This window comes from Mucor mucedo (genome assembly GCF_025094135.1).
Source record: "Mucor mucedo strain NRRL 3635 chromosome Unknown EV154scaffold_95, whole genome shotgun sequence".
Taxonomy (NCBI): Eukaryota; Fungi; Mucoromycota; class Mucoromycetes; order Mucorales; family Mucoraceae; genus Mucor; species Mucor mucedo.
Window position 1 is genome coordinate 47,101 of NW_026252379.1, and position 72,089 is coordinate 119,189.

The 72,089-nt window shown below is 38.2% G+C and overlaps 7 protein-coding genes and 1 non-coding gene across 8 annotated transcripts; 2 read left to right on the forward strand and 6 right to left on the reverse strand.

The window, feature by feature from the left end:
• Positions 1 to 2,690: 2,690 nt before the first annotated feature.
• Positions 2,691 to 4,621, reverse strand: EV154DRAFT_566921 (uncharacterized protein; the record flags this gene model as incomplete). The annotated part of the gene is made up of 3 exons (XM_051605984.1): positions 2,691 to 2,930; positions 3,059 to 4,474; positions 4,541 to 4,621. 3 exons carry the CDS (start codon positions 4,619 to 4,621, stop codon positions 2,691 to 2,693), a joined length of 1,737 nt encoding a protein of 578 aa, XP_051454353.1.
• Positions 4,622 to 6,714: 2,093 nt separating this feature from the next.
• Positions 6,715 to 7,326, reverse strand: EV154DRAFT_388682 (uncharacterized protein; the record flags this gene model as incomplete). The annotated part of the gene is made up of 1 exon (XM_051595079.1): positions 6,715 to 7,326. A coding segment is annotated over one exon (612 nt), but the record flags the coding sequence as incomplete, so codon positions are not given.
• A 2,881-nt stretch (positions 7,327 to 10,207) lies between these two features.
• On the forward strand, positions 10,208 to 11,997 carry EV154DRAFT_554237 (uncharacterized protein; the record flags this gene model as incomplete). Its single annotated transcript, XM_051605174.1, has 2 exons — positions 10,208 to 11,624; positions 11,843 to 11,997. Exons 1-2 carry the CDS (start codon positions 10,469 to 10,471, stop codon positions 11,995 to 11,997), a joined length of 1,311 nt encoding a protein of 436 aa, XP_051454355.1. The 5' UTR covers positions 10,208 to 10,468.
• A 12,325-nt stretch (positions 11,998 to 24,322) lies between these two features.
• Positions 24,323 to 24,395, reverse strand: EV154DRAFT_t97. Its single transcript has one exon. It is a non-coding gene; the product is annotated as a tRNA-Phe (tRNA).
• Positions 24,396 to 40,881: 16,486 nt separating this feature from the next.
• On the reverse strand, positions 40,882 to 42,114 carry EV154DRAFT_566937 (uncharacterized protein; the record flags this gene model as incomplete). Its single annotated transcript, XM_051605985.1, has 4 exons — positions 40,882 to 41,249; positions 41,345 to 41,453; positions 41,515 to 41,733; positions 42,037 to 42,114. The coding sequence occupies 4 exons, from the start codon at positions 42,112 to 42,114 to the stop codon at positions 40,882 to 40,884; spliced, it is 774 nt and encodes a 257-aa protein (XP_051454356.1).
• A 3,258-nt stretch (positions 42,115 to 45,372) lies between these two features.
• EV154DRAFT_484586 (uncharacterized protein) lies at positions 45,373 to 45,681 on the reverse strand (the record flags this gene model as incomplete). Its single annotated transcript, XM_051598667.1, has 1 exon — positions 45,373 to 45,681. One exon carries the CDS (start codon positions 45,679 to 45,681, stop codon positions 45,373 to 45,375), a length of 309 nt encoding a protein of 102 aa, XP_051454357.1.
• Positions 45,682 to 65,219: 19,538 nt separating this feature from the next.
• EV154DRAFT_566952 (uncharacterized protein) lies at positions 65,220 to 65,744 on the reverse strand (the record flags this gene model as incomplete). Its single annotated transcript, XM_051605986.1, has 1 exon — positions 65,220 to 65,744. One exon carries the CDS (start codon positions 65,742 to 65,744, stop codon positions 65,220 to 65,222), a length of 525 nt encoding a protein of 174 aa, XP_051454358.1.
• A 4,082-nt stretch (positions 65,745 to 69,826) lies between these two features.
• Positions 69,827 to 70,225, forward strand: EV154DRAFT_484589 (uncharacterized protein; the record flags this gene model as incomplete). Its single annotated transcript, XM_051598668.1, has 1 exon — positions 69,827 to 70,225. One exon carries the CDS (start codon positions 69,827 to 69,829, stop codon positions 70,223 to 70,225), a length of 399 nt encoding a protein of 132 aa, XP_051454359.1.
• Positions 70,226 to 72,089: the final 1,864 nt, after the last annotated feature.

The window sequence follows — 72,089 nt, forward strand, 5'->3', positions numbered from 1 at the left end:
CAATATTTTATTGTATTTTTGTGTAGGGTTTTTATATGAATTGAATATTATACTATATTAGTTTCTACAGTAATGCCGTCGCTAAGTTATACTAATTTAGCGTTGGCTTCTTTGATCTGTCTAATTTAGTATGTGTTAAGTTATAACACCGATTAGTCAAGTGATGACATCTAGGCTCACGACATCCGGGGGGTTAAGAGAGAAGCAATGAAATTGTCTTCTTGAATATACTTCTTCATCCTACTGGAATGCATCTTGTACCAAGTCTTGTTGTTTTCCAAATCCAGCACGTCGAATCGGTCAGCGGATAAAATCTTGACGATCTTGAAAGGACCTCGAAATGAACGAACCAGTTTAGCAGACCTTTTACCAGCAGCGCTAGATTGCACCGGAAAATTAATGAGTACCAAACTCCCAAGAGTGAGACCCGGTTCTTGTGAATGCTCATTGAAGCTTGTCGCGTTCTTGGCCTGTGTTGCGTTGTTTTCCAGTTGCACCAGAGCTAGTGCACGATCAAGGAACTGTATTACTTGTTGTTGGTATTCTTGAGCTGGAATAGACTTGACCCCAAAATCCGGCGAAGCTAAAGTTCGAGATTCACGACCATGTACCAGAGACAATGGTGAGAATTTAGTAGAGTCATGAATGCTTGAATTGTAGGCTAATTGAAACTCGTTTAAGTGTTCATCCCAAGTGGTTTGTTGGTAATCCAGGTCCATGAAGGATACGATCAAGTTTCTGAGAGTGGCCATAAACCTTTCGACGAGACCATTGGACTGAGGATGGTATGCTGGGGCAAATTTCTGTTGAACTCATAGATGTAAACATAGCGATTTCAGCAGAGTACCGGCGTATGGTTGTCCGTTATCACTGAGCAATTGACGGAAAATTCCATGTTCAGAAATGACCTTACTTAAACATTTGACTACTTGCTTATCGGTATTCTCAGGCACCGCCGTGATGATAACATACCTTGAAAACATGCACTGAATCACGATAATGTATTTATTACCCATCTTGGATACGGGAAGAGGACCAAAAGAGTCAATCGCGATTGTGTCAAAGGGGGGTAAAGATGAACTTGAGTGTACAAGACTTGTAGAACCCAGTGTTGTGTGCGACCGTTTGACTTTCTGACAGACTTGACATGTATTTACCTTATCCTTAACCCATTGTTTTTGATCTGGAAAATAGTATAGTCGATTGAATCGTTGTAGAGTTCGACCAACACCGAGATGACCAGTTGTAGGATTTGCATGTAACAATTCGAACGTTTCCAACCATAATTCTTGCGGAAGTACGGGCCGGGAAGAAAAGAAGAGGACACCGGACTCGATCTAGTAATGGGCTGGAAGTGGATCTTGGGCTTGAATCTCTTGACAGAAAGCATCATTGAGTTGTGCGTTGATGAAATCGTTAGACGACAGGTTGCATAAAATTTTGTGGGAACCATTTGGAGTAGCCACAGGGTAAGGACTAAGGGCATCGGGACCATCAATTTTTGTACCAGGACGATAGACAATTTTGAAGTCATGTTGTTGTAAACTGAGAGCCCAGCCTCCTAAACGACCACGAAGATCTGTATTTTTGTTCAGAAGAGTCTGGAATGCTTGATGATCTGTGATGACTGTAAATTTGGTAGCCGTTAGATAATGAGCAAACTTTTTTATTGCCCAAACAATAGCAAGAGCTTCAACTTCCGAAACACCGTAATTCTTCTCAACCGGAGACAAAGAACGAGAAGCAAAAGAAACTGCATAGGCCCTGTTGTTGCGAGGATCACGTTGACATAAAATGACACCAATCCCAGCGGTACAAGAACCGTCGTTATGAAGTTCGAAAGGGACAGAGAAGTCCGGAAAGCGTAATACGGGAGCAGAGATAAGCTTATGTTTTAGAACGTCGTATGCTCGTTGGTGTTCAGGTAACCATTCCCAAGGAGTATCTTTCTTGAGTAATTGGTTCAGAGGGGCAGAAAGGACAGAAAATTGACCAATGAAGCTTCGATAGTACCCAGCTAGTCCGAGGAAGGAGCGAAAGATTTCGATATTGGAAGGTGTGGAAAAATCAGCAACAGCTCGAATTTTCTCAGGGTCGGTATGGAGTCCGTCAGGTGAAATTACATAGCCGAGAAAAGAGATTCTATTGTTGGCGAATTTGCATATCTTGAGATTGATAGATAGACGAGCCTCGCTAAGACGATCTAAAACCGAACGAAGGTCTTTGGTATGCTGATCGAAGTCGGGTGAGAAAACAACGATATCGTCCAAGTAGACCAAACAATGTTGCCATTTGAGACCGGCGAGAACAGAATCCATGAGGCGTTGCATGGTAGCAGGTGCGTTACATAGTCCAAATGGCATTCGAACAAATTCATAGAGACCGTTGCGCCAAATGAAAGCCGATTTGGGGATACTTTCCTTTTCTAAGTCGATCTGCCAGTAGCTAGATGTTAGATCTAATGTTGAAAATATTTTTGCATTACCCAAGCTGTGAAAGGTATCATCTATACGTGGCAATAGATATACATCACGAGTATTAACACTGTTAATTCGTCTATAATCGACGCAGAATCTAGGTGACCCGTCCTGTTTTGTTAGGAGGACAACACCAGATGCCCAAGGTGAATTTCCTTCGCGGATGGTTGCTTGTTCGAGCATTTCTTCCAGTAGGCCATTGATAGTATTGTTCTAAGCGCCAGAGACACGGTGCGGAGGTTGAGATAAAAGTCGTTGATCTCCAGTATCGATATGATGTTGCACCGAGGGAGTGACCGTAGATGCTTTCGACGCAAACCAATCTGAATATTCACGCAGAACCTTCTTCAAAGTATCAGCCTTGTTTCCAGTGAGACTGTCGCCAAGGGAAGATGCGAAATCGAGACTAGGGCCTGGTGAACGACTCGAAGTTTGAGTTTTGAAGACTGGATACTAGAGATAATAGAAGGATAAGGTAAAATATTATATAGTTTTGGGGACGAAGGTAAATACTCATAAGAAGCGATATGCTGACCTTTATTAATTAAAATATTTGAAGTATCTAGATTAGCAATTTTTACCGTAGCAACACCTTTGTCATTAAATTGGACCACACCAGCAGCAACAGACAAGAGTTTTTCCATGGCGACGTTTTGTGGTGTAGATACAAATGCCAGCTTGTTCGGAGGTCCTTGAATATCCACATACGCATGATGGAAACCAGGAAGGTCCAGTGAGGTAGTCATGGAACAAACCGAGGCAACAGCAGGCTGTTTACGTTGTTGAGCCTTGATTCCCTTCCGAAGGCGTACTTCGTTAGTACGAGCATCAATGATCGCCTTTAAAGATCGTAAGACAGGATAACAGATGATAAATTCATGGGAAAGTTCTTTAGCAACGTGACAGTCGAGGATGACTGGAAGTTCGCGAAGTAAAGCCGAGACCTTGTTCATTCCTAAAAACGTGTGTACTTGATTACCGGCAGTGATAAAATACATACGATGTTTAGCGTCTGGGACCAAGTTCAGCTGTTTAGCAAGAGATTCACGCATGACAGTAACAGAAGCTCCTGTGTCGATCAGGCCAAGAGCTGCATAACCTTTGAAGTGAACACGGATCTTTGGTGTAGAAGTTGCATCTGTAGGTACTGAGATACCATGTACTACGGGGTGAATAGAATAGTCATCCACAGGTGTAGAGATCGCATGAATACTCTGGGGGCTTGAAGCAATTGGGTCATGTTCAATGGGAATAACTGCATATTGGCTGTTACTAGGTGAAATGGAAGCCACATATTGGACAGTGGTAGGAGCAGGAGCCGAGGGTTTGTACTTTACCTTGTCAACAGCATGAACACGATCGGTTTTCTTTGGACACTTCTTGGTGAGATGGCCTTCGGTACCGCAGATACCAAAGATAGGTTTACCAGAAGCAGCCCAACGACGCATGGAATCTTCCTTACGTTTTTCCTGGGGACCGGAGCAACGATGGTTGTTGTTCTTTTGGATAGCATCAACTTCCATTGGCGATGGGCCATAGAATGTAGGGACATGAGGTTGAGGAGTGAGAAAATGATCATTACCCAACGAGAGAATAGATTCATGAATCGCAGCGGCATCAGCAACAGTCTTCCAAGTATCGGCGGGATCAACGATCCCAAGCAATGCAGTATCAAGTTCTGGTCGTAGGTTGTTGAAGCAGATGTTGCGCAGAACATCGGCAGCAAGAGTATGTTCTTCAGGAAAATCAGAGACGATTGTCTCGAAGTTCATTCGATTCTCGGCTACTCGACGAAGACCTTGTTTGAGAGATTCCAAGCGTTGACGACAAAGAGATTTTTGTACGAAAGGGTCAATACCGTAAACACTCTCGAGTTTAGCCTTGACATTCAGAGGGTCAGAGAAATCAGCAACGCGTGCCAACCAGTCAGTAGCCTCCTGGGGCAAATATTTGAACATTTGCATGTTTCGAGCCGTGGCGTTAGACATCACAAGAGACTTAGCTTAAAGATGAAATTCTTTGATCAATTTCGATATGTCTTGGCCGGGTTGGAAAGGAGTCACAAGTGTTGTGTTATTAGCGCGTCGTTCAGCCAACATAGACGCAAAGGAGTTAACCTCTTCGGGGTAATTAGATTCGGGCATTGATAGCGAGAGTACGAGGTAAGTATAGAGCAGATAGATAGATATAGATATGTAGGCGCAGGAAAGAAGTAGCTACTCCACCATAAAATAAGAGGGAAGTCGGTCGTTAAAGTGATACCAGATGATTGGTTGATAGTTTATAGAGATACGAATTTGTAGTTAAATTCCTTCGTAGCTAAACTTATTAACGAGACTTTTGATGAAAATAAAGATAATGTTTTATTGTATTTTTGTGTAGGGTTTTTATATGAATTGAATATTATACTATATTAGTTTCTAACTAATGTCAACGCTAAGTTATACCAATTTAGCGTTGGCTTCTTTGATCTGTCTAATTTAGTATGTGTTAAGCTATAACACCGATTAGCCAAGTGATGACATCTAGTCTCACAACACATTTTTATGACGTAAACTAAAGCAAAATAAACAAAAAAAAAATTGCAGAGACAATCCTAGAACCCGTGACAATCGTCCGTTCCTGAATTTTTGGCTGGGAAAAAAATTACGCGATGTTTATTTTTAATGTTTCCGACCCCCTAATGATGTGGCACAACAGCAAATTAAAAGAAAACCGGGCAGGCCAAGAAAACAAAGCGAATGTTCCCAATTATCAGCTTCTGCAAAAACTTTAAATGACGTAAAAAGAGAAAAGGGAGACCACCTAAAAAGAGTAGGGATGTTGAGCAGCCAGAAAAGCAACCAAGAATAAAGCGCTTTAACAACAATTTAAATATGACTATATTTATTAAATGAAATGTCTGATATTCACATATACCTTTTTTTTTTGTATTAACTGTACGTTTATTAAATATATAAAGAAATTATAAAATTAGCCCGAAGGCGTCACTAAACTATCACTACGAACTAAAGGGGATTGCGTTTCTTTAGTATCAGCAATACGTATTGAGTGATCTTGTTGAAACATGTTAAGAGCAGCTTGTCACTTCCACAGATCACCATCAATCACACATCGCCAGTGGTTGTTTCCAAATTGTACCTTGTTCAGAGCCAAGAATAACAAGTATATTCGACGATAGAGGCTTTTGGTTTTGACCGCAGAGATATACAAAGCCGGACCAAATATCAAACTCAGTTTGGAATGTGTCACCAATGTTAGGAAGAGGGATCGCGTTACACCAGTACTGCCACTTATCGAAACAGCCTACCACAAAATGGAGCAAGTCTTCGGAAGAAGAGACTAATCAAATAGGGCAGCTGGCACACGGATACTTAGTACGAGAACACAGGTGTAGTTTAGCCCTATATGCTATACAATCTTGAAGTAGCCGCCACCATGGAGTGAAGGCCTTACTCGTCATATCCAAGGACCAAAAGAGCCGCCATAAGGAAGGCCGAAGTAAGAACCGGGTTGGAACCACCTGAGGGTTTTTTTTTGTATGTAACAGTGAGTTTATTTAACAAGATAGATATACTGTAGAAGTAAAAAAGGGAAAGCTAAACTATTTCGGTTTAGCAACCTTTGTCTTCGCAAACATATTGTGACCCTTAAGAGCAGGTTGCATCTGCACAAGTAACTTAGGAGCAGGACCTTTGGAGGTTTGCTTGATAGTCTTCTGTTTACCCAAAATGGAACGCTTTTGTCCTAGCATTTTTCTTCCACCATCAACCATTTAACCAGCCAAATGGGATGTCTGAACTGTCACGGGTAATGTACCCTCGTCTTCTTCAATTTCCATGCACACCGTTTCTACAATTGTCGCGTACTTAGACGTTGAAGAACCACTTTCAGCAGTCTTCGAAGGCTGGTACGCATCTGACAGGTCTGTATCAGAATCGGAGATAGCCTGTTCAACAATCGTAGGCAGCTCGATATTAGATTCCTCCTTAGGAGTATTGACTTGCACTGGCTGAAACGTTTTCTTTTTACAAAACTTCGCCGTATGACCATAACCTTGACAAGCGAAGCACTTGGTTTTGGCCAATTCGGGACATTTGGAGCGCACGTAACCGGCGTGGTGACACCAATGACAAACGATAGGGGCACCTTTGAAGGATGCCGAAGCAAAACAATCCCATTCGAACAAATATGAATTATTCGACAGCGGCTCATTGGCAAACTCTGCACTATCATCATCAGAATAACCGGTAGTCGTATCGAGTATCAGTGATAATTCGCCTTCGAAATATCCACCACAAGTGTACTCCTTGACTTGCAAGACTTCTCCGTAAACAAGAAGAGACCTCATTAACTTTTCAAGAAAATCCTCCTTATCAGGAATATATAAAAGTGATATCTTAACGTGGGCAAGCTTCTTCAATTCGCTATCATTTGAATGAGTTCCTTTGATAACGGTGTTCTTGATTGTAACACCAGTAAAAATTGCCTTATCAAAACTTGAGTCATCAACAAATTTGGCTTCAAACAAATGATCACCATCTAAGCTCGAACCATAATTACTGATTGGGCGGAAACCATGGACAGGACCACATTGCGTTTCAATAAGCTTATATGCTTCGGTACGATGTTGGATTAACGAAGCAGGAATGGAGAAAAGAGCGGAGTCAGGTGTCAAGGCCTGTTTCACTATTTCGGTAGCCTTCTGCATTCTGATGAGGCCTTCAAGGTCTTCACTTTGGTAGATGACCTTACTTTGTAACTTGAATTGAGAGTCCACATTTTTAGGGACAGATAAAGGACGAACAACTTTCTTGGAATTACCACGGGACACGATTGTTGCGCAGGAATTCTGAAGATTTTCTGCCATTGTTTAATAATCCAGAAAGAAAATTAAAATTGGAGATTGAGAATTGAGAATGTTGAAATCTTTGCCGGATTGGTTAAATGTCGCGATAAACGCTGAGATCTAAGAGATGGAGGGGAGCGTAATAAATAAAAAAGATAGAACCGATAGAGAGGAATCGAATGCAAGAACAATTTTTGATGGATGTATCGAATTCACCGAGATATCGTTGAAACAGGAGTATGGATGGAATTTTTTTTTTTTGTATGAACTGTAAGTTTATTAAATTATGTACAAATTATAAATTGGCCCGAAGGCGTGACTAAACTAATCTTTGGAACTGTTGACTTTGCCAAGGTCGAAGCAATAAGAACAGAAAGATCTTGTTGGAACATGTTAAAAGCCGCATGAGAGCTCCATAGGCCATCTTCCATAACACACTGCCAATGGTATTTCCAAAGTGTACTAAAAGCTGAGCCTAATAGAACCAGAATATCAGGCTTTAGACGTTTGGATGTAATAGAACAAAGAGAGACTTTTTTTTTTTGTATTAACTGTAAGTTTATTAGATACATAAAGAGATTATAAAATTAGCCTAAAGGCGTCACTAGACTATCACTACGAACTAAAGGGGATTGAGTTTCTAAAGTATCAGCAATACGTACTGAGTGATCTTGTTGAAACATGTTAAGAGCAGCCTGTGAGTTCCACAGATCACCATCGATTACACAGCGCCAATGGTATTTCCAAAGTGTTGCTAATCCAGAGCCAAGAATAACAAGCATATCAGACGATAGAGGCTTTTGGTTTTGACCGCAGAGAGATACAAAGCCGGACCAAATATCAAATTCAGTCTCGAAAGTGTCACCAATGTTAAGAAGAGAGATTACGTTACACCAGTATTGCCACTTATCGAAACATCCTACCACAAAATGGAACAGGTCTTCGGAAGAAGAGACTAAACATATAGGGCAGCTGGCACACGGATACCTAGAAGGAGACCACCAGTGTAGTTTAGCCCTGTAACCTATACAATCTTGAAGTAGCCGCCACCACGGAGTGAAAGCCTTACTCGTCATATCCAAAGACCAAAAGAGCCGCCATAAGGAAAGCCGAAGTAAGAACCGGGTGGGAACCACCTGAGGTATGACGGCGCGAATCTCAAACCTCGCACGATCTGGATCCCAATACCAGCGAAAATCACCTGGACGTATACCAGAAACAGTAACCATGTTACCACGGCCTTGGGGGATAGTCCAATGATAAAGCGCTGGCAGCCATGCTGGGAGCAGAACATCGCGGTTTGATTGATTATGCAAAGCTGTTGGAAGAAAACCAGTTGCAGCAAACCAGCCATCGGATGGATACAAAGCTCGTCGAACCTCTTTCACCTTGCTAGCATTGACGACTCGTGTATTTTGCAAGTTATCGGTAGACTGATTCCAAGAAAAGATATCGGAGACCAAATACCGAAGGGGCACAGAAGAAGGCACCAGTGTCGGAGACCAAGTATTAACTGCATCGCCAACAGTTACAACACATTGCAGAGGCAGATCTAGAAACCATCGAGCAGACCATGTGTTGGACAAGGACAGTGGGGGAAGCTTCTGTAGAATTTTGCCGAGTTGAGCCAGAGGGACTATCCGTTTCAGTGAATTTTGAAATTTAGTCGGATATAAGAACCAGGGTAAAATTGAGGCGTGACCGGTATATAACTGGATACCACGAACCAACCAAGGAGAAACAAAATCAGTTGCCTTCGGGCCGGAGATCAACCGTTGAATGTAGATGTGTTGCAAAGCTAGCTGTTGCAGATGCACATCAACCAAGCTAACACCACCGAATTTTCGCGGGACATACATAGTAGACATCGAGGGCCGGGGCCAAAAAGGAAGTAAATATCCACGAACCAGAGCTTGGACAGAATCGAGCCACTTAGTTGGTACAGACACCACACGCAAAATGTGCCAGAGCCGACTTAAAAGCAGAGAATTGGCAACAAGACCTGATCCACGCAGAGAAAGATTGCGCTGACGTAAGATATTCGAGTGTCGCAGTATTTTAAGCCGAACTTCATCCAGAAACGCATCGAGCTGTGTTGAGGTATGGTATAGAGGGTAACCAAGATATCGCACCGCACCAACAGAACTAGAATCATGCCATTCGAGACCTTCAGATTGAGCAATGTCGACCCATTCAGCATGACCAACACCGGAGAGAGACACCAACACCGTTTTACTAAGATTTACTTTGGCATTAGAAGCTAGACCGTAGCAATCCAATAAAGATTTCAAGATCGGCCATTCACCTGGACCAGTTAAAAACACCTCCAAGTCATCAGCATAACTTAGTAATTTGACAGGACGAGGAGGGTTCACTACCGACTGACTGATAAAATCGCGATTGGATGAGCTAAGTTAAGCTTAAACTCTCTTCCGGTAATATTATTGACTAAAAAGCCCATTACTACAAGCGCACCACCGAAAATTTTAATTGGCTATACCGGGATATGTGCATTACAAACAACATGTACTATAATTGTAACAAAAACGTAATTATTTAATTATAAGAATTAGAATAATTGGATATTTTGATTTGAATTACTTTAAATTGTAACAAATATTATTATAAATAAAACGTTCGGGTTTTTAAATGCCTTAAATTCCGAATCTCCGCCATTGTTGAGTAATTATACGGAAATCGTTTTTTTTCCGGGCCGGGGTTTTTTTTTTTTTTTTTTTTTTTCGCTGTAAAATATTTTCCGGGACACCGTTTTTTTCTTACGGACAACGTGTTTTTAAGGATACCGTTTTTTGAGGAGACGGACATCGTCTATTTATGAGTAAAGAGATAAATAATATATTGAAGCCACAAAGGGGCTTTCTTTCGCTTAAAGAATTTTTAAAAAGGTATTTGCATCCAAATCTTTATCACATCCATCCGTCATCAAAAATCGTTCAATCCGTTCAAATTTTTGTTCTATTCGACGCGTCTCAATCAGCTCTATCTTTTTCAATTACTACGCTTTCACCAATCTCTTCGATCTCGCCTTCAATTTCGACATTTAAGACATTTGTGAAAACATTCTCTCGTATTTGCACATTTAAAATCGACATTCTTAATTTTTCCTCTGGATCATTTAACAATGTCAACTCAAGATCATGTTTCCTGGTCAACTGTGGCTTCTCGCGGTGCCTCTAAGAAGGTCCTGCGTCCACTCCCTGTCTCTGCCGAGACTGATTCTCAATTCAAGTTGAAAAGTAACACCCTTTTCCATCATCCTGAACTTGATTACCAAATTATGGTACGCCAAGCTGCTTCTATTGTCAAGCAAGCACTGACGCCTGGTTCTGTTTTGTTTTCGTTCCCCGCTTCACTTTTTAAGCATCGGACAGAAGCTTATGAACTCATTGAAGATCATTGTGGTGCTGTCCAGGGATTTCGTCCTATTAGCAATTATGGTACTCGCTCTGCTGGTGAATTCATGGTTGAAGTTAAGTTTGTAATGCCAACAAGCACTACAAAGGCAATCACTCACGGTGTTAGTTACAAGAATTTGTTGTTTAAAGGCTCTCCTTCTGTTCCTAGAGGCAACAATACACTTGTGCATGTCAAGATGACTCTTTTGCGAATTCCGGACAAGGATACGTTTCTGGCGGATCTCAAAAGATCTCTGCGTTATTACGGTGAAGTGTACCAGGTGAACGAGTACACTTGCGGTGGGTACTTTGAAGGTGAGCTGTCGGTTATCCTTGATATCTCGGCTGGCTATATTGATGCTTCTGGTGATAAGGTCAAGAATGAGCCACTTACAAATAATTTGTACTTGGAGGAATGGGACTGTTTTGCTTCGGCAACATTTAAAGGTGCACCCACGGTTTGTCACTGGTGTCGTTTGGCTGGTCACGCACGGTCCAAATGCCCGGATTTGGCTAAAACCAAATGTTTCTCATGTCATGGTAGTGGACATACCGCCAAGTTTTGTAAGAAGAAAAATCTTGGTGTTACAGAACTGCCTGTTATGGATGAGATCTCAACTGATCTTCCCTCCCCCACCGTTGAGAGCCCCCATGCTCAAGTCCTGTCTGACTCGGACACAGATATTTCGGACGTGTCTACGTCCCCCAAGTTTGAACCAAGTGGCTCTGCAGCTTCTAAGTTTGCAACCACTGTTGCGAGTGTATCCATGGAGGTTGACAATCACGTGAATACTACCACTCCTGCTTCTTCGACGGCTGGTCCGATGGTCGAAGTTAATAGTGGCGCTATAAAAGTTGCTGGTGCCAAGCGCTCGGTTTTAGGTAAGCATTCTGTCCCGAAATCAGGCGTTAAAGGTCCGCTTCCCAAATTGGTGGTTCGCACACCATCCAATTTAAAAGGTCATAATTTGTTCACGAAGACAAAGGTTGTTAAAAAATAATTTTTTTTAATTTTCCCTTTCGATTTCTATAATTTTTTCATTGCTAAATAAACTCACTATTAATACAAAAAAAAAAAAATAATAATTATAATGTACGAGATCTAGAAGATCAAGTCATGATTCGATTTTCGTTTAAACCTTTAGTAGTTGTTGTAACTTGCGTTAAATATGTACTTTATATTTGGATGTTTCGGTCGCAGAAAGGTTGTTTCTATATTCAGTACACTTGTTCGAACGATAAAGAGTTATATTAAATAAGTAACCATTCAGTTCAATTTTTTTGCACGATTTTTGAGATTCTCTATGCTTCTTCGCGTTACCTAAAAAGTTACGTTTTGATTTATAAAATCTCTGTTTAAGGTCATTTTGTGAAGTTTGTCTGGTATTTCTGCTCTTGGTAAACTTGAGTTCTGTTACATCTCCTTTGGTGGACAATTGTGACTGCATACTCCTCTATTCACTAACTGCTACTTTATTGGCGGATCAGTATTGGCTAATCAGTATTGGCTTCTCCTGTCCAGCCAAAACAGTCGAGTTATGTTGATGACTTTGAGATTTTTCTTTCTGATCCTGAGAATTGGATATCTTGTTAGGTCTTCTTCGGTCATATGGTTTGGCGTCTAAATTCAAGGGTTATCTTGTTAATACTGTCGTCTTATCTATGTCGGGCGTTCCGCATGCTTGTTGAGGATATCATAGATATAATAATAAAGTTAATTGTCACATCACATTAGGGATGGATAAGAAATATAAAAGTTAATCATGAATCACGAATTACCCCAATTGTTCTCATCCTACCGTTGGAGTCTGTACACAAGGCACATCTGTGTGGCGAGTAAATATTTGTTCTGCAAAAGCAATACACTTTTTTTTTTTTGTATTAACTGTAAGTTTATTAGATATATAAAGAAATTATAAAATTAGCCAGAAGGCGTCACTAGACTATCACTACGAACTAAAGGGGATTGAGCTTCTAAAGTATCAGCAATAAGTACTGAGTGATCCTGTTGAAACATGTTAAGAGTAGCCTGTGAGTTCCACAGATCACCATCGATCACACAGCGCCAATGGTATTTCCAAAGTGTTGCTAATCCAGCAAAAGCAATACAATCGAATGGGCCTGGACTATAGAATATTAATTGATCCTGAGCACAAATATTACTCTTGTCACTTGATGTTATAACTGTTGATCCCTCTGACTAATATTTATTTACTTAGTATGGAAGGGCTAAATTTAAAGACATATTGACTATTTACTATCACCAGGTTATTACATCATGATCCAATAAGTCGCTTACTATTCTCCATAGAACTATCCCAGTTCTTTATATAAATATCCTAGTTTTTTCTCATAGACCATCAATACATTTTGAATACATTTTTTTAATACGTTTTTAATTATATTTTTTCGTCCATAATAACGTGGTATCCAAGTTCTAACAGTATCAGTTTTGGTTTGTTTTTAGTTTGTTCTCGATGCAAAACAATGCTTGCTGGATAAACGTAACTGATTCCGCCAATGACGAAAGATATAATGCTTCTTCCTTGGACTCCGTCCGACATTTGGGCTAACCTCTATATCATGCATGCTTTTAGCCTAAGTCATTTTCCGAGTAAATTTGGCTCAAGATACTGCGGCACTCCTAATTTTGATGTCGCTACCCTTTTTCATTGTGTGTTTCTGGTCTGGTAGCTAATTTTCTGCTTCTCAGTCGTATTTGGCAGTTTCTTTGCCTGGTACTCATATGACCTAAGTAGGTTTACTCGGGAAAAACAATTGTTTAAGTCTACGTTTTACCCTTCTGACTTACGCCCGCTATGTCGAATTTGACTTTAACACGCAAGCTTGGTGGTGTTGGTCTTGTAACTATTCATGATCAACTATCTTGTCTTCGTTACATCTATCTCCACCGTTTAATATCTGGTCCACCTATAACGGACATTGGCTGCCAGGAACAGAATAAGAACAGAAAGAAGACCACTTGGTGACACGAGAGTCAGAGTTAAAATGATAATCAAAAAGAAGATTTATTTCTGAGAAGGGGGAGGGATTAGGACTAAGATCCAGAATAACGTTTTTCTAATAAATAACTAGCATCTATTTATACTATTTCTTATACATGGGAAAAGCTACGATGGGTCTAAATCATAGATTAACAAGGGACTTTACGGAACAGATATCATTTTTTTTTGTATTAACTGTAAGTTTATTAGATATATAAAGAAATTATAAAATTAGCCCGAAGGCGTCACTAGACTATCACTACGAACTAAAGGGGATTGAGTTTCTAAAGTATCCGCAATAAGTACCGAGTAATCTTGTTTAAACATGTTAAGAGCAGCCTGTGAGTTCCACAGATCACCATCGATCACACAGCCCCAATGGTATTTCCAAAGTGTTGCTGATCCAGAACCAAGAATAACAAGCATATCCGACGATAGAGGCTTTTGGTTTTGACCGCAGAGAGATACAAAGCCGGACCAAATATCAAATTCAGTTTCGAATGTGTCACCAATGTTAAGAAGAGAGATCACGTTACACCAGTACTGCCACTTATCGAAACAGCCCACCACAAAATGGAACAAGTCTTCGGAAGAAGAGACTAAACAAATAAGGCAGCTGGCACAAGGATACTTAGTAGGAGACCACCGGTGTAGTTTAGCCTCATAGCCTATACAATCTTGAAGTAGCCGCCACCATGGAGTGAAAGCCTTACTCGTCATATCCAAGGACCAAAGGAGCCGCCATAAGGAAGGCCGAAGTAAGAACAGTGTTGGAACCACCTGAGGTATGACGGCCCGAATCTCAAACTTCGCACGATCTGGATGCCAATACCAACGAAGATCACCTGGACGTATACCAGAAACAGTAACCATGTTACCACGACCTTGGGGGATAGTCCAATGATAAAGCGCTGGAAGCCATGCCGGGAGCAGAACATCGCGGTTTGACTGATTATGCAAAGCTGTTGAAAGAAAACCAGTTGCAGCAAACCAGACATCGGATGGATACAAGGCTCGTCGAACCTCTTTCATTTTGCTAGCATTGACGACACGTGTATTTCGCAAGTTGTCGGTAGATTGATTCCAAGAGAAGATATCAGAGACCAAATACCGAAGGGGTGTTGTGATCGAGCTTATATACAGATATAACTCTATCATCAATTCTTTCTTTCTTATTTGATAACCTTTCTATAAATCATTATTGCATTACTCTTTAAATCAAATACATGCTATTACACTCTATTTACTACGCATTGATTACTCATCAACATATAGAAAACAATAGTCATACATTTATTCCAGATAATACAATCCAATGATATGATCGCTCGTCAATAACAAGATTCTCGAAGGTACCATGAGATGCTCGATCTTTAATTGACAATACGCCTATTGTATATTTGACAGGTTTCACTTTGATGATTGATATTCAGCCAGTCCTGAATATGTATATAAAGAACCCAATTTATTGTATAATAAAGACTTTAGTTTATTTTTGCAGTTTGATAATTGTACTTCGTCAAATTTCTTTATTTTTATTCTTAATTCGTAGCTTTATCTCTCGAATTTCTCAAGGGGCACAGAAGAAGGTACCAGTGTCGGAGACCAAGTATTAACTGCAATACCAACAGTTACAACACATTGAAGAGGCAAATCTAGAAACCATCGAGCAGACCATGTGTTTGACAAGGACAGTGGAGGAAGCTTCTGTAGAATTTTGCCTAGTTGAGCCAAAGGGACTATCCGTTTCAGTGAATTTTGAAATTTAGTCGGATATAGGAACCAGGGTAAAATTGAGGCATGACCGGTATATAACTGGATACAACGAACCAACCAAGGAGAAACAAAATCAGTTGTCTTCGGGCCGGAGATCAACCGTTGAATGTAGATGTGTTTCAAAGCTAGCTGTTGTAGATGCACATCAACCAAGCTAACACCACCAAATTTTTGCGGGACATACATAGTAGACATCGAGGGCCGGGGCCAAAAAGGAAGTAAATATCCACGAACCTGAGCTTGGACAGAATCGAGCCACTTAGGTGGTACAGACACCACACGCAAAATGTGCCAGAGCCGACTTAAAAGCAGAGAATTGGCAACAAGATCAGATCCACGCAGAGAGAGATTGCGCTGACGTAAGATATTAGAGTGCCGCAGTATTTTAAGACGAGCTTCATCCAAAAACGAATCGAGCTGCGTGGAGGTATGGTACAGAGGGTAACCAAGATATCGCACCGCACCAACAGAACTAGAATCATGCCATTCGAGACCTTCGGATTGAGCAATGTCGACCCATTCAGCATGACCAACACCAGAGAGAGACACCAACACCGTTTTACTTAGATTTACTTTGGCATTAGAGGCTAGACCGTAGCAATCCAATGAAGATTTCAAGACCGGCCATTTACCTGGACCAGTTAAAAACACCTCCAAGTCATCAGCATAACTTAGTAATTTGACAGGACGAGGAGGGTTCACCACCGACTGATTGGTAAAATCGCGATCGGATGAGCTAGGAGTATCAATCCACACCGGTAGAACCAGAGGACACACCGCCGAAGACACCGCACCACCACCAAGAGAGACACCAGAGAGACCAGAGCACGCTAGAATGGACCGAAGAAGAGGTTCAAAGGCCAAATTAAAGAGCAGAGGAGAGAGAGGATCACCTTGCCGTAGACCTCGAGACTGAGGTATAGGCATTCCTAACCAACCATTGATAGAGATGGATATCTCAGTACCAAAGAACAGAGTACTTAGACAATCCACCAGCGTCAAGGGAAAACCAAATCGAAGAAGCACCTTGCGGAGATAATCCGGATGGACCCTATCATACGCCTTTTCTTGATCCAGCAGAACCGCCACCTGAGGAATATCAGGAGCCACATCACGAGCATTAGCCATAAACATTTGATTTAACCAACCATTGTCCGAGATCAATCTATGAGGCATAAAACCAGTTTGGTAAGGATTAATCAGCTGAGGAAGAACAGTATTAAGCCTATTAGCCAGAAGTTTTGTGAACAGCTTTGCATCGCTATTGATGAGAGAGAGCGGGCGCCAATTCTTGAGTAACATTGGATCACCTTTCTTGAAAAGTAAGACCATCCTAGTTTGTTGCCAAGAAGAAGGAAACACACCGATAAGAGCATCATTTAAAATACCAAGCAGCATCGTACGAAAATCAGCCGAAGACTTGAATAGGTATTTGTACACCTCAAAAGGAAGACCATCCAAACCAGGGCTTTTACCAAGGGGAGTATGACCAACCAAATCTTGCAGAGTATCCATCAGAATAGGATCTGTCAGCGAGTCTGAATCTTCTAGAGACAACACCACATCATCAGGAATACTTGCCAAGAGAGAGTCAACAGCTGCATCATCAATTAAATCGGGTGTGTATAGCTCCTGGTAAAAACCTCTTGCTTCCCGAATAATATCATCTGAATTCACCAAGACGGAACCAGTAGCGGAGCACTTTAAGGATTGTATAGTCTGTTTAGACTGACGCTCCTTGATAACTCGGTAGAAATACTTGTTGTTACGTTCACCCAGTTCATGCCAGCGAGTAGCAGAGCGAAGCATATATTCACGCGTTTCTTTCTGAATCTGATTGTCAATCAGTTGATCTAGCTCTTTCAGTTTCGAGGAATCAACCAAGATACTTCCAGAACCAGACTGAGTTAACACAGCATCACTAGTGATAATGCCCGACGCAGTTGATAGCAGAATTGTACGTTCCTGTTGTAACGAAGCAACTTTGTTCTTGAACCGAGCCTTAGCACCTCTAGTGTACTTCCGTGCGCAGCACTTCAGTAACACTTTGAAAGATTCCCATATGTCTTGAACAGGCACAGGTTCACCCCCACCACCGTCACCAGGATTATCAACACAAACAATGGAATCAAAGAAGAGCGCCACGGTCTTATCCAGCAGAACCAGGAACTCAGCATCATCCAATAGAGTAGGGTTGAAACGCCAACAACCATGACCAATATCAACAAGGGCAGGAACAAGATCGATTGATAGTAGACAATGATCTGTATGCGCCGAGGGGACTTTTCGAATCATACCATTAACCAGTCGAGTAGCCAGAGAGCGATGACCAAAGACATAATCAATAGTAGTTCTTGAGTTACGCTGCGTGTGAGTAGGAAGACCAGAAAGAAATCAATTGTCGAAATGACTACGCACCCAATCAAACCAGAAAGACACCGTGGAATGACCAGTAATCTTGACATTATGAAGATTCATGTTGAGATCACCCATAAGTAGCCAAGGCGCAGTAGACATGTCAGAGAAAAAAGGAAGAGAAAGAAAATTGTTCAAAAACAGAGGACGGTCCGAAGACTGTGCCGGTACGTAAACAGAGGCAACGCGACACAAGACATTATGCTGAAGATCCATAACTGAACCAACAACACAACGCTCGTTTAATGAAACAGCAGTGTCATCGAGATAGAGACCAGAATTGAGACATACAATAGCACAATATTTGGAGACAACCACCGAACAACGAGGAAAAAGAAAGGAGCAGAATTGAAGCATTTGATCATCAGTAAGATGGGCTTGATGAAAAGAAGAAACTTCTTGAATGCAAAGAACATCCAGAGACAAAGAACGATTGCGCAGAAAAGAAATAAATTCCTTTTGAATTTGAGGGCTCGTCGACTTGAAAATGCTGCGCGCATTAAGTGAGCCCAAGCGAAGAGGTTTACCTAACATTGCGCCTTATCGGCAGTCTGTTGGAGTTTCTTTTTCATATGAATACTTGTATATGGCGGAGGCACACCCATTTTCTTCGAAGAACTAGATACTTTTTTCACACTACCGCCAGCAGGCTGAACAGTCTTTCCTTTCTTTGAGCCAAGAATTCGACCACCACCACCAACAGAGTTCCTTCCAGTTAGACTAGCACCAGCAATAGAACCTGCACCAGCACTAGCACCAGCACCAGACATATCACCACCAGCACCAGACATATCACCACCAGCACCAAACATATCACCACCAGCACCAGACAAATCACCACCAGCACCACACATATCACCACCAGTTCCAGAAGTAACAGCACCAAGACTAATACCACCGACCTGAGAGACATCACCACCATCAGAGCTCACACCGGAAGCAGCACCAGACCCAGAGGCACCAACCGAGACATCACCAGACATACCAACTGCCAAGTCTTCATCTTCACTCATGTCATCGCACATGCTAAACCCAATTGTCTGAGCTGACTCGCTAAGCTCAAGCTCCACAGGAGAGACAGAGTCCATGTCCACGTCAAATACTGCAGATGTCGAAGCCCATTTCGAAGATTTGGTGCCTTTATCAAGTGTGGCAGCTTTTTCACCAGCTATAGAACCATGAGGGTCAGCCGTAGATATATTAATACCATCATCTTTTGCGCGATTGCAGGCGCGCAGATACTCGTGCAAATCAATGGCGTCGCTGTTCATCTTTTTGGCCTTACAAAATTTTGCGGTATGACCATGACCATTACAGCTAAAACACACCCGTTTGGCCAGTTCAGGACAGTCCTTTCGAATATGACCAGCCATTTTACACCAATGGCAGACAGGAAGAGCACTTTTGAAGGAAGCAGCAGCAAAACAATCCCATTGTTCTAGGTACAAACTATTGGACAGAGGTTGGGCTTTTAATGTTTCACCAAGATCATTCTGGTAACCTTCAGAAACATCCAACAAACCAGACACCTCACCCTCAAAAAAACCGTGATAAGTGAACTTCTTGATCTGATACACCTTACCATAATACTTTAGAGACCGTTTCAAATCGGCAGCAAAATTCTCTTCATCAGGTATTCTTAGCATGCTCAACTTGATATGCACCAAATTACTATTTGACAGACCATCATGTGAAGGGGAAGCTTTGAAACAAAGTTCACCGACCATTACCCCTGTTGAGAGAGCCTTTGTTGTACTTTCGGGGCGCGAAAACTTCACTTCCACCAGAAGATCACCAGTTGACTTATCACCATACATACTAAGGGGTCGAACACCCGAGATCTTACCACAACTGGCCTCAATGGCCGTATAAGCTTCTGCCCGAACTTTAAAAAGACGAGCCGGAAAAGAAAAAAGAACCGAAGCAGGAGTCAAAGCCTGACGCACAATAGCAGCAGCTTTACGAGCCAAGATTTGAATTTCCAGGTCAACATGTTGGTAAATTACCGTACCAGAAAGCTTAGATTCCAAGTCTTGCACCTTAGAGCGATACATTGGACGAACAATTTTATTGGACGCCCCACGAGCAACAACAGTTGTCCAGGACAACCGATCATTTGATTCCATGTCATTCATTTTCAAAATTGGAATCAAGAATTGAAAATTGAGAATTGAAAAAAGTTTTTTGTTCGAAGATTTCTATAAATGTCGAGATTGAAGTCGAGATCGAAGAGATGAACGAAAGCGTAATAATTGAAAAAGATAGAGCTTGCAAAGACGCGTCGAATGCAAAAAGAAAATTGGATGGATGGATAGAATTCACCGAGATATCGTCGAAACAAGTTTTTGGATGCAAATACCTTTTGTAAAAATTCTTTAGCCACGAAACCTTAGACGTTTTGTCTACTGCTGCCCCTTCTCAACTTGAGTTTAGCTCTAGCGAAACTCTCGAAAAGTATGTGATCGATCACTGCAAAGAGAACGGCTACCTTGTTTCTTTGGGCCGTTCTCGTTACTACTCCGATCGTCGCCTTAAGTCTTTGGAGTTCAAGTGCGATCGCGGTGGAAAAAACAGCAGTAAGTCCACCGGTAAAAGACTTTCGAAGACAAGGTGCACCGATTGCCCTTTCAAGTGGGTGGTCGGTTCCAGTTGGAGAAAAGAACAGGGTATTTATACTGCAAAATTCACCCTGCACTTATACCATAGTGGACATAATCATGAGTCTGCCAATTCTCTCGCTGGTCATTCCATTGCATGCAAGATTGGAGAGGATCACATGAAGGTGATCAAGGATATGACGATTGCTAATAGCTCTCCTCAAGATATCTTGATTTACCTTCGCCAAAAATTCCCTGGTGATTATTTCAGACCTAGTACGGTTTACAATGCCAGACAGAAGTTTCGTGAAGAGTATTTAGATGGTCGCTCTCCCTTGCAAGCTCTTTTGGATCAGTTCTCTGAAGCCGACTCTGGATTTATTTACGCGTACAACTCGAATGAGGACGGTACCATCAAAAAACCTTTTTTTTTGCGCACTCTCATTCCTTGGAAATGGTTGAGCGTTTCCCTCAAGTGCTTTTGATGGATTGCGCGTGCAAAACCAACAAATTTGATATGCCATTGTTGCACGTTGTTGGCATTGATTGCTTCAATAAGACATTTTTTGTGTGCGGTGTTTTTTTAAAAGACGAAACCCAAGCCAATTATGAGTGGGCAGTTTCAACATTACGAATGAACTTGTTTTGGTGCTAAGTAGAGTAGTGTTCGGACTGAAGATCAAAACGCTCGAGCGAGCTTCGATCGTGTTCCAGTCGAAGCTCGCTCGGACATGTTTTTCCGCAGCTCGAGCTCGCTCGAAGTTTGTTAAGCTTGGATCGGTTGCAAATATGATAGCTCGAACCCGCTCGCCCTTTTTATTACACAAAGTGCAAGTCAAAGTGATGTTAATTACAGAAAGTTATGATAATAAAATTGTTATTTATTAAAATAGAAGTTGGAAAAAGAAAATGAAAACAATTTTTTTTCAACAGCCTTAACACGAAATTCGGATACTTAAATCAAACTATTACTGCATCTATAATTATAATTCATTTGGTTTTGTGAACATGAAAGTTTAAATTAATTCTACTACGTCATGTTACTATGGTTGCTGTAAGAATTTGGCTTAGTTAGGTATAGTGTGCATCACTGTATCATTTTCTATGGTAAATGTGTTTGTTGGTTGTACAATTAAATAAAAGTCCAAAGTATTTTAGTTGGAATTATCAGAGCATAAATAGAAAAAAAATGGTAAAGGGAAGAAAAGATTAAAATCAAGGGGAATGCCATCTGTAGTCTTTCAAGGACCTTAACTTTAAAGTGACTACTATCGACATTTTAGCCTAGCGAGCTTCTAGCGTGAAATATCGTAGATATCAAAATGGGTCTTTATGAATAATCAAAGTAAAGATAACCTTTTATTAAGAGTTGAATGAGCTCGTATTTATACTTTTACGAAGCTGTGTCTAAACTAATAGTAGATCCAATCGGGATTTACTATTCAATCGTTTATCCATTTGAATTGAATAAATGTTTATCCATGTATTCTTATTCGTTCATAACAATCTTTCCATGATTACGATCTCCAGTCTGTCTACTGAGATCTAATATTGGATTTCTATTGTTTCTATGATTCAATACATCTGCGATACAACATAGCGAGTATCGATCGAAGCTCGCTCGAATCCAAAAAAAGAGGCGCAAGCTCGAGTACAAAAAACTCGGTTCGAGCTTCGTTCGAACTGGCGAAAGATCGGTGCAAGCTCGAAAAGTTCGAACATTAGTCGAGACAAACAAGGATGAAGAAAATGCTCAGGTCAGCTCTGCCCGCAAAAAAAAAAAAAGAAGCCCAGGCAGAGTTATGCTCTCAATCGTTAAAAGGAGTGAACAAAAAAATAAAGGCAACTCAACGTGAGATTAAAGAAAAGCACCCACAGATATCTCAGCAGCCAGAGGCAAGAGAGGAGATGTACAGTATAAATAAAAATTTCAATTGCACCAAAAGTGTCCCAATTAAATTTTTGACTTGGCGGAATTTTGTAATTTTATTTTTATTATAAACGGAGTTTTAAATTTTTACATAATGCTGCCAAAGGGTTGATAAGTATATAGTTAAAATTCTAGCCAAAAATAGTAGAAACTGATCGACTGATTAAAGCATCTTTGAAAACTATTAAAACATTGGGACACTTTTGGCGCGCACTGTATCTGAGCTATCCAACATGTTCATGTCATGAATCGCCCTAGCAAATGGTCCACACAAGCTAACAGTGATACCGTCAGGAGTTCCAACTGCTGGGTATTTCAACCCGTGCCCTCTCACATGACCGTTGTATACACTACCTTGATTTTTACGATGTCTACACATAGCATTCAAAGTTCCATCTATAAATCCAACGACCTCAGTAGAAGGCGAGCCTTTCTGGATGATAGCTTCGCTGAATCGTCTGAAGTTTTAAGGTCGCAAATGATTTCTTGTAAGACGTATACCTTCGTTGTACTTCGAATACAATAATACAATCATTTCATTGAGTATCGTACAAATAGTCGAGTAGCTTCTACCAAAAAGGAGTTCAAGATCAATCAATCGAGACGGATAGGCAAGTCTACGAAGCATGATAACAAATGGCTCGATGGTATCCCAATAAAATTGTTGAGATGTATTTGCACGACAGGTAATTCTCTCAGTAAGATGCATGCTGGTCACTACAGATTGTATTTGCTGATACGTAAATCTAATTAGATGGATACTCATCTCGTCAGTGAGGGACTGGATATCTAGACGTTGACCATCATTGTACATCGTGGATGGCATATCTCCCTCGAAACCGTCCTCGAAATCGTCCTCATATTCGTCTTCGAATTCTTTCAGAGTCTGTTCCTCTACTTCACGTAGCCGGTTGTAGGCACTGGTTAAATTATTTCTCCACATGTTAATGATATATTCCGACATTTTTATTTATTGTTTTAAAGATTATTTGAGAAGAAAAAAAGAGTAATGTCATGAGTTCATGTTATCATTATATTTAAGTCGCAGATTCATAAATGTCTGACATTATTGGATTATATGTTACGCTTTATTAGGAAAGTGCAAATCTACGATGACATTGTTACAATGCGGATTTTCAACATGTAATAATTGACTTCAACACTAAAAACTTTACTCAGACAATTTATATTTTTCATGCTAACTTTTAGCATTGTACTTCTCTAACTTGAATCTTTACCTTTTTATATTTCAAACCTTTTGACAAATTTATTATTTTTATCATTTATCCGAAATCAAGGGTATCGTTACCGATCCTTTGATTTCTCAAAAACTATATAAACCTTAAAACAAAACATATTTCAATAAACATTCAGATTTTACTATATACTTTTATCATAAACTTGCCTATCAAATATTATATCTTCTATATATAATTGGCCTATTATCTTACTGTCTCCCTAGAAAAACCGAAGCCTTAGTCTCTTTTTCTCTGTATCTGTCTATCAAGACCTTCTATTTTATTTTACTTAACTGGATCGTTACCATATATATTTATATAAAACAACGTGGTGCTCACTTAGAACTGAATAATTAACTACAAACGTATATTATTCTCCTTCTACCTTACTGTCAAAACTAAATCTAAACCAATCACTACTATTCACATTGTATCAACATCAATATTTATTACCAAAAAAAAAAAGTGTAAGAATTAGTGAAAATCTAATCCCCTAAAGTCTCTACTATCCAGATTGAATCACTAAATTACGGCCTGACAATCTGACATATTTAAAATTATCTAAAAACAGTCCCGACACCGGTCCGAAGAATTACAAAAAGAAAAAATTAAAACAATATGCGGCTAAAGTGGATCGAACACCTGACCTTCAGATCTTCAGTCTGACGCTCTCCCAGCTGAGCTATACCCGCACTCTCTTTCGCTTTCTCAAACGTTTTATTATATGTTCACGGTTACATATTTTAGCCGGTACTTTAAAATCGATAAAAAATCAACAACGTTAGCAACAACTTCCAAAATAACTTTTACAGTATTAAAGCTTATTACCTCAAGTACCTTCAAACAAGTTTTCAACCCCATTGGACAAGATCTACAGTTTTTAGAAAATTCGAAATTGTTAATTTCTTAAAAAATGGAAAATCAACAAGCAATGGACTGTACCATTGATTCTGTACAACCCAACCTCAATCACGGACAACTCCTAGAATATGTCTACAATCTCGCTTCTCAAGTTAACGAACACTCTATAATTTTGAAAGAAATGGCACTTCTGAAAGAAAAAATCTCTACTCTTGAAAAGGAAAATACGATTCTCGCCTCGGAAAATAAAATTTTGAAAGAAAAATTTATTTCTGTTTCAACTAACCCCGGTGCATCCAAGACCACCATTCCACCTCGGGTTTCAAATCAATCCAACGAGGATGGTAACCGCGGCTCATCTAGCAAAGACTCTACATGGGCAACTAAGGCTGCTGAAACACGCCCTGAAAAACCTAAACATACTTCCCCTGCCACTTCTTTAAAGAAGCGTATCGCAGCCGCTCGTCCTTTCCAAAGTCCCGAAGACAAAGGTCCACAAGGCTTCCAATATGTGTATATTGGTAGATCTCGTAAGATCATCAGATCCGAAGTTCGTTCTCGCCTCAGACGTTCAGGCATCGACACAGGTCGTATATTTGACGTCACGTTCCCAGACTCTGGTGTACTAGGTCTCTTGATGCACGTACAGTATGTACAAACTTTTACTGAAGCTATGGCCAAGGTCGACGCCACACTGTTCCCCGACTTCGATCCTCTTGACCCCAAACATTTGGCTGACCCCCAATACGTGGCTATGTCACATGAAGATCGTTGCCAAAAAATGCACGACATTGTCAACAATCGTGCAATTAATACTCTCTCCTTCTTGCGTCCTCTCGTTGTTGGTGCCGTTGCTCGCTCATTTGTTGACTTAGGTTGGATCGATGATCAAAATGCCAAGGATGCTCTTGCCAATGCCCAAAAGAAACTGGGCCAAGTCGACCCCCGTAAAGCTGCATTCTATTTCAAGACTGCAGTAACAGAATCTTCATCAGAATCTGAAATGGAACTTTAATGAGTCTCCATCTCAATTCTAACAACAACAACTCCCTCCGCTCCTTCTCCTTTAGTCTCTGGAATGCCAATGGTCTTCGGGCTACAACCATTCAAGATGTACTATCGCATGTCAGTAATTCCGATCTCCTTTTTATCACTGAAACATGGCTCACTGCTGGTTACTTGCCTGCCAATTGGTCTCAATATCATCTCTACGGTACTTTGGTCTCTAATGGTAATGGTCGAGGATCCGGTGGTGTGTCATGTTTTGTCTCGCCTCAATGCTCTATCCCTGTAACTCAACTTCCTTCTCCCAATGCATACACCTTATCAATAAAAATTGGTAACGTCAATGTGCATTGTGCATACTTCCCACCCAGTCTCTCTCGAGAGCTGGTGCTTTCCGCTCTAAGGTCCATCCCTCTCGGCTCTGACACCATTCTCTGTGGTGACTTTAATGCACGTCTTGGTCCTCTCATTGGTGATTCAATTACTACACCTCGTGGTACTGATCTAACTACTTGGTGTGAACAACAAGATCTATTGGTTCTTAACACTTCTCTGGCACATGGTGTCTCTACCTTTTCAACATTTCGACAAAATACCGAACAACGTAGCATCATTGATCTGTTTCTTACCAATATACCCGACTGGAACTTCAAACACCCTTCCCTAGTGGTTGAATCTGATCTTTCTCTCGGTTCAGATCATAGACTCATGACTCTGTCATTTGACTATGATTCTGCTTTACGATCTGGGGGAAGTAGGTCTGGGGGTGATAGGTCTGGGGGTGATAGGTCTGGGGGTGATGGATCTGGGGGTAGAGATACCATAGCTCCAAGACGCCTATGGAATCTCTCGCGGCTAGGTGAAGATGGCCCTAAAGCGCTATTTCAGTCCAAGTTTGTTTCTCTCGTTGCTCCTCTTGTTGATTCTCTTACTGATCTAGTGTCTAATTCTCCCCTGGTCTGCCCTGATATTGATGGCCTCAACCAAAGTCTCAATGATCGCCTCTATCAAGCTCTTGACTCTTCTGTCGGTGTTAAAAAGCCTAACTCTGGTAAGAAGTGGAAAGTGTTCTGGTCTAATGAAATGCAAGAAGCCGCTCGAGAACGTGATCGTTGCTTTGGCAGGTGGCGTCACTCCCGCGGTGTTGATAAAGCCTACTGGTGGAATCAACATCTTACAGCTCATAAATCTCTTCGTCGTCTGGTATCTGCAGCAAAACGTCTTTCTTGGAAAAACTTTTGTGAGTCCCTTGAAACCAACTTTTCTAAAGCCACCGCTACCCTAGCAAGAATAAAACGTCGCAGACAGTGCTCTTCTACCTACGCTCATCTTGATGGTCCTCAAGCTTCAGTTGATGCAATGGCGAATCACTTGTCTAGCGTATACGCTGGTAATCTCCTCCCTCCTCCTGCCAGTCGTCCTCCTCCTCCACCCAGTTTCCTTGATAATAGTCCTCTCCCTGTTCCTGATGACGGACTATTTGACGTTGATCGTGTTTTAGAACACATCAACCGATTACCATCCCGCAAGGCTCCTGGTTCTGACCACCTCAAGGCTGAAATGCTTAAGTCTCTTGGCAAAGATATAGCTAAAGTACTCTCCCTTCTCTTTACCCTATGCTACCAATGGTCCTATACACCTAGCTTATGGCGCATAGCTAATGTATTCCCTATACACAAAAAAGGTGACCCATTTGACCCAGCAAACTACAGACCTATTTCACTGACATCTGTCATTCGAAAATTGTTTGAATTCACTCTCTCTGCCTCTCTCTCTCTCCTCAGCCCTCCACTAGATGTAGCTCAAGGTGGGTTTCGCCCACAACGTAGCCCCCTTGATCAAGCCCTTTGTTTACATGACCTCGTACGTGACTACCTCCGTACAAATCATCGTCTTCCAGTGGTAGCATTCCTTGATATTAAAGCCGCTTATGATACCGTCGATAGACGAGTTATCTGGAACTCTCTGGCCAATTCTCCTCTACCTAGGCCTATCCTTGCACTACTGGTAAACTTATTTGATGATGTTCACATCTCAGTCTTAATCTCCAACCATGTATCCACTCCCTTCTCTCCTGCTACTGGTGTACTTCAAGGTTCTGTCCTGTAACCTTTACTATACTCTCTCTATATCAATTCTCTGCCTGGTGTTCTTCGGTCTGTTGCTACACCAAGTACGACTTCTGTCCTCCCTCCTGGTACTACTCAACGTACTCCAATTAATTGCCTCTTGTTCGCTGATGATGTAGCTATCCTAGGATCTGCATCTCAAGTACAACGCATGCTCAACCTATCCGCTGAACACTCCCACTCGATTGGCTACCGATGGAGTCCCTCAAAATGTGCTGTTCTTAATGCCCCAACAACCGGCCCTCAAATGACATTGTACGGTAACTCACTACCTACAGTTGATGAGTTTGTATACTTAGGCGTACCTTTCAACAAGGATGGTCTGTATGGCCCTGGCATCTTGTCCCTCCGTCAAGCAAGTGCAATCAAAACCATGGCCCTTCTCACCTCAGTTGGTGTCCACAAAAATGGTTTCTCTCTCCTCCTCTGCTCCCGGCTATATACCAGCTTTATTCGTCCAAAAATAGAGTATGGTCTCGCCATATCCCACCTCACAGCTACACAATTAAAGGCCATTGACGATACACAAAACCGGCTTGTCCGAATGTTCGTTGGTGGATCTTGGTTCAATGTCGCTAAACATATTACTTGCCTCCCCTCGATGAAACACCGCTATAACGTGCTTGTCACTAGATATGTGTTGAGAGCTAATTTACTACCAGATGACTGTCTACTTGTTCTCCTGAAGTCTCTACAAAAACCACCCAGATTGATCTGTCTTCTCCAAAAGAATGCCCTCTACAGATCTCTGCCAACTCCACTACCCGCCACTCCTGCTTTACTGAATACACACTTCAGAAAATTCTGGCAAGACCAATTTGATACTCTCATGGCTAAAGCTGTTACCTCTGGACATCATGTTCTACTTCGAGCATGTCGTCCATGTACTTCTAAACCTGACCCTATACTGTATCTTCCAATGTCCAAAACGGCTAGAAGTCGCCTAGTACGCTGGCGTCTAGGTCGATTCGCCAACATGCGTGAACAATGCCCCTGCTTTTCTGGTGAATACATCACTAGTGACCACTTTCTCTCTTGTCATGCTCTGGAGTCAACCCTTTGGGAATCTCTACCACAATCCCCATCACCTACAATTCATCGCCTTGACTTTGCAATTAGTAGTCTTCCAACTTCCGCTTCTTCAGGTCCACCACCATACTGGTCTGACTTACTTCAATTACTATATGCAATTGATTGTCTTGTACATCCTCTTGCTAATATCGCCCCTGATCCGGATCCTGGTGATTCATGGCTTCCCCCTACTCTGCTCCCTACATAGATGACCTATTTGTATCTGTCTTCCATCTGCGTCGCTACGGTGGTAAGTCATATCAAAGTTCCCAGCCGATAGTCCAACCAGAGGATCATTTACAAATACATTGGTCTACAAGCTCTTTTCTTACTCCTAATCCTTTTTTCCCCCATACGCTCTCTGTTGGGTTTTTTATATTTTCTCCTCAAATTTAACTTAGTTCATCCTTTGTGGCATTTATGCTCTATAGAGTCGCCCATACATTGTTGTAAATAATAAAATTAAAATCTTTAACCTGAGCTATACCCGCACTCTCTTTCTTTTATGTTTTAATATAATTGTAATTCAATTTACAGTGGGTAATTGGCACTAGGCCTTAAAGGAAATCCGGAGTTGTTCGTTAAATCGAAACGTTAAGATTATCAGGAAAACGAAAAAAGAATTTTTTTTGGCCCTAGAAATTTTTTCAGTAACAAAAAAAACCACGTGATTCGCACGTGTTTTGCCTCTGATTGGCTGACAATGACTTGAGAGTACTCTTACTTTTGAGCGCAGAAAAATGAAATCCGGCCCTGCTACCCACACTATTTGAATCTGACCAGCTAACCACACCAGTGTGAGCTACCAAAGTGTCATTTTACAAACTACCTACAGTACACCGCTGTGTGCCATGGGCAACAACTCTCAGCACCACTGGTAACATTTTTTTTTTTTGGAGAATAAAAATGCGTTCATGTGACAGACGGCTTTCGCTTTCATATTGCCCCATGAAAAGCTGTACAAAAATCGTGCTTACAGCCTGCTTAAACTTGTATAGAACCATCGTTTATTATTTGGTAAAACGTATTGAAAACGTCGTTTGGTTTATTGTAAATGACAATTTTGCTTTTAAAATAATGTTAAAGATAGACGTTTCCCCTGTCTCGAGTTATTACGATAGTGTTGTTATACGTGCAATTAGTTATTATATCGCTTGCTTTAAAATTGGAAACGAAATAAAATGGGTAAAGAGAATTTTTTTTTCTTGAGGTTTTAACCCTCCGCGGATGAAAGCGACCTGTTTTGGACATTTGTGATCCCCTTTCGCCTTTTTACAATCGGCATTGTTTTTAACGATTGTAAAATAAAAACAAGCTTGCGTCAATGCACATGCTTAACGTGTAGACAAAGTCCTAATGGCTACATAAATGTTATCCGTCATACTCGTACCAACCATCGCCAAGCTGACGTTTGTGCTGCTTTATTTGCCCGTATGTGACATGAATAGAACCTTACGCATATCCTGTCTCTTTACCATTTATTTTTCTTGTTGTTTTTTTTAGGCGCGATGGAATCCGAACCTAGTACCACTGGTCGTAAACCCTTTTCTATTTTTTTTTTTTACCGAGATTTCTAAACTGATTGCCTTCATTTATAACAGTTAATGTCGAAGCTGCGATCGAATCAGACGAAGAGAGTGAAAGTGAAGGAGTTGACAACTTCTTGAACGAAGATTTAGAAGAGGATGAGGATGTCGCTGAGGAAGGTATTGTCGACTTGAAATATAATTGCTACTTCAAGTATTGACGTCTTTTTCAATAGATCCTTTTGTTGCATTCTGAAACAACACTCATCTTCCCACTGATCCTCTGTCCTTTGTTTTGTTTTTGACAGTTCTTTTGCTTCACGAAAAGCATTTTACTGACGAGGGATGTGAGTTGCTTATGGTAATAGTAACATCGTACTGCAGTTAACTCACCAGCAGTATCGTTTTTCTGTCCGTGCGGAGACTGTCGTGATCGAGGTTATATACTTAATACATGACTCTATCTACACTTCTTAAATCTTCCATTTGACAATCCTAAATATAATTCTTATTGGTACTTTATATTAAATACTGATCGTTTACTTTATGTACAGGCTTCATCTCATATCATCCCTCATACAAGTATAAGGCATACATTTAAATAATAACATTTAAATAATAACATTTATATGAAAAAATATGAAGGTTACATCAGCCACGTTGAGGTGCCACAGCTATCTTTAACAAGAACTACATTTTCCCCTGAATGTTGTGCTACAAGACATACACAGTTTAAGAATGAATGTTATTGTTATTGTTATTGACATCTCATTATGGTCTTTCTATATGGGATCATTACATCCGAGTATTATCTGGATAAACCTACCCACAACCGTCATCAGCCCATCTGTGATCAATGTCTGAAATAATGTGTATATAAAGACCCCCTTTTTATTTGTTTAATAAAGCTTCAGGTTATTTTTGCAGTTTGATAATTTCACTTTGTTAAATTTCTCATTCTTTCTTAATTCGCTATTATCACTCTCGAATTTCTTAGAGACATTCGTTGCTTGGTGTGAGCTCGGTGCCAGAGTTTACAATGGAATGAAGGATTATGTAAGCTGTACTGCATTCCACGCTGTAAAATGTTTTATACGGAAGAAGAAATGAATTGTTTAATTGGAAAGAAATGCAGTTCGAAGGAACCTTTTCCTGGATCCCCTTGTTGCGATACAGTTTTGTTCAGTTCGAATGCAAGAGGTGTTATGAAGCCTATCCAATCGTTTTATTACAACTCCATTGTATGAACATTGGGAAATTTTTTTTTGCGTAATGATTTTGTTGACAACATTAAACAATGGAAATCAAGAACAGTGATTCCTGGTGTGATGTCGAACGTGTATGATGGTCGTGTATTTATGACGTTTAAAATGGATTCTGCTCATGAAGTTCCTTTCGTTCACCAATCCGATTTTAATTTAATGTTCACGATTAACTGTGATTGATTTCAGCTGTACAGTAACAGTGTGTATAATTGCGGTGTTATTTACATGACTATTCAGAACTTGTCAAGAGATGTAAGAAACCTTCCAAAAAATGTGTTGTTTTGCTGTTTGTTGCCTGGTCCCAGTAAGCCTAAAACGTTCCAGGTGAACCACTATTCTCGTCTTTTGGTGGATGAATTAGATTTGTCGACTTCATGCTTCAAAATGCAAACAAGAAATCACGGCATCCAGACTATAAAAGTTGCAATGACCATGGTGGCATGTGATCTTCCAGCAACACGGAAGCTTGTCGGTATGACTTCTTTCAATTCGGTTAATGCGTGTAGTAAGTGCGATCCTCTTTTCGAGTCAATTCCTGGTCAGCTTTACAAACGTAATTTTGCTGCTGGTCCTCGTAACAATGATTGGAATGTTTGTGATGCTGCTACGTATCGTATAAATGCCGCAAAATGACTCAATACAACGACTGCTGATGCAAGAAAGAATTTGGAGAGGGAAAATGGTGCTAGGTATTCGTAGCTTCTTTGCCTGGATTATTTTGAGCCCATCACCTTTGTTGTCTTTGACATTTGTCACAACACGTTTATGGGTGCAGCAAAACGAATGATGCCGAATATTTGGAGAGACAAGACGCTGTTGTTGGATGTTGTAGGTGAGTTGATAATTATGAACAGCCATTTGAAGGGGATGTCCAACTCTTGTGCTAAGTAGGTGATTTTGCCATTTGGATAAGACGGTCAGTCAATTGGCAGAAAGATAACTGTCGATGAGGTTGGCTTTTAGGCACATGAAGAGTGACGAGTTTAAGACCTGGGTTTTGGCCATATCGCCATCTTTTGCTGTCGATGAGACTGGGCCAAAAGTACTACAACAATTGGATGGACTTTGCAGCCAACAGATACCTTTTCAGTTCCTCAATTACGTTGGAGGAGGTTGATATCATGCATGGCCACATGATCAAGTTTGTAAATGACTTTGTGAAATTATACCCACCGGACCTTATGGTATCAAACGTAGATTATCATTGTCATCTGCGCGGTATGCTTTTAAATTTTGGTCCTGGACAGTCCTCCTGGATTTTTAATTTCGAAAGATACAATGGCATGGGCAAAACTATCAAGACGAATAGGAAAGAGTGTGCGTAATTCACGTATATGAAATGATTCCCGTAGTCTGCTCACTCAGAGGACTATTTCGCGACTTTGAACCCGTCTGCTGTGTTAGGTGCAGTGGAAAAAAAGAAGGTGGATAGAGTATTCTCTTGTAAAAATATGCATGGCTATGACGATTTTGGATACCTTGGTAGAACAAGAGTATCTGAGTTCAATGACGAACTTTTCTCTTTTGGAGTATTTCGAATTGAATCACAGCCACAAAAAGGCATATGGATTTGAGACGCTTCCATCATCTACCTTAGGACAGCCGAAGCTTAAATCTCCAACAAAATTGAATTTAGTATCTTTCACCTGTCTCACCTATCTCGTGGAATACTATCAGGAGGTTTACGGGCAAGGTCATTCTCAGTCAAAAATTGGAAATGAGATACAGACGTTTGTGACTTTACGTTTGTTCAATGATCTATACAAGTCAATGGAATCAACATGTCTGAATGCGCGTTGTTCTTTCTTTCCTGGGTTCTACCGTCAAAATTACGAGGAAGATGTTGTTTTGGGCGAGGAGTCGAATGAAGATCGTGCATTGCGACATTTCAAGTCGATCTCAAATTCAGGTGTTTTGAGATCGGGCCAGATCTTGCTTTTTTTCCGTCACCGTGTTGACGTTATTGGAGACGACTCTCTTGTACAGAGTACGGTGCATATGTTGGCTTTTGTGAGGCAGTATATATATGAAATATGTATTCAAGGGCTAATTGTTTTTTTATTGCGCAGATGCATAACGGCGAACGTTTTGGTTAAATTTTGTTTCCCGAACAGAAATTCAACCCAAATTATTTGGCGTCTCAGGAATATGATCAAAATTATTTTAGCATTTTCATCACGTTTTGTTATATATACCAAACATTTGGTGTAATTACACAAAAAAATGAAAAATATTTTGGTGCTATCTGACAAATTATCGGGTTTTAACATAAGCTTTGATCACAGAACCAAAATCAATCAGAATAAGTTGCGTTTCATGACCATAGTTTATATTATAGGACAAGTATTTATGTCGCATGATAAATATTTCTGTAACGATATGCAAATATGTTGTGTTGACACATCAAACTTTTATTAAAAGGCCATGTATTTTGGTTATAAATAAAAAACATTTTGGTCATACGAAATATATCATTCAAGTGTAATATCTTCTTTGCACATTTCATAGGTATAATTTATATTTTAGGAAACGTTTTATTTAAAGGATGCAAATGGATATGCATATAGAGTATAATATATTTAAATGGGCCAATTAAAGTATTATTAAGCTAGTGAATAGTATTAGTTATACGACCCCTACATAATCATACCTTAAATATAGTTATATTTGAATGTGTCTTTTCAAAATTATTTTGAACTATTAAGGGAGGTTAGTTATACGGTATAGGTAGCATGATATATGTTAGGTGCAAAAAGTACCTTAGAATTTGAGCGTATGATATGCCCTTATGTGAGTTTTTACATATCTACAATAAGTAATACTTTAATGATCACAATATTCAAGATAATGTAGTATAAAAAGTGGATATTAGCTTCTTAAATCAACATAAGAAATTCTTACATAAAATAAAGAATATACAGGTTGAGAATGAGCGAACTCATTAGTATAGAAAGACTGTAAAATAAGTAACGACATTAGTATCTACATCAAAAAACAAAAGCAAGACTTACCGATTGATTAAAGTTTTTTGGAAAAGTATGTAAAAGAAAGAGAAATAATAGTAGAACGACGGATCGCGCACCTTTAGTGTAAAAAAAAATGCCCTAGCGTAAATTAGTGTGATTTTTTACAAAATTATTGGCCTAATGCAATGTCATTTTAGTAGATTTTGTAACATTTATTTATAAAAAAAAAAAAAAAAAAGGAACGAAGAAGGCACATAAAAAAGTAAAAGAGCAGAAAGAAGAGGTAAGTGTAATTAATTTCTACAAAAATAACGTATCAGCAAATGACAACAGTTTTGAACGGCATTTATTCTCGCATATCTTTTTGTTCTCTTCGAGCCCCTTGCAGCTTCTTTCCCTGTTCCGTTTGCCTGGGCAGCACGCTTTCTAGGGGCAGGAGGGATGACTTCATCTTCCAGCTCAATCTCCTCCAGCTCACCGTAATCAGACATCTGATCATCCACAGAACCAGAGCCGGTGTCTTCTTGGATGACAGTGGGAACTGCAACAGCTGAAACCAGATCTTCATCGTCAGAAACTGCGGGCTGCAATGATTGACAATTAAAAATAAAATAAAAATTAAGCCAAACCAAAAGCTAAATAACATACCATGAATGCTCTGATATAGTTGTGGTAACTAGTCGAAATCAATGTTTTTGCTGCCCAGTTTTCTGTACATTTATCTAAAGGAAGATTGGACCTTTTAGCCATCAATTCCAAATGATTGACAGCTTCAGATTTAAGGTGAGAAGGAATAACTTTCCAACTAAGTTTTTCACCATAAAGGTCCAAAGCATCAAGCCTACTCTTAAGCTGCATGACACTTGTCTTGCTGTATGAATTCAGGTGCGAAACGAAGGTTTGCACGTTCAACAATTTCTGACCTCTTACAAGAAGAGTGTCGCTCAGCTGGATCTTTAAATCCGGTTTCACTTTCTGTAGAAAGTATCCAATGTAGGCTGACTTTCGGCTTTTGCTGCCTTTAGCCGATGGTTTTTGAATGTCTCGTTCGTGTGAAGACAAAAGGTTATCAAACTCATTGTCTCTACTTTGATGGACAGCTGGCACCGCAGGTTTGGCTGTAAATGTATTTACGATGACTAAAGACGTTAGTATGAGTTGTTACCGACCATAGTCTATCACTAATAAATTTTGTATACTCCTCTTCTGTTTCTTTCGTGATCATCATCGCGCTCTTGAAGGAGAATATCCAGTTTTTTTTCCATTCGTTTGATGGAAGCAAGTGTTTCGTTCCATGCGATTTCTGAACGTTGTGCGGATTCACCAAAGGAGTTTACGCTGTAGTTTGGCATATTGATAAGTGTTGAATAATGAAGAAAGGAACAAGACTATCTTATGTTGGCTGTCTAATATATGTTAAAATTAAAACTCCTTTATTATTTAAACAATGATGTAATAAACAATGTCATTAAAAATGACAGTAGTTCCTAAAAAGCGTCCATACACAAGAAATATACATGGTCCCTAAATATATGCGTGTAATTTCACGTATTACTTACTTATCAACTACACGTTCTTGGGTGATTTTCATAACCAATTTACTGTCGACAAGAGCTAGCATTATTACTAGTACGTAGATGACGTTTTTTAGTGTAGTCTAGAAAGGAGGCTATAAAATCTGTTGGATATAGCATAAATCTAATTTCTCAGTTCTTTATATTTTTACATAACTTTTTCCATATGAATAACGATAGCACAATTAATCCTTACAACGTCTGTAACGTATGCCAATATTCTGCCCCTAATGCTAAAAGCATGTACGTACACGTACAAAAGAAGAGGTGTATTTCTTTAGCCGATGAAGTTGATACGAGCATCGAATCCTCCCATGTAACTCCAATTGACGGATTCTCCTCGGAAGATATCGATATGACTGACATTGCAGATACTCCTGGAAATTATGATGATGTCGACGAAGGTATGGGCGAAAGAATTTTTAAATAACGTGCATTTGACTTACTTTTGCAATACATATGAATCAGTTCTGCAGGAAGAGTTTCCTGACGCAATTTTATATGAGTATTTTAATAGCAACCACGGCCATCATAATAAATTGAGGGCATTTGAAGTTGGATTCTTGCAATTAACTGATCAGAAAGGTGTATCGAGGGAACTACAACGCCATCTAATTTCATTCATCAGCAAAAAATTGCTTGGTTGTATAGCACCAGAAGATTGCATACAAGGTAAAACAAAAAGCAACAAAGACTTCCATTTCTCATGTTTTTATCTCTCAAATTAGGCTTAGGTGGGACAAACCTTCGTTCTCCTGATCAGATAAAAAATATAGTGGTTAAGACTAGAGGTATTTGTAAAGAATATGATGTCTGCGTTAATAGCTGTTACCTTTTTATGGATGATGATCAAGCTGTAGATTGCCCTAATTCCAAATGTAAAGAGAAAATATTCAAAGACAATTGTAAAGTTTCTCGTGAAATTATGCCATGCGTGTCCATCGGTGAAGCATTGACACAGATGCTATTGGATGATGACAACACGGAGCTTTTTGAATGCAAGCCTACGTTTAATCTTGATGATAATCAACTTGTCACAGCGGCGCACTAGGTGGTAAAAATGTACCACCGGTTGATTTTTTGAACTTCCGGACGTGAAATTGTACCACCGGTGGTAAAAATGTACCATCACGAACTTCCAATTTCTATTTTTTTTTTCTTTTTTTACATATCTACACATAAATTAAAAATAAAAAAATAAAAGAACATTCACTTCATGGGACGATTCAATGACAGGAATTGCTTTATTGTAAACTTTTCGTAAAGCGGAAGAAAGAAAGGAAAACCAGTCTAAAGATCACCCAAAGAGCCGGCAGGACGATGGCCGATCTTATCGGTATATTTGATGTAAGGCCAAACAACCTTGAAGAGGTTATCTGAATCAGAATACCGAACAAGACATACAACTTCAAGAATGTTGGAAATCGATATTACCGCGTACTTCTTATACCGATCCCCTCTTGAATTGCGAGCAACTGTCACGACATTATAGTTGTCAAACTACTGCTGTTTCATCACCTCAACAATAGCCAGAAAATTGACATTACCGTCTTGGACATGACTGAAGTAACAGTGCACAACACCGACAAACCAAACAGAAAGAGTTCTATAATTTATAATGTAAGCCTCGATATGGTTAATATATAGTCTTTACTTACCTATGGCCCGTACTTTTAGGTGCCTGGAACAGAACATGACTGTTTGCTCTTGTTTTGAGTCTCTTCAAAGTTCTGTCCATGATAGAAGAAAACACCAAATCATCTTTCCATGCACGACCAGCAATTTCAATTCTCGACGAGATCAAACCTTCAATAGCATGACCATCCTTACGATCGTAATAGGAATACAATGCGTCAATTACTTTTGATCTTTGGACCCCGAAGCATATCTCTTCTTCATCTGGATTTGACAAGCATTGCGCCACAAACGGAGACCAGATTTGAACACCTGAAGAATGAGACCGATAAGTGTCAGGACGATCCATCGATTCAGAGAACTGAATAGTTTCCAAACGTCTCACGGCCAATTTGCTGTAGTTAGCTTGGTGACCGAGAACATTCGATGCATTGGCCCCTATCAGATGCGTAGATTGGATCAAGTTGGTAAACGTCTTGATTGTTCGCTCCATTGGTCGACAGGAATAGCATTTCAACGGTCCCATTTTTTCAACCAAAAAAGGCAAATGCATCAAATAATGGTTGTTGGCTGTGAAGACTCGTGCGTTAATTCTTTTATGGCAGATTTCGTCATTCAAAAAGGTATGCCATTTGTAGAAACATCTAATAATTTGCATCAATGTCTCATTTTGTTTATGTAGAATCAGAAACTCCTATTACCTTTTCATCTTCGAATTATCCTCTTGTGAGATACGCCATTGAAGAGCTATAGAGCACCCCTCTACCAAATTCATTAAAGCTGTTCTAGACTGACTGCTTCGTATAAGTGGAAGTATAATTGTTGGGACAACATACAAAAGAAAGTCGATGTAATCAACAGCTCTGGAGATACCAACAGCTGAGTTCCATGTTCCTTCGAACGCTGATGGGATATTGACCCTACTTTGGTTGACCTTTTCATCGATTGAATCGAAAAATTTTCCGTCTTGCGTAATCAGCTCGAACGTGTAATTTTTGCAACCAACTATTGTGTCATAGAACTTTTGATTCTTTTGGGGGTACAAAAGACAATAGACCAAAGTACCAAGTCCTCTACCGATGAGATGCATTTCGTCACCAAGAAAAAAAGGGGTGCCAGTGAAGGTAGGAAGAGACCCAATTATAGAATCAATACCAAGCATATCAAACTTTTAATTTAAATTATCAGTATTATATTGAGATTCATATTCTGGATCATTTACCAGGTCACCGTCAATCAACTGTTGTCTTGTTCGCATATCGCCAGCCTTCAAAAAGTAGATACCATAATTGTTACCTTCAGGATGACTACCCGCTACGCGACATATTCTACAACCATAGTTGCTCGTATGCCCACGATGATTGATCAAGTCAGCAATACCTGGGATGTCACCAGTCATACCGAGCAAGAAGACTTTGCTTTTGTTGACAACGACATTATTCTTTTCAACCACAAAACCTCTTGAGCATAATGTTTAAATCTCATTGATAATGGGTTTTAAGAAACTCATGAGGTATTCGGGCTTTTTAGGACCGGGTATAATAGCTAATGGAATCATCATTGACTCCTTTGCTCTATAAATAAATAGGTAAGCTAACATAACAGATACTTTCGCAAGGCAGCTAAATATGTATACCTTTTGGACGCAGAGATATTCATAACTATACAGTGGACTAATGTCTGGGAACTTCCTGGTTTGGATTTATTAGGGAAGCCATCCACATACAAAACAAGACAGACATCGTTGCGGGTAAGCAAGTTTCGTTGAAGAAAATCCTTACACACGGAACCAGAGAACATATCAATGTAAACGCCTTCTTCATCATACTGGCTGAATTGGCGGGAATAGTCCATATCTTCTCGGATTTCATCATCAACTAATAGCTCCGCAAGTGAAGCACCCACAGAAGATATAGCCATGGTCTGGAAGGCTTCTTGAGGGGTATTGCTACCAGCATGGATCAAAGCTTCGGCGTTTTTCTGGTCTTTGTAACGCCTTTTCCCACAACTAGGATTAATACAATACAATTGGTCTACATTATCATCGAAAAGATAACAACCATCACGACACACATCATACATTTGGACGGTATTAATACTGCCTTTGTTAAGGAGTCTATGAATAGCTTCGGGGGAAGCAACCAAACCACCCAAGTCTAAGTTTTGATTAGCGTTATAAAAAGTTTGTAAGTAAATACATCGCTTACCCGTAACAGCAACTGGGTCAAAAGCAGATAGAAGATTATCATTGATATGCTTTACCACGTCACGTTGAACTTGTCTGGAGACGCCATTGTGATCAAGAAGTTTAATAAGACCTATCTCAAACTTTTGAATCGTATTCCAGTCGTAATCATGGTCAAAATGCTTAAACTTGATAGGATCTTCGTACGTGACTGAAATATCTTCGTATGCCGTTTCTGACAAGACAATGTAAGTTAGCCTAAAACATTTTCTATTCACTTAATTTGGTATTACCAGAAAGTTCCTCCATTACAACATCATTATCAGTATACTCTTCAGAAGCAGATTCTTCAGAGACATGTTGTGCATTACCATTTAAACGACTAATGTCACCGTTCATCATATTTCTTATGGCAAAACGCGAACAATTTTCTCTTCGTTGATGTTGAAGCATTGAAGTATCGTCATTGAAAAGACTATCACATAAGGGGCATGGGACATTACGTGTGGACATTTTTTTAAAAAAATAGAGGGAAGTATAAAGAAAGGAAAGACGTAATGATGAATTGACCATTAAGTACTTAATGCAATTAGCTTACTAGTAGATCCACATTTCAATCTCAGCAAAACGCTAATAATTATTTAGATTTTAGCATAATATAAGGTAAAGAATATGACGTATAATGACTTGGTAAGTACATAAATAGCTGATGGTACCATATAAAGTGTCCTTTCTTTTTAACATTCCAAATTTTTAGTAAAACGAGGTTTTTTCAAACCAAACCTCCGTTTCGGTAAAAATTTTGACCTTCGCTGCGCTGCGGTAAATTTTTGACCTTCACTATGGTTTGGTACGCTGCGCTTTGAAAAAACCTCGTGCTGCCGCAGGCCTGTTAAAAATAAATGGGGAATAAAAATTTATTTAAATAATAGAATATGTGGATGTGATAGAATAAAGAATATTAATTTCGAAATATTTCAGTGTAAACAACATTTGATGTGTATGATCCTTCTACACCTTCAATAGTTGATATTTCTTTAGGAATTGAAATTCTGATGTCGCTGGGTTTTTTGACTCGGGATAATGCTACATACAGCTGTCCATGCGAGAAAACAGGCGTTGGAAGATATAAACCAACGGAATCTAATGTCTGGCCTTGTGATTTGTTGATTGTCATTGCAAAAGCTGGTCGAATTGGGAATTGACATCTCTTGAATTCAACACCAACTTGTTCCACGGTGGAGCACAAAGTGATGCGTGGAATAAGAACAATGTTACCTTCGTATGGTCCAGTGGCTACTTCTTCTTGAATTACAGTACAGTAACACACTATTTTTAAACATTGAATTATTATGAAATTTTTTAAACATGATAGGCATTTAGAAGATGAGGACAATTATTTTATTAAATGACATCTCGTACACCCCAGCTGGGTAAGTTAGCCAATTTCTCAATTGGCAAAACCGATCGGACGACTCTGACCGTACGATGCAAAGGATGTCCAGGGTTTCTATGCCCATGGAGAGAATCCAACTGGCTGAACATGTTGTTTAGCTGGTTTATATTAAAAAATGGTATGTTGCAAATTATTTACATGATTATTCGTTACCGCTTTTACAAATACCTTGTCCGTTCTCCAACTTGGGCGGAGGGAGGTGTACGAGATGGATTGAACATGCTCATTGGTTACATTGTCTTCATCTTCAGACATGTAGGCTGCCTCGAGAAAGACCCTGCAGCTTTCCTTTGGGTGAAAGCGTGCAACAATGACCTCCTCGTTAGCCAAGAAGTTGATCTTTCTTCTTCGCAGCTTCTATTAAAGGTAAAGTTAGATAGATACTTCACCAAAACTGTAATTATGTACTTATTGCAGACAGCCTAGCACGTTGGTTACGCGTACGAGCACGCAAGCAAACCTTCTCGAGATTCAGGTTTTGAACCTGCAAAAATTGGACTCTCCGGTCTTTGCAGTTACGTCTGATACGCAACTTCAGGAACCTTCTCATATCAACTAACAAGGCATGAAGGGGGTGGCGCGATAGAAAGAGTCGCGTTGTTGTCCACGAAACATCTCGAAGATGTACTGAACAATTAGCAAATTGACCCCTCTCATCACAGAGGTGGAGAAGTCCCAGCCAATAATGTTATTGGCCGTAACATAGTCTTGATAATGCTGGCGGATGGCAGCCTGCATGGTAAATTGTTAATTTTAATGTTAATTTTTTTAATTGATTTGCTTAGAGCATCCTCAGCGGTTGATTAAATTTTTCATTAAATATAATCATTTTTTTGTGACCAAATTTGCTAAATTAAAATTTCTCCAGCTGTTGAGTACAAAAAAAAAAAATGAAAACTCGGTCCCAGTCATTTTGTCCTGAAAAACTTTTGTTACTTTTTTTATAAAACGTTAACTGTCCTAATAACAGACTACTATTTAAAATCAAGTGATGAGGATGAAGAAGAACTTTACATGCATAATCTTATAGTGAATACTTTGAAAGCTTTGAAAGCAGAGTTGCCCAAAAAAGATAGAGACGTCTTGTCAAAGAACGTAACATTATTTGGAGAAAACGGGACGAAGGTCATCAATCCCTTATGAGAGACTACTTCTCGGAGACACCTATCTATGTAGACAAAATGTTTCGTAGAAGATACAGAATGAGACGAAGTCTATTTCTACGAATTGCCAAGGAAGTGGAGGCTCACGACAACTACTTCGAGCAAAAGGTCAACGAAGCCAACTGCTTGGGGTTATCGCCTCTCCAAAAGATGATCGCAGCCATGCGTCAGTTAGCTTATGGTCTCGGATCGAACGCAATCGATAAATATCTTTGTATGGGCCAATCAACTGCAATGGAAAGTCTAAAAAGATTCTGTTACGCCATTGTGAATGTTTTTGGGAAAGAGTACATGCGAAACCCCACGCAAGAGGACGTAGACCGTCTTTTGGACGCTGGAGAGAAGAGAGGTTTCCCGGGCATGCTTGGATCTATAGATTGTATGCACTGGGAATGGAAGAACTGTCCAATGGCATTCCATGGAAACTTTACCGGGAAAAGCGGCACACAAATTGTGATTTTGGAAGCAGTAGCTTCCTAGGACCTATTGATCTGGCACTCCTTTTTGGTACTCCTGGTGCTCTCAATGACATTAACGTCATCCATCGCTCCTGTCGTATTTCCTCCAATAAATATCGTATATAATGACCTTCAATGTGGTTAAATTATAATATTCGAGTGGTACTCTCATATTACCAGTAAAATCTTGTTACAGATTATATATTGGGAATTATATTATTATTGGTTGTTTTTGATTCTCATTTATCTGTTACTGAAGTGTCATCTAATGAGAATGTTTCACTTAATAATTTGGGCCAATCAATATAAGAAAGTATTGATTGACTTAAGACCATGTAATTCTAATTGCCATGTTTCAGAAGATAGAAACAAGCCACTGCCTATTCCTTACCAGATTCAATCTCCCAGATGTTTGATATAAAAAGCGTTCTCCCTTTTGCGATGACTTTCTCTCTATAACTTTAATAAAGGATTAATAGAGACTCATTTCTTATTACTTCTTTTTTTATTCTGTTTTATCTATTTTTAATATCTCAAACATCACAGCTCCCCCATTTTTTCAACTTTGGCAAAAGGTGATATGCCTGGAGTTACCTTTACGGTCAATGGTAAAGCTATGACAAGGGCTATTATTTGGCAGATGGGATTTATCCAAATTATACCTCTTTAGTCAAGACCTTGCCTAACCCCCAGTCTCAAAAAAGAAATGTAATTCGTAAAATTGTGTGAGATGTATTGATGCCAATGTGTTATATAATACAACTTTGCAAAGGCTCAAGAGGCTGCGAGAAAGGATATTGAACGTGGTTTTGGTGTCTTGCAAGCACGCTTTGCTATGGTACAAAGATTTTGCCGGCTCTTTAAGCCAAACGATCTGCATGCATCATATTACATAATATGATTATTGAGGATGAGCGTGAACTAGATCTTGATTTTATTTACGAACCCCATTCTGCTCCTCCTCAATCATCTCGCTGTACTATTTCGATTGGTGAGTTTGTTGCTAACGTTTTCAGTGTTAGAAATGCTGATATGCATGATCAGCTTCAATCTGATTTAATTGATCACTTATGGGATAGATGAGGCGACACGTAGATATCGACAAGATTCTAAATAAAATAGTTTTTTAAACAGAAAAAGAAGTTTTTATTTATCTCATATATTCATCATCCTCAAACCAAAAGAGGCTCGCCGTCTTCCACCAAAAGAGGCCCTTCTTTGCCCAAAGATTGTTGATCAGGATGATACAAGGAATTGTCATCCTCTTCAACATTCTTTGCCAACGAGCGTTTACGGGCCTCCTCTTCCTCCGCCTCCTCCTCCGCCATGATACGATCCATGATGATACGTTGTTTATTCTCAACGTATCTTCTGTATCTTCCATAAATGATGACAGTGGTATCCGTCATCAAGATATTCTTCTCAATCTTTCGTTTTTCTTGAGACTTGGCGTAGGGCAATTTCTCCTTGGCAAATGAAATCTTCTCCTTGGTGATTTCGATGTAGGCATTGTAAGATGATGCCAATTTCTTGACATCTTCCTTGTTGTTTGGCTCTTCGAGCTTCGCCTTCTTGCGTCCCATAGGACGTACCTCGTCCAAGGTATCCTCAGCTGAAAGGCTCAATACCGCTTTCTTTCCCTTGCCTTCGGCTTTTATCTCAGCGATTTCAAGTCTGCTTTTCCATTTTTCACAACTTTCAAGAATCTTGTACAAGTGCAAGAATTGGAAAACTTTCTTTTCAATTGGGTCAGCTCTATACATCTCCATGGCTTTATGTATCTTTTATTTCTATAAATATTATGTAAGTTTTTATGTATTTTAAACAATTTTGAGTATTAATGTATACCATGTCCTCGGGACCTGAGCCACTGGGAGAGGGACTGTTCATACAAGTTTGGAAAAAACCACTAAACTTGCTAACGGACTTGGCGATGGCCGTAAACCGAACCCGGTGAGACGACCAACACCTTTCCCTGGGAGGCGTTTTATACCTCTTGACATAATTAATGTCGAATTCATCGGCAATGTTTTGCCAAAAGTCAGGGCCAGTTCGGTCATTACCTTTAATAAGATCGGTGCTCATTGAGGACCACGAATGGCACAACTAAACGTCATTTTCCTCAGTGTAATTAAACCCACGAGTACGCTTGTCAGCTTTAGGGTCTTGTTGCGTTTTAGTCATTGTTTATTCGAAAAACATCAAGAAAGAAAAAAAAAATCGAGAAGTTAAAATTTTTTAAAAAAAATGTGTAATTTTGTAGATCTGTGCCATTTGAGATAAAAAATAAAGTTTGTGTAAATTTACTGCAAGTTTTAATCAACCGCTGGGGAATCATTTTTTAAATTTGTTTTAGATTTACGAAAAGCGCCAATTTAATCAACTGCTTGGGATGCTCTAACAGACTGTTCGGCATCATGCCCACCGGCAGCGTTACCAAATCGCACAGGAGCTTGAACATTACGATGCAGAGCCTCGAGGTTGAGAAGTCGGTAGTTCATGGCCTCTAAAGTTTCGACCATATTGTTAGCCACCGCTGCACGGTTGGCTGGTGCAAAGCGGCGAGTGGGAGTGGCAGCATTGGTACCAGGGAGAGCGTTGGTGGGGGTGGCAGCATTGGTACCAGGGAGAGCATTGGTGGGAGTTGCAATGGCGTTTCCGACGCGACGGTTTGTGTTATTCATTTTTCTATATATTACATTTAACAAGGTGAGAAATTCGAGAGTGATAATAGCGAATTAAGAGAAAAATGTGAAATTTAACAAAGTGAAGTTATCAAACTGCAAAAATAAACTAAAGCTTTATTAAACAAATAAAAGGCGTCTTTATATACACATTATTTCAGACATTGATCACAGATGGGCTGATGACGGTAATGGGTAGATTTATCCAGATAATACTCGGATGTAATAATCCCATATAGAAAGACCATAATGAGATGTCAATAACAATAACAATAACATTCATTCTTAAACTGTGTATGTCTTGTAGCACAATATCCAGGGGAAAATGTAGTTCTTAATTCAGATAGCTGTGGCACCTCAATGTGGCTGATGTAACCTTCATATGTTTTTATATTAATGTTATTATTTAAATGTATGCACTGTACTTGTATGAAGGATGATATGAGATTAAGCCTGTACATAAAGTAAATGATCAGTATTTAATATAAAGTACCAATAAAAATTATATTTAGGATTATCAAATGGAAGATTTAAGAAGTGTAGATAGAGTCATATATTAAGTATATAGCCTAGAGCACGACACAAGGGGGGAGAACAGCAGCTATACCATGGAGTTGGTATAAATACAAAGCTGTGAAAACGCGAAATTAAATGAGAGAGCACACACAATTATCAATAAATGTTTTTTTTTTATTCTCCTCGAATATCTTTTTTTCTTATTATTCCTTTTCCTTCTTTGTTCATACTTTCCAATAATATGACTTTTAATAACTGGTAGGTTTCTAATTGCAGGTCAAGCCTTCTCTTAATTAACACTATTTTCTTTTATTGTCTAATTAGAAACAAGCCTAGCACTGGTCAAGTCTTGCTTTATTATGGTAACAAAAAATTAATCCTCTCGCTATTCGTGTTAACTAATTTTGTTTTTTTTTGTATATAGAAAAAGGTCTTGTAATCCAGTATTCTCGTCTCTATATAGGCTGGCCTATGTCACCCTTCGCAATGTTATTGCATTTGCTAGCCAAGTCATCATGAGAAGGCTAGTAATATCGATTTTACGAGGTAAACGTTTCAATATCGCTTGGGACAAGGGTAAAAAAACAAAAACGTTTTTTTCTTGCTTTATTATGTGTTGACAGAAATCATTCTTTACCCCCAAGGTCTGTTGGTGAACAATGTATGTGGTCTAATTATCTTACTGTCCCCAGCCACATGAAAGGTAAGATTTATTAAACGTGGAAAGTATAAGAAATAATGACTGGTCCTTTTATATAGATCCCTCTGCTTTTAAGTCTCTCTAGAATACTATCTGCTACAACTCTCTTTTGGAGGTAATGGACTTATTGCGTTATAAAGGTCTCGTTTTTTAATTGCTTTTTTTGGATTTTTTCCTTCTATTGATTCTGACCCCCTTTCAATCTGTATCCACTTTATGCTTTGCACATCTATTTTTTCCTCTGCAGTTTATTTGGGTAATTTATTCAAATAAGACTGTATCGTACGCTTTCTTACCATTTTTGTAATAGAATGCTACACTTTGTCATAGTTTGTTGTTGTCTCTAATCAAGCTGAGAAATTCCAGAGTGATAATAGCGAATTAAAAATAAAATGTGAAATTTAACAAAGTGAAATTATCAAACTGCAAAAATAAACTAAAGCTTTATTAAACAAATAAAAGGGGGTCTTTATATACACATTATTTCAGACATTGATCACAGATGGGCTGATGACGATTGTGGGTAGATTTATCCAGATAATACTCGGATGTAATGATCCCATATAGAAAGACCATAATGAGATGTCAATAACAATAACAATAACATTCATTCTTAAACTGTGTATGTCTTGTAGCACAACATTCAGGGGAAAATGTAGTTCTTATTAAAGATAGCTGTGGCGTCTCAACGTGGCGGATGTAACCTTCATATGTATTCATATTCATGTTATTATTTAAATGTATGCCTTATACTTGTATGAAGGATGATATGAGATCAAGCCTGTACATAAAGTAAATGATCAGTATTTAATATAAAATACAAATAAGAATTATATTTAGGATTATCAAATGGAAGATTTAAGAAGTGTACATAGAGTCATATATTAAGTATATAGCCTCGATCACGACACAAGCCACAAATTTCGGTTAGTCTGTGTGATCCATACAAATGGAATCTCTTGGTTTATATTGTAGGTAACACACAGCGCATGGAAAGATGTACTATTTATTAATTATTGGGGTTATAGGATTTCAAATTATGCAATCTACTACCATCTTCCGGTTACAAGACTCTGCGTAAATACGTGATGCAATATACACAGCTCTAAAAAATGTATACAAGGGTAAGCTTTTGCATCATTGATTGCTGCCAAATATACTGATATTTTATTTAATGTGTTCAACTTGTCTTGCCGTATCCAGATCATACTGCATCTGCTGTTTCCTTTTTATTGTAAATTATTTGTTTTATACAAGGCTCAATTCCCTCCTCCCTTCTGGTCCGTATTTCCCCATTCTGTAATACGGTGTATCGATTTACACTTAAGCCTCTGTAATCGCGTTTTTTATCAAATAAAATGCTTGTTTGACCTATTAAATACGGTTTATTCAAAATATTACGCCTTCATCCCTATTGTTATGGGTTTACGAGTCATTTTTAAGACACTGATAAAAAGACATCTAGTATATTCTGTAATATTAAAGCCAATAATGTATCATCATCTGAAAGAAATGGCGAATATCAAACCAATGATACCAAAGGATTTCTATTATTGCTAAACAATCACCTTAGTTACATGACCCCATCTCTAAAATATAAACCAATGGATGCAATATAAAAGACCTGAACACCTCCATGTTTAGCAAACGTTTCAATACAAATGACAACATTTTCAGGGTATATTTGAGCACTTATCAGTAGGAATTAACGCCCGAAATATAATTCAAAAGCGCCTGATAATTGCGTATATGGGCACAATTTTACGTCAAAATAAGGTTTATCTATCGAGATTATCAGAGATTTTCTGTCAGGAACGAGGGAAGAACGAGATAGGCAGGACAGGACAGAGAATGAATAGCTTCTTGAGAGCAGGTTATTTATTTAGGAATAGAGGAAAAGAAAAGAGAATATGATTATGAAATATATCTGATAAAGAAAACTGGGAGAAGTGAAATTTATCAGCTATATTTATAGAGAAAGAAAAACAAGAAATTAAATAAAAGAATAAGCAATGACAAAAGTTAGTCATAGCTTATGTGGATCATGACAAAGGATTTAAAGAGCTGACAGATCAATGATAAATATTGAGTCTGAAATCTGGTTACTCATATTGCATATTTGGGGCATAAGATGTAACAGGATTATGACATTTTCAGGCGTGCATTTCTAGAACGTTTTTACGATTCTTTCGGGTTTTCTTATTTGTGGTGAAAGTCAAAACTTTCGAAAACGTGTCGAAACACGCTAAAAATCGGCGAAGCTATGAAGGTTTTTAAGGCTACTCTCAAATCGAGTGAGCACTTGACTTTCACGTGTTTGGTTTACAGTATGTATTGTAAAGAAGTAGAAGAAAGATTGTTTAAGGTTTTGGAAGGTGTTATGAAGCTTATTGTTGAAATGAGCGACGAAGTACTTCAGTGGGGTTTGGGGGATAACTTGTTTTTCTGGTTGTTGTTGCACTTGGGAAATCTGGTGTTAAAAGTCCCTATACATTTTCTAGAAGTCACCTCGAACTTGCAAAATGCATCTTTTATTTCGATAAACCCAGAGAATTGGTTTTGTTAGTCGTCGCAGTTAGAAAAAGAGTTATTGTCGCGTTGAATATTTCTTGGATGTTATTATTTGAATTTTTGACATCTGATTTTATATCTTCCTCTTATTTTATTTTTATACTTTCATTTATTTTATCCGTATTTTTAACTTATGATTTATTTGTTTGACAACGATTGATCTGATCTTGTATTTATAACTTTCATGTATGTTTTTGACAGCTATAAAAGCTTATTTTATTGACAGTTAATAAAGGTTATCTTTTTTCTAGTTTATATTTTTTTTATATTCTACTATTTTGATACATAACTTCTTTGGCAGTTTTCCATTGCTTACTAGTGCATTTAATCTTTTTCTCTTTGTTTGTATAATCTGATATCAAGTGTTTACAGTCTCCTTGAATTAAAATTTTAAATTTTGTTTATTCTCGTACTTAGCTCAAAGTAAACATAAAGTACAGGTAGATCCTTATCAAGTGGTCCGATCTACCAGAGAAGGTTATTGACTCGTAACTCAGGTTTTATAGTACTATTTATCTCTGCTATTGTGATGGCTTCTCCGAAATCTGAACAAGTCGAAGTTATGGTTAAGAAACCGAATTGGGGTAGTATTGAGCCGAAGGATTTTTTGGGTGTCTCTATTGTCGGTGAAGACATGGCAAATGAAGGTCATGTTTGGCTCAAGAAGATGGAACGCTTTAAGAAGTCGGCTAAACTTTTGGATGAAGAGGCTCTTTTTGTTGTGGGTGATCATTTGACTAAGAAAGCTGAAACTTGGTACAATGTCGTTGGTGTGAAGGTTAAATCTTGGATTGAATTTGTTTTATCTTTTAAGAAGCAATTTTTGGTTAATCAAGAAGATAAGTGGTGGTCTAGTTTGCAAAATACGAAGCAAAAAGAACGTGACAGTATGGATGACATCGCTTTAAGAATGGAAGAGTTGTTTGAACTGTTGGATACGAAGAGTCAAGTTTTCCAAGTTCGTACCTTTTTATCAGCTATTCGCCCTAACATCGGTTTTAAAGTCGAAAAGAATGGTACCCCTTCCATTTTTGAAGCAGCTAAGGTTAAAGCTAAACAAATATAAAAGATCTTTTTGAAGTATGATACTAATCGTGTTGGTGCTTTGAGTTCTGGGCCTTCTGTTGATTTAAAATCTGATTTTTTCCAAAGTCATACGTTTAAAAATAGTTTTTCTGAAACCGCTAGTGTTACCAATACGGATATGTTTTCTCTTGTTGCTAAATTAGAACAACTAAGTATAAATCTTCTGAAATTAAATGATAATGTAAATGCTAAATCTGTTGTTGCTAAACCCTATGTTCCTTATGCTGGAAACGATGCTACTCCTCCTTGAAACAATTTTGTTTGTTTTTATTGTCGTGATGATGGTCACAAGAAGTACGAATGTCAAAAGTATTTACGTAGTCAAGGCCAAGCTGCTGCCACTCCTGCTACTGGTAGTAACGCGGTTCCTATTGGATCGTCCTCTAAAGAATCGGGAAAACGCAACGAGCAGCAGTAAATGAGGTGACTATTGCTCCTAAAAAATTAAATCCTCAAGTAAATGGTGATCAAGAAGTGCAATTAGTGGAGACGGTGGTTGGAGATTTCTTGGAAGAAGTTAAGGACATCATGGTGAACGGTGTGAAACGAAGGGCTGTTTCCGAACTAGAAAATGAGGTGTCAAAGGCTTCTGTTCCTAGGGTTACTACTGATAACAGAAACGTAGTTAAGAAGAGAGTTCGACCAAAGGCTAGGCGTTTAGCAGCAAAATTCAAGAAATCAAAGATCTAGGCTGCTCACATCGAACAAAATATATTGAGATCTTAAATAGGAGATGTACTAATATAGACAAGCGCCGTTTTTTTTAATTTCGTTTTTTTTTGGAAGTCAATCTTTTTCCAAAACCAGTTTTTTTAAAAAAATATAAAAAATAAAAAGAAATATTGCCCTGGAGCTCCTGCAATTCGATTTTACTAAAATATCGGGATGATTTTTTTTTCTTTTGTTCCTGTTTTATCTTTTCTTTTTTCGTTTTCTCTGTTTCAATTTAATTTTTCAATGAATTCTCAAACTCGCCAACAGATTTTTCTCCTCTCCAAAATGTTAAGACAACAACAAGCAGCTCTTTGTGCTTTTAGTGAAAGTATTGCTGCCGAGAACCAAGAAATTGTAGACTTGCTGCACCTTACTGTCAGTAATGTGCATTTGCTTAGAAAACAGCAATTGCAGTACGACTTTTTTGCTGCCGATCTCTTGAGTGAATTTGGAATGGCTATCACTTCCTTGCGTTTGTTTATGATCGGGGCAATTATCACCAGAACGCCAACTGTCGGTGTGGGTGCCACAAGAGTGTCTGAAAGATACAGTCATTGGGAGGTACAGCATCCCAACCTCAATGACGACGACGAAAACCAAGTATATAGCTTTCGTGCCACATATCGAATGCGAAGAGACTCTTTCAATTGGCTTGTCCACAGGTTGTCTACTCATCCCGAATTTGATTTCGAGACACCAAGCCACGTTCCTATGTACATCGAGAGAGCTACCTGTCTTATGAGACTGGCCAATTGTCATTGTGGATATAGAAACATGTACGTCCTGTATGGTGTTTTTTATGAGAGCTATACCAATTTCACGAGGCGCTCGGTGAAGGCCATCAAGGATGTACTTGGCTATATGATTGATTGGCTTACGAATTCAGCCATGGTAGATGCTATATATGTTGGATTCAACAAAGATCCTGGTGTGAGTATTCCTGATGCAATTGGTGCTATTGATGGCAAAAAATGTACCATTCATAAGCCAACTCCAGACGCTTATGGAGCAGGGTCCGTGATAGAAAAAGCAATTACACCAGTAAACTTACCGCTGTTTTTGACGATACATGTAGGTTTACTCACATTCGTGTAGAAGACTCTGGTAATAATGACCAATATAAATATGACAGTTGGAAGCTAATTTACTTTTAATACACTAGGCAGAAGTCATGACGCCTCAGCCTATAATTCCAGTGATCTCAGATGGAAGATTATAAAAAATCTTGGGCATTACTTCCCTAATGGATCTTGTCTTCTCGGTGATTCAACCTATCCGTCCAGTGTCAATTTGATTACACCATTACTAAAAAATGAATGTCTCCGGGATCTTCGCAAGAGGTTATTCAACTATTCGCATTCAGCCAGAAGAATGACCATTGAAGGAACTTTGGGTCAGTTAGTTCATCGGTGGAGATTTACACAATTCCGTATCTACGTGTATGATCTTTTGGATATCAATGATATCATCGGGTCGTGCGCTATTCTACTCAATGCATGTAAGCAAGAGAGGAGCTAGGCTTTGATGGTGTGGTTCTTGAGCCTGCTGGTCTTGTAGTTGGAGAGAAGGGTGATACAACTGTTATAGGTAACAGTGCCCGCTTGCGCATCTTTAATGCAGCTTTTCCTTAAATATGTTAAGTATTGGATGACTTCCAAAATACAAAATAGAATTAAATAGAATAGAATTAACTTCGGAAATTTGATTTCCCGAGTTAATTTTACTTCTGTTCCAAAACACTGAAAATAGAATTAACTTTTTTGACCCGTACCATATATGCAAAACTCTACCTAAACAGCTACATTATCAGATGACAATGATGTTTGAATACATCCAGACACCGGTAACCAAGATAGTTTAAATATTATCAATGATGCTCCTTCCGTTCGCACTAAAACCCATCATTTTTATATGCACAGTAGCAACTCACTGTTACTTCTCCTGAAAGGGCAAAAAAGACGGTTCTCAGAAGCGTAAAAGAGCCAAATAAATAAACTGTTTTGATAAATATTATCCATAGATCACATATTTATTATCGGAATGTTATTAGCGTTTATCAGAAATGAATTATTTAATAGAAAGATGATTTTTTTGTTAATTTTTTTTAATTCGGGGGGGGGGGGGGAGGGGGTCGAATTAACTTCAAAAATTTAAGCGGTGAAATTTAAGGTTAATTCCACGTTACACAACCCAAAAAATTAAGTCTATTCTATTTAATTCTATTTTGCATTTTGGAAGTCATCCAATGTCTAATTCTCTTTCAACTAAATAAAACATATCAACAGTCTCAAAGTATTCCTATTTTTGTTTTATTTCCTTTCTTTCTGAATTTTTATTATCCAAAACATCACATCTTTTACTTTGAATTTTGTGGAACATGTCTGATAACAACTATACACCCTCTCCTCTCTCGGTTCCAGAAATTGACCCTGTTGTATTGCAAGATGAAGATGTAGTCAAGAAGAAAGGTCCTCAAAATCTCTACCATGACACTAACAAGTGTAAATATGCAACTGAGCATATTGACAGCAAAACAATTCTGCAGTCCGCCAAGGAAAATCTAAAGTTGGTCCAACAACGGTATAATACTGCCTACGCTCACTGGATCAAATGCAAGAATGAGAATGCTACATCGGATGTCACCAAGGATTCACTAACCGCTTACAAGAAGGTCGAAAATGAACTCGTTACCACTCGTGATGTGTTAAGGTTTTCTCTCGCTGAACAAACCAGAACCCTCTAAGAATGATAATTTTGTGCCGGACACTCTTCCTTTTCTTCAACTAAGAACTGACACGGTAATTTGGAGAAAGAATGCAAAAGTCTTTGACTCAGTCTATGATTTTTGCATGCAGTTCAAAACGGTACTCGAAGCTCATGGTCTATTCTTGGATGAAAGCTGGGAGAGACTTCTACCCATGCCAATGAATCAAGAAAATTGATCCTGGTTTGTTGAAGCACTCAAAAACAAGAAATCGAACTGGAGTCAAGCCGAAAACAAGCTAATGAAACACTTTGGCACCCCATACCAAAATTTTGTAATGATGGTAAAGGTCATCGCTGTGAAGAATTTATACAAAGAAAGAAACAAAGCATTTCTCGAATGGCAAAAAGAAGCCATGGTCACAATACCCAGGACAATCTTAATTCCGATGACGAAGATGAGAATGAAAAAAGAATGCTGGCCTTATCCGTTGCATGTAAGTCCTACCCAAAAAAGGACACTGTAACAAGGGATTTTAAGAATAACAAAACTAATGATATCATCTTTCCCATTCTTATAAATAACTCTATTAGAAAGTATTCACTATCGGATACGGATGCCTCCATTAGTTCTGTGGACTAGAGTGCATCTGGACTTCAATGTGTCAAAAAAAGTTTTTAAGCAGAGAGAAACGTTAAAACTGGACCACCACACTTTCCTCATAATTAAAGTCTAATATTTTTGAACATACTTATATTATTTTAATCATGATTAAAATGAGAATATGAAGTTTTTATTCTAAAAAAAAAAGTGTGTCCGGGATTTTTACAACTTGATTTTAGGTGTGGGGGAAAATAATTGTCACAAGCAGGTTCAAAATTTTAAATTTTTCTTTTCCGACCAGTAGTACTGTCCCGCGTATAGTATTTGCGGGTTTCGGACCATGAAATGCTTACTGCCTGTACTCTCAATGTGAGTACCTGCATGCGTAGTATCGCAGCCTATTAAGTCAAATTCTGAGGACATTTACCGTCAAACCTGTAAAGCACAAAAAGGATAAAACAAATTTTATGTACTAAGTAGAAACGCTTCATATTCAAAAGATATAATTTAGAGTATTTTGAAAATAGATCCAACTAGTTGTTTATTTTAATTTATGTATTTGAAGGGTCGTATTCCTTAGATAAAGTACACAGTGCCACAACCCGTTATATCAGAGTCTGAGATCAAATACGATCAACACTGTAAGGCACCAAAAGGATAAAACAAACTTTATGTACTAAGTAGAAACACTTCATATTTAAAAGATATAATTTAGAGTATTTGGAAAATAGATGCAACTAGCTGCTTATTTTAATTTATGTATTTGAAAGGTCATATTCATTAGATAAAGTACTCAGTGCCATAACCTCTTAAATCTAAACTGAGATCAAATATGGTGATGTGTAAAACACAAAAAAAATGTATGAAATCGGATATACATTAAGTAAGAACGTTTACAACATGGAAACTTTGCTTATTTCAGTAATATTAGATGTAACGTTCTTTAAAACTAAAAACGCATCAAAAGGGTTACTGTTTTTGATCGTATTACTTCACGGGAGCTTTAAAAATGACAAAAAAAATTGTGAGTTTAAAACCAAGTTCGGGTTTATTTTTGTACCTTGTAATTATTCTTTTAAAATTACTTTTATAAATTTACATATCTATATCAATATTCATTATGGCTAAATCAAGAAAAAGAATCAACATTGGAAGAAAAGCTAAATTCATTCGAATGGAAAAAATTGCTGCTGCTGAGTACATTGCTAATGAAGCAATTGCCAAAGAGGCCGAAATCGCTGACATGCCTCGACCAGAAGAAGTCAACGCAGAAACTTTCCCCATTTCCTGGAGCAACGCAACCGAAAAAACCGGGGAACAGAAGTTTAAGCGTAAATTTCTCCCTACAAGAGAGACGCTCAGTAGAAAGAGATCTGCTGCAGCCAAGGCAGCTGTAGGCTGTCATTCGATTAATGATTTTTTCTCCGTGGTTCAACAGGTTCCTGCACCACCTCAAGTAGAGAAGAAGAAGAAACCCAGAAGACCCGACGACGCAAGTTTTGTAAAGATTCGCGAGTCTTTGCCCCTTTTGGAATCGAAAATCCGTATCTCTGGTAATACCACCAGCGACCAACACCACAACGGTGTTAAACAATTTCTGAAGTACGTGGTTGTAAAGCATGTTATGTTGCAGCTATTAGACGGTAAAACTTTTGTGGAAGCAACGAAGCTTGCGGTAAACATGCACTGGATCCAAGCTTCGAAATCCTATCGTCATCGTGCTGCCAGAAAGTGGTTTGAAGCCTGGTTAAACACTGGTGATATTCCATGTCATCAGCAAGGAAAACATGCGAAGAGAAAATCAATTCTCAGCGATCCTGATGTGAAGGAAAGATGCATCACCTGGCTCAGGAGTCAAGACCCTGTCCGTAGAAGTATCCCTGCTCTTCGTCAGCATATACGACAAGAAGTGCTCCCTGAGTTACTTGAGTTGGAGAATGATGTCGAGGCCGGTGCCGATGTCATTCTTCTCAGCCAGAGCATCCATTGTCGAACGTTGCTCTGGCATCCTACCTGAAGGCTTGGGGTTTTGACTATAAAACAGGTAAATACAATATGTAAAAACTTAGCATATATACTAATGCTTTAGCTTGATTATATTTTTGGGCATATGTGTGTAGGAAAGGATCGAACATACTTTGATGGCCATGAGCGGGATGATGTTGTCATATATCGAATTAAGTGGGCCCAACAAATGATGGAATGGCATAAGCGTATGGAAACCTATCCCTTGGATAATGAGAATGCTGATCCAGTTCAACTTAGCCTAAAGGATAATGAAAAAAAGATGGTTTTAGTTACTCACGACGAATCAATCTTTTATTCAAATGATTGTAAAGTCACTCGTTGGTGTGAGAAGAACGAAACCATGATTCTTCCTAAAAGTCAAGGATGATCTATTATGATCAGTTCATTCATGTGTCCCTGCCACGGAACAATGAGAGGTACCGTCAATGGTGTCAATTTGATATCAAGAGTCATCTTCTTCCCTGGCAACAGTAACGGCGATGGTTATTGGACAAACAGAGATCTGACGTGTCAATTATATGATGTAATTCATCTTTTCAATGAATTACATCCTAATTGTGTTGGTATCTTTGCCTTTGACCAGAGCTCGAACCATAAAGCCTTTGCGGACGATGCTCTTGTTGCCTCGAGGATGACTTCCGGGACTAGCGAAGTAAAGTCTTCTACCCTGTATAGGTTTCGGGATACCACTTATGTAGATAGAAACGGCATCATCAAGCCTCAAAGTATGTATACCATGGAATCTATAAACGTGGGTGCCGCCATGGAGATAAACAGACGGCGTGTTAAAGGACAGGCGTTTGATACCAATGCATTTGTCAAAAAGTACCAACACGCACAAGTCAATTTGATAATATAACATTAATATATAAAGAACTGACATTTTTATTATCATTATCTCTGTAGAAACGTGAGAAGTTCAAGGGAACTCTCCGTCTGTTGAGAGAACGTGGCTTGCTCGGCAGAAATGAGCCTTTGAGAAGGGTTTGTGTGAGAGGTACTCCACACAACCCTCAGGCTAAACCTGGCTGCTGTGCCGAATACTTGTTGTCACAACAACCTGATTTCAAGGCCCAGAAGAATATGCAGGAGACCCAAACATCCAAGGCTGGTCACCTTTTTACCTTATACCCGAAGTACCATTGCGAGTGCAACTGGATTGAAAGACATTGGGGCGCAACGAAACGATATGCACGAATGGAATGTAATTACTCGTTTGATACTCCGAAGTCCAGAATTGAAGAGTTTCTTGACAATGATGAGGCTGTTTTCGGTCATAAAATCCATAGACGATATTATAATCGTGCTTATAGATATATTGACGCTTACAGCAAGGGTAACGATGTCTTGGAAGCTGAAGATATTATCAGTAAGTTTTCCAAAGAATATCGATCCCACAGACGTGCTGTTTAGTTGCTCCTTGATGACTTTCAATCTAAAAAAAAAAAAAAAAATACAAAAACAATTTAGACTCCCACCAAATGAAATATATTTCCCTGAAAAATTTTCTTAAAAAATAAAAGTTGGGCCCGTATGACATGTCTGGGGGGACAGGACTTAATTAATTTTTTTTTTAAGAAAAAGGGGATCTACACTTATTTCTGTTATTGCGACCAGGATATGTCTCAGTATCCCCGCAAATCTGACATGTCCGAATTCGTTTACGTTTGTAAGGATTACCCGTAGTCTGGTAGGAATTATTGCATGCGATTCGTCTTGGAGCAACTTCCTGTTGGGTGGTGGGAAAATAATTAGATGGGCTTATACAATTTTGGGCCAAATTTTGTAGCATATAGTTAGGAGCGGAAAGGTAGTTTGGAGCATGAATTTTGTTTGGCGATACAGTTGTATCGTTTAAACGTTCTGGCAAGCTAATTGCTGCAGGTACAGATTGAGGTTTGGTTGTTTGAGATATTACCTGTCTGACCTTTCGGTTAATTGTACTGTGTTTTGCTTTGGCATTTGAATTTGTTTTTTCTTTGCAAATATTATATTGCAACTTCAAGTGTTCGGGTGTCTTACAGAATATGGTTATGCCATCAGCAGATGGATTCCAGAGAGACCCAAATTGGCTTCAACTAGGCTCAGTTGATGACTCATAATGGTTTGCCAGGACATCATTAAAAAAGGCGATTTCTTCAGACGTATGCACTAGAAGTATAGCGAACTTTGTTTGTTGCTTGCGTGCAATATACTCGAATCGACTGTTTCTTTCACGCTTTGTAGATGCAAGTAGCAATAATCCTGCATCTGATAAGTCTAAAATATTAGAGCTGCCTACAGAAATTGAACTTGAGACCGCAGTATCGCTCTTTTCAGCACGTACATTTTCCATGACATCATTGGAGATGGGGCAAATACCAAATATGTTATCTAAGTTACAGAAATCTAATGCATTTGGCACAGATACACCAGTATGTTGCGTCGTCGAAATGAGTAAATTGATTCGAAGCTTTTCGATATGCTGATTAATCCACGGGTCGTAATGACCCCTGTGTTCGTAACCAAATCTATTAAGCGTACCGACCTATTATATATTAAGCTACTAATTCGTCTTTGCTATAATTTAAATAATAATTACATCAGTGTTGTGTCTTAGTCTATATTCAGTAAGGGCACAGTCGGTCAGCTCTGGTCCAGCTCCAAAAGATCCAAATTTTCTTACGATGTTCTGGTGAACACCGCCTTCTAAAGAATTGGTAACGCGAAAACATCTATACAAAACCAGTCCATCTCGATCTTTACCACAAACATGGTACAATGATAAATCCGGGGGATCTGACACATGTCCATCGTTCACAGCACTTTTCCATGCAACCTTATCGAATAACGGTAGACCAGATTTTATACATTTTAGTGAACCAAATGTCAAATAGAGGTTATGCAGACCGGAATAAATAATGTGGGGAGGTGGTACACTTCGCTTTACTCTTTTCCAAATCCAAGCAGAATCGGTTGCCATTTTTTCCTCGAAGCTTGTCCCTTTGCTTGATAAGACGACTAACACATTTTCTTTGTCATCGGCATCTTATATGAACAAACAATTTCTGAAGTTTGTCTAGAATTCCAATTTCAAAGTGTGCTTAGACCCATTTTTAATTGTATCCATGAAATGAAAAACATCTTTAACAACTCTGGTATAGAGTCTTTTTTCCGTCGATTCATTGATTGAGGTAGCGAGACATTTTTTGAACCGATTAAAGCCATATTCGAAGTTTGCTTCATCCACATCTTCTATATCATCTCCAAATAAAATCCGAGCAAAATCTGATGCAGAGACGTTCGTATTATTTTCATGATCTTCGACTTCATTTTGATCGCCAGTACTTTCCATATTAACATTGTTTGAAAGAGGTGGTAATGCAGAATTTTTAACAATCTCTAAATCAACGAGCTTTTTGTTATCATAACGCAAAAATGATTTGTCAACAAAAACAACTTTGGGAAAGTCATTTTTGATTGATTCCAGAGTCATGGCTTGTTGATAACCAACAATTGCATGAAGTAAGTAGTTGAGACGGTTTATGTAAACGATGGAGACTTCAACGATGAGATTGCTTCACGAATCATAGGATTTTCCCACTATTCTGTATGCTGCTACACCCATAGATGACCACAAAGAAACATATTCACGTACGGCTGGAATATTAATGATTTCTTCGTTCATATTACTTGTTGTATCATAAATCTGCAAAGCCGCCCATGCGTCAAGTGCAGCGTAATAATATTGGCTTAGGCTGAGCTCATGGGAGTACGACCAGTCACTGATTCTTTGTCGTGAGTTCAGACTCGGACATTGAAAATACTTTCATGGTTGACCAACCAGAATACTACAGATCTTTAGTTAACACACTTTGCCTTATACTATACACTAGTTCATATATTCACTATATATATACTAAGTATCTTGGCAAAGTACTATTCGATTACTAATTCATAAATATCAAAATAATATAAATACTCTTCCAATTCTTATCAATAAACGATTATCTTAAACTGAAATAATAATCTGAGGATTAAGTTACTCTAAACCCTATTTCTCTCTTTCTGATCTAACCTTCAAAGACCGACTACTCAAACTTATTTTATCTTAAATCTTTAGACAGTCCCCTCCCAAATACTTCTTTACAAATGGCCGAAAGATACAGCCTACCAGACTTCACAACCTTCTTCAGCTTGCAAAATCTTCCAAGTTCAAAGGCCCCCTCAGATTCAATGTTGAAAGAATCCTTAACTGGCTTAAAGTCCCCACCAAATTGACGCCCAATCTTCAAAATGACGGGGGATTTTAAAAAGTGAATCAAGGAGGATGGTAAAACATTCCAAGTAGGATCCTGATGTAATACGAGCACCGATGAGGCATAGGCAATCTGGACTACTGAAAGCTTTCCTTTAGCATTATTGGTGATGTTGTATGGCCACTCACAATCAAATCCTGTGACTACGGATGTTGAGCAGCTTTCCAATACACCATTGACTTCTACAAAATGAAATTATTCGACCAGTAAATTTTTCATTTCATTTTCAATCTCGTCATATCCTCGCAAATATTGAATTCACACACTATCAGGCAATGCAGGAGTTTCGGACTTGTCACTGACACCATCGTCTTCTTTGCTGCTTCCAGGACATACAGCAACTTTCAGAGAAGGTCTGACATTTTCCAAAAACTTGCGGTCACCTCGCACATTGTCCGTATAAAAAATTATAGGACTGTCGTGACCATAACCTTCGTATGCCTGCATCATTTTTTGGAAGGACCACTTCAGATGCTCAAGTAATTTAGAACGTACTAACAACATCATTCTAATCTCTTCAAACTCGTTACAGATCGTGTACAGCGCATTAAACATATTAGATCCATTAACACTCGCCATGTGCTTGATGATCTTGAACGAATGATCACCTTTTAACACCTTTCCACCTAGAAGCATCATCTGCTTGTCCATGTAAGGCCTAAGCTTACTAATGATTGCAGTGAAGATGGTCCTAATATACGTTTGAGTAGGCGTATAACCTGCGTATCCTTTCTGGTTATCAAAAGGCGAAAACGGCTCGATAAGTGCTGGCATAGTAAAGAACCGAGCAATGCTTTGATTCCCATATTTAGCCTTCAGAAAGATATCAATATTAAAGTATATAAAAAAGAGAAAGAAAATGGCTACCTTCATAGCAGTGAGATATTGCAGCTCACTGCGATCGTGCTTTAATGTTTGGAGCTCACGCAAAACTTTCGATATTCTTTCAGGTCCCATGGAGTTTTGGATGCATGGCCTTAAAAGATCACCCACTTGCTTCGAAACAGCACCTCTATGACTAAGATAGACAGGAAATTCAGCCTGTAGTTGAACGGGCAATTGGCGCATTATTTTGGAATCATATACATTAAACGTACTGCCACAAATACTACTCAGACACCTGTATCGTTTTGTCAAGATGTAAAAGCATCTATTAAGTGCAACAATGGTTAATTCAATACTTCAAACTACAAAATTGGGATCACAAATCCAACTGACCTGTCAAGATCAACAGTGCGGCCAGCGTGGAGTTTTTTGTTAAACCCTTAGGTCTCGCTGAGTGACTTGCATGTTGGACAATGCAAATCGTTGATCTTATTATGCAATAACAGATGTGGAATCCATAAAAAAATATCTGGGCGACAAATACTCTACTGGCTTCTTTTTTAATAATGCAAAAAAATGGCTGCATGGGATGAATCCAAAAAGTGCCATTGTTGTATTCAGCTGGCATTGCTTCTTCTGTTAGTCGTTTTTGTACTTCTTCAAAATAGTGGTACAATACATCATTTTGAACTTCGCCCGACAAGAATTCCTATTCATCAGTCACACTTTAATCATCATCACCGTCCTCTATTTCAGGTAGTATACGGTTGTTTAGTTCTTCTTCTTCATCCAATGTGATAAAAATATTCCGATCTTCTACGACATGTAATTGCTCTTCACGGTTGCCCGAAATATCTATTTCATTTTCTTGCATACTTGATTCCTCAACTACAGCCTATAAATTGTTGTTAATAATTTAAATATCATGCAAAAAAATCCAGTTTTACCTCATCAGCCTGGCTCGAGCTTTGACCATTTTGATTGATTTTTTTCATAGTTTGAAACAAAGTAGTTTGTCGAGGGTCATCTTTTTTTTTTGGATAGATGGTCGACCGGCGGTATGACCTACAGGATGTTTTCTCCCAGATGGTCTTCCTGTTGTAACCATATTTTTAATAGAGTTAACTGTGAAAGAGGTTTTTTGAAAAAACAAATTGCACTCCCTGTATATACGTAAACAAAACTAATCCCCGCCATGAGATCCAAGTTTTATAAGTAATTCAATGTCAGGAAAAAGGTACAATATAAAAATAACATACTGTTCATCCCAGTTAGACAGCTCAACATTGTTACACGGCACTTTTTGTCGTTTTGACTTAAGATTTTTTTAATTTTTTTGACTGCTTTTTGATCCTTTTCTTATAAAAGGACCATAAAATTATTTAATAAAATCTTTAGTTTTGTTCTTTACTTTAATCTGAATAAGTCTTAATACTTTAAGTCTTTGTAATTTTGTATTTATTATAATTGCTTGTAATTTCCTTCTGTAAAATCAGCATTGTAGCTATTCCATTACGTATTTAACTATACTCCTTCGAATACCACTCTTATCTGATTTCGTCGTATAAATTAGCCTCTTATATAAATATATTTTATCTTTTTCAGTTGACAACTATATAGTCTGGTGCTCACTTTTTAAGAACTTTAATCTTAATCTCTATTTTTATTTTCTTCTATTACTTTTACTGAAACTTGCCAGTAACAACATGTGAATGTGTGACGAAAACATGTTCCTGTCTAGAAAACCTATCACTTCTAGTCAATGTCAGACTTAGTATGTTTATTAAAGTAGACAAAAAGAAAATCTACCATAATAATAACATGTCTCAAATTATAGTATGTGTGTTACCCATTTCAAGTTACTCTTTTATCAAAATTTTAAAATAGAAAATAGCATATATACGTAGAATAAGACACCATACTATGCTATTGTATTTATATCGTATAAATCTTTACTGCTCAATAATATTTTAAGCTTTTCCTGTCTTTCTTATTAGCCAATCAGATTCATACTTAGTGATCGAAAGAAACACTAAATCGTAAAGCTATTGGCTACTTTTCAAAATCAGGACCAATAGAATTAAAAGTTAGTGATCGGAGTGCCCCCAGACTTGTCAGCCAGGCCAAGAATTTCACCCCACAGTAAAAAAATTTGACTATAAATAAATTTCCTTTTATATTACTTGTACTAGTCGGAGATGAATGCTCAAAAATGTCACAGATTACGTTTTGGCACATTACAATGAAGATGCACTCTATAATTTTTGTTTAACTCGTAAAATCAATATAAATTTTATCAAACATATACATAAAGATCTAGTTACAAAAACAAACAAATATGAATACTATATAAGGGCATTTGAAAATGAGAGTTATATTAAAAGAATCGGAATATGCACACTAAGCATTACCTTTAATAATAAGACCATTCAACTCACTTTTGAAGTTATGAATTTAAGCGATACTGATGAAGATATCTATAATATTAGTATTGGCACTGAGTATATGGCGTCACTGGGCTTAAGAATTTATGGCTTACCAACAAACTTTGATAATCATGATTCTATTGGACAGATGATGGAATCAGAAAGACGTTATAATAACACTAGTGAACTCCTTAAATCCATTGAAGCAGAGAACAAACTATTAGAAAATTGTTCTGCATGTGAACCTGATGAATTTAAATCAATAATGGATTATATTCAACCATACATTATTGCCAATCAAAATATTGCAAAAGGATAATTCTGTACTATTCCCGAAAGTGTTGTATCACTGGACACTTCTCCAAATGTGACAGCCTATAAGAAACCATAACCTGTTCTCTTAAAAATGATGGAAGATGTCGATGAACAAATAAAAGAATGGGTGGATAATGGTATTATAAAGAAAGCACCTGCCAATACAGAATGGAATACATCCTTAACTGTGGTCAAGAAAACTGATGTTAAAGGTGAAGTAAAAGGGTACCGAGTCTGTCATAATCCGAGACATATCAATAGTCTTTTAAAAACAATTGACCGAATGCCCTTATCTATAATTAGTGATTTGTTCGAAGATTTAAAAGGTGCCACTATATATTCAACATTAGACTTAAAATCCGCATTTATTTCTTTAAAATCAAGTTAAAAGACGGACATAAACTAAGCTTCACGTGGTGAGGTGTCCAATATCAACCCATCGGTACTGTAGTTAACCATTTTTTAACTTGATTTTAATTTAAAAATTTACAGCAACAGTTTATTGAGGCCCCCCCCCTCTACTAAGGTCAAATTTAAACTTTTTTAATTTTTTATTTTTTCTTTGGCGCTTATTCTGTTTATTACCCTCAGAAGATTGGCTTTTTTTGGCGGGATTTATCGAAGCTCAAAAAAATTATGAACTTTATCATACAAAGAATGAGTGCTTTTATTGTTCTTACCTTCGCAAGTATTTGACCAACAGGTCTCATCATATCATTCTCGTATTCCATTTATACAATTAGATAATCTCATTAAATAATAACTAATGCGAAAGTATAAATTGTTACCTGACCGCTCATCATCTCCAAGCTGCTCTCCAACGATGTCAGACGACTTCCATTGACATCATTACCGCCGGCACAAGGAGAGTCTTCTGAGTTCGGGCCTTCCATGGTTAAGATGGCCGCAGACATGTAATGAGCAAAAGTGTCTGTGAAATCTTGCAGATTATTTGCTTGCGCGGCCCTCGTTTTTCTTGGTATGGGCGTCGTACGATAGACCGAACGAGGAGAGGAAGCATGTTGGTCGTCAGCAGCTGCATTCTCCACAGCCTGCTCTTCAATTGTCGAAAAGTTGTTTTCCCCCACTGCCGTAACCACAGTCTCTGTCTCCACATCATCATCCTCGAATTGAACATCAACTCCTCCTAGGTTAGTTTCAGCCGTTTTAAGTTTGATCAGCTCTTCAATCTCCCTGGCCTTTACACTCAAATGTCCTCTACTTGAAGTACCTAGTAGATAATCAGCACTTATTGTTAATAATTGTAAAAGTATCATCAATTAAATCTTTATATACCTGTAGGTGACTTCGCATTATTTAATCTCCCGAAAAGCGTCTTGAGTGACTTGTACGGCCACTTAATTGTTTTCGGTTCTATTTTGGCTGGCAATTTTAACCATTCGCGTTTTGAATACAGCTTTAACAAGCTCCCATTCATCAGAACCAGTAGGTAACTTATCCTGAACAGCTTCGAGCAAAACTTGCTCGATGGCTGAAAATCTGTTTGATCCGCTTTTGGTTCCTATTTTGTATGGATAATTGGGTTTTGTTTGATGTGAATTTATAAAAGTAATTATAATAAAAGAACATGTAAATATGATATCAATCATATCTTAAATACTTAATACTCTTTAGACAGTCCCAAACAAAGCACTCTTTCCAAAAATTATATTGTTACAAATATTAAAACAGGTACAGAAATCGATTAAACTATAAACATTACTTTTAATTATTAGATCCTTTTTTCATATCTTCCTTTAATACAATAAACAAATATGCCGTCAAGTAAAAACCAAAATATCAATTTAATAACTACTGCTGGTATATGCCATCTGTACCATTTGGAGTTAAACCGCCGTATTGCAAACCAATCCTACATAAACTCAAGAAGCTTGCGTAAACCTTCCGAATCTGCTGCAACAGCATTAACAAATGGTCGTGATCGCAAATCTTTCCTGTGCCATTTAGGATTGATTGTGGAAGCTTTCGAAAATTTGTATGAAGAGTTCAAGCTACAATATTCTAATGAGTGTCCAACTGGACGGCCTCGTGTTCTTGATGCCAAAATGGTTCTTGCTTTAGTTTTGATGTGGCTCCATAGTACAATGAAGCAAGAGACGTCGGGCATACGTTTTGGTGTTCCTACTGCAACTATTAGTAGATCCAAGAACATGGGTATTGAAACGCTTTTAAAAGTGTTTAGATCAAAACCAAATGATCTACGATGGAAGATTGGATGGCCCTCTCCAAGCCAAAAGGCCGAGTTTAACAAAATGGTTTTGTCAAACACAACCAATGATTTCGAAAGAGGAGTTCTTACAGGTGTTTTTGGTTTTATTGATGGACTCAACTTTAGGATCCAACATCCTGAAGATCCTTTGGAGAAAAATGCTTATTACAATGGATGGAAAGGCGACTGTTTTGTTCTCAAGTAATCGTTTTTACTCCAGACGGATGCATTTGTTATGTCAGGTAGAAAATGAAAACAGTTTTGTTTACAAATGAATACTGATAAGCTTGATTACATATATAGATACAACTGTCCTGGTTCATGGCATGACGTACAAATTCCTATACCTTTATATAGAAACTTGCTCTCTCGTCGATGCCCTGAACCTTTCAAGATTCTTGCTGACTCTGCTTTTCCTTGCAAAAGGGAATTCGCATCAAAGGTATTAAGCGTCCCCAAGGAAATGCATTAGGTTTGAACCGAGCTGATCGCGAAACCCAAAAGAAGCACGCAGTCATCACAAAACATAGACAAGCCGTTGAATGGGGAATAAGATGTCTTCAACAGTTGTTTGAAAGGCTGCATACGAAGCTGTCATTACACAAACAGGAAAGAAATGACATGCTTACTGTTGTCTGGAGATTGCATAACTTCCGAACAAGGCCTATTGGTATCAACCAAATTCAAACGGTATACTACGGTGCATGGAACTACAGAAGAAATGTTCTTGAAAATAGAGTTCGAATTAATTAAAAAATATATTGTGCAGTTTAATTGAAATTACTTTTTGTCTAAACGCTTTGGAAGCCTTAACGATTTTAATCGGAAAATGCTTTAAGCCAAGTTCAAATTAAAATCAAAATCGAGGGAAAAAAGGTTTGGAAGTCTTCCATTAAATTATTCCTTCAATTAATTTCTGCTTAGATCAAATAAACACTTACAGAGACTGGGAATTGTTGTATTTAATATATAAATCATTAACGACATGAAACATAGCTTATAAAATATAATTATGTAAGCCTATGGTTGTATGTCCGGATATTCCAGCTGTCGTGATTGAGACTATATACAGTACTTAATATGTGACTTTATCTACACTTCTTAAATCTTCCATTTGATAATCCTAAACATAATTCTTATTGACACTTTATGTTAAATCCTGATCATTTACTTTATGTACAGGCTGGATACTATATCATCCTTCATACAAGTATAAGGCATACATTTAAATAATAGCATTAATATGAAAAAATATGAAGGTTACATCAGCCACGTTCACGGGCCACAGCCATTCTTAAATAAGAACTACATTTTCTTTTGAATATTGTGCCACAACACATACGCATTTTAAGAAGGAATGTTATTGTTATTGTTATTGACACGTCATTATGGCCTTTCTATATGGGATCATTACATCCGAGTATTATTGGGATAAATCTACCTAAAACCGTCATCAGCCCATCTGTGATCAATGTCAGAAATAATGTGTATATATAGACCCCTTTTATTTGTTTAATAAAGCTTCAGTTTATTTTTGAAGTTTGATAATTTCACTTTGTTAAATTTCCCATTTTTATTCTTAATTCGCAATTATCACTCTCAAATTTCTCAATAGCAGAGAGATCATTTATCCATTTAGCATTATATGCGATGATTGGATTACTTGATTACTCATCGTAAGTTGTAGAAGGAACCGTAGTAAATCTGCCAACCGGGGTCCAATGTAGGGTACTGTTTGATGTCCAGTTAGAAGATTATCAGAACTGGTACTGTGTCTGTTATTATATATGGAGTATACCATAACTCAAGACAGATTAAATAGTAATTGTATTCAATTTATTTAGGCGTCAAATACGACAGAAAGACCTCCAGTCAAGCATATCAAGCCTGAGTTTAAACCGATCAATCCGGGTCGCAGCGAAAGAATTAAAAAATAATTATGACGTAGTTTTCTGATAGCTGAAAATAATAAAAACAACTTTTGTTTCGCTTTAAACTTTCGGACAACGTACCCCTAAGCACAGCTCATTATGTAAGCAGCTTCGAGTACATCAGTTAAAGAATATTGAAGACTGACAGTCTTGTCGATAGTGGTTAGACTGTTTGCTTTTATGAAATACTCATAGATGGTATGTCAGTTTCAATCCGACCAAGCGCATTCCTTAATCATAACTCTGACCTGTGTAGTAGGTTTTCATCAGCTTTAACTGTGCTTGTCCTGTCGGACGACGTATCCTGAATGCGCCGTACGCTCAACTCACTTTCCCTGTTTGGGTTCCTGCTAGCTGCCAGCTTACTGGCTAAGTCATCTCCCATTTTTTGAGGTGGTATACTGTTGTCTTTTCGGCGGTCAAGTGAAGAACAATGCATGACGTGATGTCTTCAGCAAGTTTTGGGCATCCCCCCGGGATTTAAAGAAGCAAGAAAATCCTGTCAAATATAGCCAAATAAACTTAGCAATAACAGCCCATTTCATATTACCCTTACATCTTCTAACTTTCCCTCCTTAATTATAAACTTCCTTCTCATCGAGTCCTCGTAATTACGAATTATATTTATGGATAGTGTCTTGAGCTAACTCGCCCTGTTTATTGTCTGCATAAATTAACCACGATCTCAAACCCCTTGTAATACCTCGTTCTAGAACTTAATATCGGTATATTTTGTCCGCTTCCAAAATCCCTTTAAAACCTTGTACCAAAATCATATCAGTATATCTTGCCCGCCACCGAACTCCTCGTAAAACATATCATTAATCTGTCTCTCAATATTACTCCCGCTTCCTGTCTGACTCAACTTTAGTAAACCTTTTCCCGATCATCTATTACTTTTATTCCTAATCCAGTTTTCCCGCCCGTGTCAAACCATAAATATTCCACAAATCTATATATTTTTTAATGTGAACTAAATTCAGCCTATTACTACTCGTCAAATCTGTCATGACCGAGGCTATATACCTAATATATGACTCGATCTACACTTCTTAAATCTTCCATTTGATAATCCTAAGTATAATTCCTATTGATACTTTATATTAAATACTGATCATTTACTTTATGTACAGGCTTGATCTCATAGCATCCTTCATAGAAGTAAATATAAGACATACATTTAAATAATAACATTGATATGAAAACATATGAAGCTCACATCTGCCACATTGAGGTGCCACAGCTATCTGAATTAAGACCTACATTTCCCCCTGAATATTGTGATACAGGACATACACAGTTTAAGAATAAATGTTATTGTTATTGTTATTCACATCTCATTATGGCCTTTCTATATGGGATCATTACATTCGAGTATTATCTGGATAAATCTACCCACAACCGTCATCAGCTCATCTGTGATAAATGTCTGAATAATGTGTATATGAAGACTCGGTTTTATTTGTTTAATAAAGCCGTACTTAATTTTTGCAAGTTTGATAATTTTCTTGTTTTTATTTATAAATCTTCACCGATTTCTAGAAAATCTCAATTACTCATCCTTGTCAATAATCTACTCATGATATCTGTTCCTTAAAATACCTTGTTAATCTATGATTTAAATATATTGTCGTTTTGCCATGTATAAGAAATAGTATAAATAGATGCTAGTTATCTATAGAAAAACGTTATTCTGTATCTTAATCCTAACCCCCTCCCTCTCTTAATAAATAAACATACTTTATTATAATTAATTTGTGATATTTGACAAAATTGATACAATTGGCAAGTAGTTAGATAAAAGCATATCTTTAGTGGAGGTAAAAATAGACTAAAAGAACTCTGCTGTTATGAAATAATTGATTCTTTTTTATATTGAACAACTCTCCGGAGTTTCAATGATGAGTCAATCTTTCTGGTTCTGGAATAGATCTATACTTTGTTTCCCGCCTTGGGTTAAATGAATACTACTCGTTAGAAGTGTTTCTAGTTAGCGCTGTCCAATAACAGTGGATCGGGAGCATGAGTATTCTAATAAATCTTTAGTATTACCAGACACTTATTTATCAGATCATGCAACCGTGACTGTTACAGATGCATACTTGTTTGTCAAGCGTAATTGGCAATAGAACATAATAGTTGATCATTTAGTTATTATCGTTGTAATGGATAAAATACGATCCCAAATATAAAATGTCTTATCGATTTGTACATTTGGTTGTAGAAGATAGGTATCCATTAACTGATACACTATTTCTTTATACTCTTTAGAAGCAGTATAATTATATCAATATATAAGTAAATGAACCATTTATATGAATAGCTGTTCTATTCTCTCTCTGGGTAGCTAATCCATTGAGAGAACTATTAGTATTAAGTTTCTCTTTCTTATAATTCTTGATTGATCTGAGAAGCTTCTCTTCTCGATCGGTGATATCGTAACTCAGCGGTATAGCATTCTGTATCCAACTGTCATTCGTATATCGTATTTAGGCCAATCATGCAATCTTTAATATAGAAGTATTTATTCGAAGTAGGAGAGGTTGTATAGCAGTATACAAGCGTATGCTGATATGAAGCATCAAAGGTTGTTTTAATTTCATAGTTTATTTATTTAAACGATTTGCTTAATTATTCTTAAGTGAATCGTACCCAAATACGACACAATCACCCCCCTCGTTTTGCCAAGTAGTTACTGTGTATTGTTCTTGTTCTGTCCGTGACATTATTTAGAATCCCAATTTTTACTGCTTGGTCCTCTTTACCCTGTTTCTTGCTGCTTGTTACTCTTAACAATTGCATCTTAACCCTTTTTCTTTTTTCTTCTCTTGTTCTTGTTTTCTTGTCCTCATGTCTAACTAGCCACTATGTCCGAACTAAAAAAGAAATAAATCGAAACAGTCAAGCAACTTCTACACCATGTAACCGTGTTAGAAGAAGCTGAATTACCTAAGTCGGAGACCCAACAAATTTCGCCAAATGATATTATCGACAATCTTGCTAGACGCCTATGTCGTATTTCCTCCAATAAAGATTGTATAGACTGACCTTCAATATGGTTAAATCACGGTGAGAAAAAATATGTGAAAATTATTGGAAATTATTGTGCAACCTAATTGTTGGAAAATGCTTTTTTCAAACATTTTTTATTGGACAATATTTTCCAACAAGATTAATATATTTTGGTTGAGCAATAAAGTTGTGTGAATACTGTGTGAAAAATATTGTACAATAATATCGTATAATAATATTGTACAATAATATCGTATAATAATATTGTACAATAATAGCGTATAATAATATTGTATAATAATATCGTATAATAATATCGTATAATAATAACGTATAATAATGTTGTATAATATTGAATAATAAGACTGTATAAAAATTTTTTTATTAATATTGTATATTGGTAGTTATAATAAAATTTTATTAAAGAAATTAAAAAAAAAAAAGCATCG